The 60,948-nt window shown below is 36.7% G+C and overlaps 2 protein-coding genes, 1 long non-coding RNA gene and 1 pseudogene across 3 annotated transcripts in view; 2 read left to right on the top strand and 2 right to left on the bottom strand.

Annotated features, from left to right (window-relative positions):
- Nucleotides 1-6,401: 6,401 nt before the first annotated feature.
- Nucleotides 6,402-13,526, top strand: LOC135156842 (uncharacterized). Its single transcript, XR_010295894.1, has 3 exons — nt 6,402-6,552; nt 9,478-9,597; nt 9,956-13,526. It is a non-coding gene; the product is annotated as an uncharacterized LOC135156842 (long non-coding RNA).
- A 14,132-nt stretch (nt 13,527-27,658) lies between these two features.
- LOC129278414 (uncharacterized) lies at nt 27,659-48,681 on the bottom strand (annotated as a pseudogene).
- Nucleotides 48,682-58,135: 9,454 nt separating this feature from the next.
- Nucleotides 58,136-60,948, top strand: part of LOC135156849 (putative nuclease HARBI1) — a 6,519-nt gene continuing 3,706 nt past the window's right edge. Inside the window, exons 1-2 of the mRNA XM_064110546.1 lie at nt 58,136-58,709; nt 60,864-60,948. The exon at nt 60,864-60,948 is cut by the window's right edge and continues 182 nt beyond it. Of these exons, the coding sequence (XP_063966616.1) occupies nt 58,350-58,709; nt 60,864-60,948 (445 nt within the window). The 5' untranslated portion in view covers nt 58,136-58,349. The remainder of the gene's footprint in view (nt 58,710-60,863) is intronic.
- The window catches only part of LOC135156850 (uncharacterized), a 10,151-nt gene continuing 9,940 nt past the window's right edge, over nt 60,738-60,948 (bottom strand). Inside the window, exon 6 of the mRNA XM_064110547.1 lies at nt 60,738-60,948. This exon is cut by the window's right edge and continues 3,232 nt beyond it. The gene's annotated coding sequence lies outside the window, so the exon portion shown is untranslated.

The following is a 60,948-nucleotide window of genomic DNA, read 5'->3' as shown; positions in this document are numbered from 1 at the left end:
ATGAAGAATATATTCACCAAAAAATAGCATTCTAGGAGCTTTATCTAGTGAATCAGAGCAAAAAGTATGATTTCATGAATAAATTAGCATAATTAATTCATATAAAAAAAAATATATGAATTCAGTGAAATTTACCAATGCAACTGCATAGATTACGTCATTCTCTACCATCATGCAAATTTTCGTTGTGATCGCGCAATCCACGGCTGAGATCTTAAGGGGGGGGCCATAATGCCCCCCACCCCCCCCCCCCCGGGAATGACAAGAATCAAAATACCCCGGGAGATTGAGGGTTAATACAATCGTGTTATGTCCACTCGTCGCACAATAAGCCACAAGTTTCTGGTAGGAGGTGTAGCCCTGTCATTTTGAATTCAAAGTCCTTGTGATGTTTGTTCATTTCACTGGTATATAACTGTCGAGCAACACTTTCATGTACATGACCATAAGCCATCGCTTTTGTCTGGATCCTTGGTGCAGTACCCATGGTTCCCTGTATTACCGTCTTCCCTTCCGAAGTGTCTTTCAAACTGCGAACGTCAGCAGCAATACTTGCAGTGATGCGACCCATTCCTTGCATCCAACCACTCCTCATCATTGACTGAGGCTGTGGAAGTAGTCTTGATGTTCATCTGAGGTTGCTTGGCTGATGAATGCAACAATGCTTTCATCATCCCATGAATAAAATCGAACACACAATTCTGGGATTGATGGAGGCGTGGTCGTAGGTAGTGGTAATACTTAGGTTAATACAATCGCGTTATGTCCACTTGTCGAACAATAAGCCACAAGTTTCTGGTACGAGGTGTAACCCTGTCATTTTGCATTCAAAGTCCTTGTGATGTTTGTCCATTTTACTGGTATATAACTGTCGAGCAACACTTTCATGTACATGACCATAAGCCATCGCTTTTGTCTGGATCCTTGATCCAGTACCTATGGCTCCCTGTATTACCGTCTTCCCTTCCGAAGTGTCTTTCAAACTGCGAACGTCAGCAGCAATACTTGCAGTGATGCGACCCATTCCTTGCATCCAACCTCTCCTCATTGACTGAGGCTGTGGAAGTAGTCTTGATGTTCATATGAGGTTGCTTGACTGATGAATGCAACAATGCTTTCATCATCCCATGAATAAAATCGAGCACACAATTCTGGGACTGATGGAGGCGTGGTCGTAGGTGGTGGTAATACTTAGGTTAACCCTAATTCTCCCGGGGGGGGGGCCATTATGGCCCCCCCCCCTCGACAATTTTCGCGATATATCTGCTGCGCAAAATTTTTTGACCTCGCCGCTCACTGACTTTTTACTTTCAAGTCTCGCGCAAATTTTGAGACCAAATTTGTGACGCCCGGGTACGCTGTTACGACATTACGCAATATTATGTAAGTGCATGTCAGACCCAAAATTGCTCATAAACGTGATTTCATGTACAAATCCAATGCAAATTGTGTATTTGGCCAAAATTCATAAATGTATCATTATTTCTACTTTTAATTATTAAACTTAATTAATTTTGCCTTGTTTATGATCAGAATTAAGTCTGGAACGATTTCCATCGAAAAAACAATAAAAAACAAAAAGTAAAAAAACAAAGAAATACATAAGAAATTTAAAAAACAATGAAATACATAAGAAATCGGTCTTGGTACCAGAATTTTTTTCATTCACAATTGTTAGGAATGCTATGAAGAATATATTCACCAAAAAATAGCATTCTAGGAGCTTTATCTAGTGAATCAGAGCAAAAAGTATGATTTCATGAATAAATTAGCATAATTAATTCATATAAAAAAAAATATATGAATTCAGTGAAATTTACCAATGCAACTGCATAGATTACGTCATTCTCTACCATCATGCAAATTTTCGTTGTGATCGCGCAATCCACGGCTGAGATCTTAAGGGGGGGGCCATAATGCCCCCCACCCCCCCCCCCCCCCCCGGGAATGACAAGAATCAAAATACCCCGGGAGATTGAGGGTTAATACAATCGTGTTATGTCCACTCGTCGCACAATAAGCCACAAGTTTCTGGTAGGAGGTGTAGCCCTGTCATTTTGAATTCAAAGTCCTTGTGATGTTTGCTCATTTCACTGGTATATAACTGTCGAGCAACACTTTCATGTACATGACCATAAGCCATCGCTTTTGTCTGGATCCTTGGTGCAGTACCCATGGTTCCCTGTATTACCGTCTTCCCTTCCGAAGTGTCTTTCAAACTGCGAACGTCAGCAGCAATACTTGCAGTGATGCGACCCATTCCTTGCATCCAACCACTCCTCATCATTGACTGAGGCTGTGGAAGTAGTCTTGATGTTCATCTGAGGTTGCTTGGCTGATGAATGCAACAATGCTTTCATCATCCCATGAATAAAATCGAGCACACAATTCTGGGATTGATGGAGGCGTGGTCGTAGGTAGTGGTAATACTTAGGTTAATACAATCGCGTTATGTCCACTTGTCGAACAATAAGCCACAAGTTTCTGGTAGGAGGTGTAACCCTGTCATTTTGCATTCAAAGTCCTTGTGATGTTTGTCCATTTTACTGGTATATAACTGTCGAGCAACACTTTCATATACATGACCATAAGCCATCGCTTTTGTCTGGATCCTTGATCCAGTACCTATGGCTCCCTGTATTACCGTCTTCCCTTCCGAAGTGTCTTTCAAACTGTGAACGTCAGCAGCAATACTTGCAGTGATGCGACCCATTCCTTGCATCCAACCACTCCTCATTGACTGAGGCTGTGGAAGTAGTCTTGATGTTCATATGAGGTTGCTTGACTGATGAATGCAACAATGCTTTCATCATCCCATGAATAAAATCGAGCACACAATTCTGGGACTGATGGAGGCGTGGTCATAGGTGGTGGTAATACTTACCCTTACAAAAAATTCCTGCAGTACTTTAGTGGTACTCTGTTGTACCTGTGTGATACTTCTGTCATACACGACGGTACCTCAGAATTACCACAGGACTTCTGTGGTATCACTCTGTGATAGTTCTGTCATACTTCTGTGGTACAGGAAAATATGAACATTTCCTGCAATACCTTAATGGTACTCTGTCGTACCTGTGTGATACTTCTGTTGTACAAAACTGTATATAGAATTACAACAGGACTTCTGTGGTATCACTCTGTGATAGTTCTGTCATACTTCTGTGGTACAGGAAAATATGAAAATTTCATGCAATACCTTAATGGTACTCTGTCGTACCTGTGTGATACTGCTGTTGTACAAAACTGTATATAGAATTACAACAGGACTTCTGTGGTATCACTCTGTGATAGTTCTGTCATACTTCTGTGGTACATAAAAATATGAAAATTTCATGCAATACCTTAATGGTACTCTGTCGTACCTGTGTGATACTTCTGTTGTACAAAACTGTATAAGGAATTACTACAGGACTCCTGTGGTATCACTCTGTGATAGTTCTACTTCTGTGGTACATAAAAATATGAAAATTTCATGCAATACCTTAATGGTACTCTGTCGTACCTGTGTAATACTTCTGTTGTACATAACTGTATACAATATCACTCTGTGATAGTTATGTCGTACTTCTGTTGTACATGAAAATTCTAAAATATCCTGCAGTACTTCTATGACAACCCTGCGATACTTCTGTTGTATATGAACATTTTTTAAATTTCCTGCAGTACTCCTATTACTAAGCACTTCTATGGAAACCCTGTGATACTTCTGTGGTACATGAACATTTTGAAATTTCCTGCAGTACTCGATCCTATTAAAGACACTTCTATGAAAACCCTGTGATACTTCTGTGGTAAATGAAAATTTTGAAATTTCCTGCAGGACTCAATATAGGCACTTCTAAAATTCTATGGCAACCCCAGTGCTATACTTTCAAAATTTCCTGCGGTACTTCTCATGCAGCCACCCCAGAAATATGACTGAAACTGTATCACAGACGCTACTGGTGTATTTTCTGTGGTACAGTACATGAAAAAATTAGTTTCCTTCAGTACTTGTATGGAAGCCCTGTTTGTACCACAGACTAATTTTTTTATTTCCAGTGAGGGATTTATCTTTTTTTTCAGTTTCGGGAGAGGTCAGTAGCGTATTGAGTCTTATATTTTTAGAAGGCCATATGGCTTAAAAGGGCACCATTCATTTTAAAAAGTACAATTTTTTATATGAAAATTTAATTTTGTGATAGCTAGATTGTGACATATAGGCCCTATTTCAAAATTATATTTCACCCTGTCCCATTGTGTAGGTCTATATCAGCGAGGGGGGGGGTTATGCCTACTGAGACTCAGAGGTTTTAAGTTTGATAGCTTCTATTTCTACGAGAAAGGGTACTATACGTACTAGATCAAAACTAGGAGCAAAGCGCGAACTGAAAAATGCGAAAAATTATTGACCCCAAAATGGGCAACTTATATTTTGAGGACTATTGTTCGTTTTCAGGGTTATTTCTTTTTCATGCGCTCTTTTAAATTTCAATTATCATTTTTGTTTTGTTTGTTCGCCACTTATTTTTCATAAAAAACAGGATGAATAATAAAAAAATGACTATATTTAAAAGGGTACGTGTTGAAATATACAGGACACACCTAACACTCTTAGAGCTTAATGGTTGTGAGGAAGCCGGGTTGAATTTCAAAGAGATATTGTAATGAATAAAAATATAAGCATGAACGTATTATTCTACTTCATCCATCTCTTTCTAACAATACAAGAAAATAATTGAAGGGGAGGTCAATGCTAGAGATAATCAATAAATAGAGTAAAATTCACAAAACAAAATGCTTAAAATTTATTCAAAATCGGATGACAAATAACGAAGTTAAGTTGAATTTTAAGGATTTGCAATATTCCCATGAAACAGTTTTATTTAGGCATGTCTCATGAATATTCATTAGGTGGGCTGATGATGTCATATCCCATGTTCTTTTGTACAATATATGAAATTAGATTTATTCAACATATTTCTACCAAGAACTTAAACAATTGGAATGACGACTAATTAACCGCATTAGTTATTTAATGCAGCAACTTTACAATGGGGACACATTATTTACACATGTATTGAAAAAATAGATAATCATAATTTCATATCTAACATTAAAAAAGAAAAATGGGAATGTCACATCATCAGCCCACCAAATGAATATTCATGACGATGTGCACACTATCTGTTTTCATAAAATATTGATAAACAATTAACATAAGAAAGTTCAGCGTTGAATGTTGATTAAAAAATAAATCTCAGTTAAAATGCTATCTAAGATTTTGTTTTACACGTTTCATAACCAAGTTTTAATGCGATTCTGGCCCCTTAAAGTTTTTATTGCGAGAAAATACATTTTTCCAAGTTTCCCATCTATTTTTTTATTTATTTTTTTTTAGTAAAAAGGACCTATTTTCTTACAAATATATTATTATAAATAAAATTACTTCAATATTTGTTCTCCTATTCACAATATTTTTTACAGGTGGAATAGGATAAACTAAAAATAGGATATTTAATTTCCATTTTAAGGCCTATTTTTTGCTTTATATCCCCGGTTTATATCTTTGCCACCTTGCAATATGTTAGCCAGGCTGGTTTATATCTATTTCTTTTTAAATCAAATAAATTTGGATATTTTCAATCTATTTTTATGATGCGAAGCTATATATAGTTTGTAAATATGTTTTTTAATTGCAAGAACAATCTTGTATCTCTGTTCACATATGATGGCAGTTTATTTTGCTTCTTTTTTTCTAATTTGTATGAAGTTTGTATCTATATATTTTCAAACTATTTTCCATCCTTAAAGTGTCACAACCGATATCATATTATTTTTTACCTCGTTGGCAAAGTTATTATCTTTTCTTATGTTTCGCTTCAAAATGGTATCTTTATATTTGCTTGTCTTGCTCCTCCACCCCTTATCAAAATACCCTGCCGGCACTTGATCTAAGATTATTTTCTTTTACTACTTGAACCTTATAAAGGGATCTTTCCTTCGATCGCAAGAAAGGATAAAATGTGTGTTTTTGAAAAGAAATAAAATTAAAAATACATAGGATTGGAGCTGTGATTTTCCTCATTGCTTTCTTTGTCATCCTACTTGCATACTAGTAGGCCTATATAACATATTTTCAGTAAAATTGTGAGACATGTTTTTAAATCCTATCCTTATATTAAAAAAAAGAATAAAGAGAAAGAAAAAAAATTAAAAGACATAGAAAAGAAAAAGAAAGGAAGAAGAAATAAATATTTGAATTTTACTTTATTCAATTCCTTTACGTTAATAATATGATATATAAATGATGGCGAAAATAGTCAAATTGTCTGGTTGCCAAGTAAAAAGTAAGACCCCCCCCCCCCCCCCTCCGAGCTCCCCGTACAAACGCACGGACTGTACCGTATACGTGTTTCCGGTTCCGCCATTTGAAAAAAAACGTTCGTAACTGCTCAGCTGAACCCGAAGCTTGATGAAGAAGGCCGTCAATATTTCAACAAAAACTAACAGAATATGGATCAGATTCGGACAACGACTTCTTAAGACATTCACACAACAGGCTAAACAGTAAGTTAGATCCATTTTTCGTAGTTTGGCGCGGCATGCACTTAAATTTCTTCGACTTTTTAATCATTACCGTACGGCCACTGCACTGCCGTTGTTCCCGATCGCTTATCGGGTGGGGGCTGATCTGCGGTGTGCGCGGCCGGGGACGGCCAACGGCTGGCTAAGTTAGTAGTATATTGATGGCGGCGGTGAGGATGTTTGTATTGTCATGATTGTAGCCAGGTCAGGGGTGGGCGCTAATGCAGTTTCGCACCGGCCGATTAATACCAGCATACCTCATCACCAATATTTGTTCCCAAATGTCATGACAAGTCTCTCAGTCACATTTGAAGTCAATATATCCACCACTTTTCAAAATATCGTGATCGGGAATGGCTGTAGGCCTAGCCAGGCGGCTTCTAGAGAGTGTAAATCATTTACTAACGTAACTTCGTAAGGTCACTCTCATATGAAGCCAGGGATCCTTTCTCATATACCCACACAGAGGAAGCCAAAACTTGAAACTTTCACCCCCGGCCCCGAGATTTCTACTTTCCTTCTAAAAGATCTAGCCTAACGTTAGACATGTTAGACCTAAATCATGTACATGGGATAAAACTTAATTTCCAACATTTCTACGCTCTCGTCGTTATTTTTGAAGAAGAAATTCATTCCAAAAAATGTGAAAAATATCATGATTAGACGGAAGAGACTTGCCCGATGTTTACGCCGCCATCTTGTTTTCTATTGTTCTTCGCCAACGTTACAGACGCGAACTTCGAGACCATGAACTCGATCTGATATTCTGAGTGACAGAGGTGGGATTTTATGGGGGTGGGGAATATAAAATTCATGCAACATCTTGATTTTTAAAAAGAATTAAAACTAATATTCTTACTTTACACAAAGTTTCATTTAGTTCCATGCTTTTATCAGTCTCAAAATTGGTGATTTAGAGCCAACATGAAGTTCCTCACACATATTTATAATTCGCTGCCGATTTCAAAACATTGCATGCGGATGCAATATTCGCGAGATACCGGGCCTGGTCTGACCCGACCGACCTCACACGCATGCGATGTATTGAATATTGATACGTGTGAGAAACTTCATGTTGGCTCTAAATCATCAATTTTGAGACGGATAGAGGCATGGAGAAGAACTGAAACTTTGTGTGCAGGAAGAATATTAGTTTTAATTTTTTTAAAGAGCGTGATGTTGCATGAATTTGATATCCCCCCCCCCCCCCCCATAAGATCCCACTTTTTGTCACTCGGAATATCAGACAGATCCAGTTCACGGTCTCAAAGTTTGGGTAGGTGGAGCGTAGTGTAGCAATAGTGAAGTGGAGTGGAGCCTGCACAAACTTCACTCGAGGTAGGCAATCCCACAAATTTAAAAGAGGTTTCTATAAAATCAAGTCCGGCCTTCTATGAACATGACAAACTTACGAAAAGATGTGAAGTCAATTCACCCTAAATATCATCAATATCCCTCAAATAGCTTCATTTAAGCACTAATTTCTCTTCCGGTTGATAAAATATGGATCCGTCTTTAATTTCCAAAATTGTTCGTCTAACTAGCTAAAGGACGCATGTTTTATCTACATATTAAAGACACTACATAGAAAAGACTAGGCACAAAGACTATTATACATGTAAATCGATGCAAAGCATTACGCGATGTCGGCAAAGTGCCCAATCTTCTTATTGTAAAGACTTTAGCGACAATAACAGACTGTGAGTAAGGTTAAAATGCTCCTCTACTTTTAATGTTTTCATTAGTGCTGTTGTCGGGAACAAAAATCCATGTCGACATGTCGCTTAAAAATTAATCCCGACATCGACAATGTCGACATGAAAAAGGAACCGTAATTTAGCCTGGGCTCCCTAACATAAAAAAAAAGCATTCGATCGTGGAACAACACTCTCAATCAAATATATTCACCTTGACAAGAGTGATATCCCCACACTAGATCTATATAATACAGGCTCAGTTCGGGAATTGAGCTTCCAAAATCACTGATTTAATCCACATTTTTTTTCTGGAGAATCAAGTTTTTGTACCAGGATCCGGTTTCGAAAGCATTGCTCAATAACACTCGTAGCCAATTTGAGAATCACCAATTACAACAGTGATCATTGCTGCAAACGCAAGCTCCTCAATTTGACAATGAAAAGTAATGAAAATCGACCGATAATTTCAGTATCACTTCCGCGGCGATCCGTGCAACGATCTCCAAACGAATGAAGGGAAGTTTTCTGTGACTTCGTGATATGAAGTAAGCGCTCAATTGCGGCAGTCACAACTTTGACAAAAACACGTGTTCGCTGCCGCTCACGTTTATGTGAAAAGTAATGCATTGAGGAGCAACGTATTATCAAGCACGGTGAATAGCGCGCGATGGGTACATATTTCCGTGGATGGGTACGGTGAATGCTACTCTCGCTATAACGGGATATCGAGGGCGGCTCGATCGGGCAGGCCGGCCCTGCACTGACGTATTTCTACTGCCGCACAGCTCGCAGATATTCTTTTTTCATTTAATGCGCTGCTAAGCTGAATAAACCTTTTAATCGCGCCAATTACTGTGGATAAATGCTTCTAACTTTTCAGCTAATCTTTACACTCGTGATTGTAGGCTAGACCCCTTTTTATTTTATGTTTACATGTCGATGTGGGTGCGTGCATGTCGACATGTCGGAATTTTGAAAATCCTTCGTATGTCGACATCAATGTCGATATGAGGCCTATCGACAACAGCACTAGTTTTCATTGATTTTATGTTGAATATTATTAAAGAATATGACTCTTTGCACCTGAATTGTAACACTGAAATATGGAAATGAAGAAGTTTTATCATGTATTTTTATTACATCATGTATTTGTATTAACCTGCAAATAAAATTTTACTATGTCACTCAAACTCATTTCATTTCATTAAAGATTCAAAGAGGGATCTCTGGATGATCGAGCAGCAAGTCCAGCATTATGTGGGAAAGATACTACAGGTGTACACAGAAAAGGCCATGTTCTTGTACAAGACACGGTTGGAGTTCATAAAAGGTGATTATATAGGCATTCACTTCAGTAGATATTATAATTACAAAATTAAGCAGATTGTATTCATGCAGTGGCATACAGTGTAATCCTTGTTAGAAGATGTAGATTTATTCTTCATTGTTTTATTAAAGAGTTTCAATATGTGCTTATGACAATTTGTTTGCATTATAAATTGTTTGTCACTCTTCGGCTTAGTTTGCTTTTATAAGCAAGAATATGCTAAGAGAGATAGCCGCAAGGACCTCATTATCCGATAGATATGTACTTGTGAAAAGAGATCTAGATGGGGGCAAAACACCTTATTTCTTGTATTTTTATGTTGTTCATGTTATCGTAATGGTATGTGTTTTTTTTTCTACAGATTAAGCTGCCTCGTGCTATACAGACTTGGATAAAAACAAGCTGTCCAATGAATGGTGACTACTCAAGAGGAGCCAGAAAGTCAACTAAAGCCAGGGTATTTTGGGAGTTGATATGGCCGGGGAAGGGGGGAGGGGGGGTTTCCAGGGCCCCCCCCCTTCCTTGAGATCTTGACCGCACAATCGCGTCTTACATTGGCACATGGGTTGTCTAGGGCATAATTTACAAAATTAAATTGTAAATTATTTCACGCAAATTGTTAGTAAGTGATAATACTAATTTATGCGTAACTAGAATACAAAATCATACTTTTTCCTCTATTGCATTGACTTTGTACACAAAATCACGTTTTTGAGCAATTTTTGGTATGACATGTACTTACATAATGTCACGTTATTACAGAACCACGTACCGGGTGACACAAGATTGGTCTCAAAAGATGCACAAGACTAGAAAGAGGCATGTTTTAAAAAAATTGTGCGACAGCATGGTCGCAAAATTTTTGGAAGGGGGGGGTCAAATTGGTCCAATTTAACTAAGGGTTAATAACTGGGAGGCTGTTAGCTGCCTTTTTACTTTCAAGTCTTGCACATCTTTTGAGACCAAATTTGTGATGCCTGGGTACGCTGTTCCGAAATTTCGCAACATTTTTATGTATTAATCCAACACAAATACTGTTTCTTGCTAAAAATTCACAATTAGTATACCAGTAATATACATTTATCAAGTCAAATTATTTAATTACATTTATAATCATAAAAGCTTTGATAAAGTATAAAAAAAAACAAAGAGTTGTATGTAGGCCTGGGACTTTCGGGTTTTTTCTCTTCGGGTACCCGTGGTAATTTTCGGGTGGGTACCTGAAAATCATGTCACTTGAAATATGACTGGTGGAAAAACCCCATAGGTGACGTCATCAAGCCAATGCGATGCAAGCCAATTTATGAATGAAAATATAGTAAGCATGCGCATTGCAAGCCTCCCGTGCCCCACGCAGTATTCCATCGAAACAAGTTTCAATACTTTGTCACCTCGTACCAAAATCGACCTAGAATTCCACTTTCCTATATATCATATGAATTATAAAAGGTTTTCTCACCGATACTGCACAGGTAAGCAAATTTTTATTCTTGCTTTTCCGTCAAAATCTTACGAAGTAGCATCGATATTACATCGTGTTCGTGAGTTTGTATCGCTACGTGAACAAAGTCAATTGATTTCCGGGTTTCGGAGCGTCAAATGCGCCAGCCAATCACGATCGTGTTCCCATTTTCGGTTTATGATGAACTAAAAATGGTAACAAGAACGTGATTGGCTGGTGCTTCGTAGGTCGATTTTGGTATGAGGTGACAGAGTATTGCAGACTTGTTTTGACGTAATACTGCGTGGGGCTGAGGCTTGCAATGCGCATGCTTACTATATTTTCATTCATAAATTGGTTTGCGTCGCAGTGGCTGGATGACGTCACTGCGCTGCAAAAGAAACATGGCGATGATTGAACGATCTCGGTCACATCATCATCACTTGAAAACTTGTATATTTATGGATATTTAGAGGGTAATTGGTGAAATTCAAAATGAGGCTTGTGTACTTTTGTAATGAGTTACAATCATGTCTTACACTACGCAATACAAATCAAATACATGTACATTATACTGGTGAGCAATTTTCGGGTATCGGGTATTGATTTTTCTACTCGGGTACCCGGGTTTTAGTCCCAGCCCTAGTTGTATGAAAATTTTCAAAAATAATGAAAGGTAAAAGAAAACAAGATTACAATGTCCATTGCAAGGGGGCTAGTCTAGCTATTCAGGATAATTGGGATTTTATTCAGTTTTTAATTGACATAACATTATGACAAGATCCCTCCATTTAGTGTATAAACAGCACATGGCCATGATTGAAATTCATATAACATTAAAGTATGCAAACCAGGCAGCTACATGTACATGTAGGACTCACTGCTTGTCAATTCTATTGTCTGCCAGGGTCAAGTGACATACAGTGCACATGTATAACATGTGTGAAAGTACATAAGAAAATCAGCTTTTTATTTTTGTACTGTAACATTGGGTGAACTGGTGATCACTTTGGATATGATGCTCTTCATATTGGTTTATTTTATGTATATGAATTTTTGGATAATCATTAAGAATTAAAGCCATTTACTTAATATATGGAAGCATAAGCCCATCAAAGAACAGAATTATGTCATGTACAGCTAATTCATTTTGCGTGATATTACTATTGTAATTGTTTACTTGAGCAAGTAATTTGAATTGCTGCATGACCTAAACAATGACATGTTCCAATTCGAATAGTAACATGACCTAAAGAAGAGTTACTCCACCTCGATTGAGAGTGCTTATGTTAAATAATTGATGTTGCTACTTCAAATAATTGAGGTCAATCAAATTGGTCATAATTATTCAAGTCAATTTTGAGCTATATGTCATAATTAATTAGGTCATATACTAATTGAAATTACTAAATGACTCGAGTAGGTATGAATTCACATTGCCACATGACCTTAATTATTTTATGTAGCAACATCAAGTATTGAACGTCATTTAGTTATCAATTATGACATGTAGCAAATCAAATTACATGCCGCAATTTCGTGTTTATGATGGGCTCATGCTTACATTCATATATAACCCTTCAATACGTAGTTGGAGCAATTCTTAGACAAGAAGACTGTGTAAAATGATATGCCTATTCAATGTCAAAAAGGTTAATGTCTCAATAGATTTGATCTACGTTTTGGCAAAGTAATCTTATGTTCATATTTTTTCTAACCTATGGTGAACGTTCTAAATCATGTGAAATTCATTCAAAAATATCTTTCAGTATTTATGGACTTAAGTGAATTCTGAGCAAAATGAAGTGATTATGATTACGTTCATGTACTTTAAGTTTATACTGGTGATCAACACATCATAATTTCATCCCTTACTGTATGTGCACCATGCATTATCTGTACATGCAGAAGTGGTTATCCATTGTTTCATAACATGGTTGAGTAAAGGATGTTCTGCTTTTAGTATTAAGCCAATCGGGTGTTGACAAGAAGGGGAAAATGCAATTGCTCAGCTATTACAGTTTTTTTTGCAACCATAATACTGGTTAAGCCTTGGTTACATTCGCCGGCTCGTGGCCTTACGTCGAGTCAAAATTAACAGTCTTAATCATCCTTGTACCAGCTACTACCAGCTACACGTGGGTGGTTTGTACAGGAATACCTAAAACTGCTGATTTTGTCTCGCCGTAAGGCAACCGGTCAAGGAATGTGACCAAGGTATTAATAATAATCGCTTATTGTTTTGTTAGAGGGAAGGATTCTGGGTCGAATCTAGCTTTCTTTATGTGATCTCAAAATGGCAGCAATGTATGAATAGTGAAAGTAGTTCATGTGGCATCTCAATGTTCATGGATATAAATCTTTGTACATGTCTTATCCTAAAGATGAAATGTTACTGCATTATTCTAGCAGTCATTTATGATATCAAAGATGTTCTATACTGTGCATAGTACAGCTCATACATAATAAAGGTATGTGAATATGCTTTTAACGTCTTTGCAAATTTGTGGGTTTTTTCACGCCTCTTTTCATTAGTCAAGATGTCAAAGTTGTTGTGCTGGATCACAGGAAATTCTTACAAACTACTACGCCTAACAAACCAGTGCAGGACGGTGTCGTGAGAAAATCGCACAGACTACTACAGGACAATACCATAGGATTGTCACAGGAAATCAACAAGAATACCCCTGCAGGATTACCACAGTAAAGTATCACAAGAAGGCTGCAGGATGAGACCAATAATGCCACAGAAGATATCAAAGATCAGTATCACAGGAATACCACAGGACAGTACTGCAGGAATTGTCCTGCGGTAAGGTCTCTTGGTATTCCTGCAGTACTGTCCTGTAGTACTGTTCTGTAGTACTTTCCTGTGATACTGGTCTGCGGAATTCCTAAAGTACTGTCCTGTCATACTGTCCTGTGATACTATTTATCACCACAGGATAGTATCACAGGACAGTACTACAGGAATACCAGACCAGTATCACAGGACAGTACTACAGGAATACCAGACCAGTATCACAGGACAGTACTACAGGAATACCAGACCAGTATCACAGGACAGTACTACAGGAATACCAGACCAGTATCACAGGACAGTACTACAGGACACAGTACCAGAAGCCTGTGATACTCCTGTAGTACTGTCCTGCGATACTGTTCTGTAGTACTTCCCTGTGATACTGGTCTGCGGTATTCCTGTAGTACTGTCCTGTCATACTGTCCTGTCATACTATCCTGTCATACTGTCCTGTCATACTATCATGTGATACTATCCTGTGATACTATCCTGTGATACTGTCCTGTAGTACTAATAGTAGTGTGGTAGTGGTTGTAGCGGTTGTAGCGATTGTGGTGATCGTGTCCTGTCATACTTCCTGCCATACTTATGCGGTTATTACCACAGGAAGTATCACAGGACACGGACCTGTTGTACTCCTGTTGTACATTTCTGTAGTACCGTCCCAAATTACGTGCACGTAATTCCTGCAGTACTTTCCTGCGATACTTCCTGCAGTACATATCACAGAGTACTACAGGAATTTTTTGTAAGGGTAGGTTAATACAATCGTGTTATGTCCACTCGTCGCACAATAAGCCACAAGTTTCTGGTAGGAGGTGTAACCCTGTGATTATGCATTCAAAGTCCTTGTGATGTTTGTCCATTTCACTGGTATATAACTGTCCAGCAACACTTTCATGCACATGACCATAAGTCATCGCTCTTGTCTGGATCCTTGGTGAAGTACCTACAGCTCCCTGTATTACCGTCTTCCCTTCTGAAGTGTCTTTCAAATTGTGAACGTCAACAGCAATGCTTGCAGTGATGCGACCCATTTCGTACATCCACCCACTCATCATCTTGACTGAGGCTGCGGAAGTAGTCTGATGTTCATCTGAGGTTGCTTGACTGATGAATGCAACAACGCTTTCCTCATCCCATGAATAAAATCAAGCACACAACTCTGGGATTGATGGAGGCGTGGTCCTAGGTGGTGGTGGTGGTAACACTTAGGTTAATACAATCGCATCATGTCCACTTGTTGCACAATAAGCCACAAGTTTCTCCCGTGTTTTCATTATTGCTGCATGATTAGCCTTCGAACTCATGAGATATGAAAACACATATATATAACTTGGTAATATCAGTAAATAACAGCGATAACACTCACCTTCAAGCGAATATCAAGGAAGAAAATACAGTCAAATGCAAAACAATGATAATACAATGAATCCAGGCGCGTAGCCAGGGGGGGGGGGCGGTGGGGGCGGTTGCCCCCCCCCCCCCCACAACGTCCCCAAAAAGAAAAAAAAGAAGGGAAAAAAGAGAGGAGAAAAGGAAAAGGGAAGGGAGGAAAGGGAAGAATGGTAGCTTTGTTTTTTTTTCTTTTTATTCTTTTTTTTTTCTCAAAAGAGAAACTCCTTCACTCTTGTACTAAATTTATATATGTATTTTGCTTCCGGGCTGCGCGCGGTTAAATGACAATATTGAAGATCTCCATTGTTTCCCCCACCCTTTCTCTAACCCTGTTTTTCTACCTCAGCTATATGTGTTTATTGCCAGTTAAAGTTCAAATGTATACATTAGGGCATGGAATTAGGGTAAGGTTAGGCCGAAGTATATGAAGTTATCTTTTTTTTTAATGATCGCGCAACTTCTGGTCGGGTCGGCTCCGGGCGGGTAAAATCTTTTTATCAATTTCTGCCGTCACCTCTATAAAGTCAACTTATCCCGCTTTTCAGCTCATTACTAAACAACCATAATTTTTGGGGCAAACAGGTTCCTAATCCAAAAAGAGGAAGGTATAAAATTTGTATCGTATAAGGGTATTAAATAAAAAAGTACAATATTTTTCATCAAATTCTATTAAACTTCATGTCATTTCCCTGTACATTCATCTCCTGTCCTGTTTTGCGCCCTCAGTTTGAAATTTTGAATGACTCTTAAGTTTCTTTATAATTCAAAATGAAGCGCTTCAGGATAAGTCAAAGAAATTAGGCATCCTTTTTATATAATTTCAATAAATCACAGAAGTTTCAACTTTTTGCGCACTATTTTCCTTTTAATGAAGTTCAACAATCTCGGAAAATTAATTGAATTAGAGCCGATGGGGTATTGGAGATATCTGCATTATTTTGATGAAACATCCGCCCTTTGAAATTTCAGAGTTTCGTTGCTCTGCGCGGGGAGAAATATCTTCCTCCTGGCATATACACTTCTTCTCCTCTGTTTTGCGAGTTAAAGATATGCACTGTCGCTAAATTGTTTGTAATCAAATCTGATCTTTCCAAGGGAAGTATTCAATATATGTTTGAGAATATCCTTTTCTCGGGACCCTTTTCATGGCAAAAAAAATTGATAAAACGCTTCAGCTTCCGCGCTTCGCGCGGGGTTATTATATTAATTTCCTCCATTGTTTTCCTTTTTTGTGTGTTCACAATCACTTTAAAAAACAAGGTTCAAAATCACAATATAGTCAACTGAATTGGAGCTAATATAGCTACTAGAGACAAGGCTCCTTTTCATTTTAATGTATGAAACACCAAAAGCTTCGCGCTTCGCGCGGGAGGGGTGTTGCACCCACAAATGTAATAACGCCCACAAATGTAATAACACTTTACCCACAAATGTAATAACGCCCACAAATGTAATAACACTTTACCCACAAATGTAATAATTTCACCCACAAATGTAATAATGCACTTTACCCACAAATGTAATAATTTTTGATCGCCCACAAATGTAATAATGACTTTACCCACAAATGTAATAAATTTGAAGGGATTTTTGGCGAATCCGTTCTAAACTAAAATCCTGTAGTAATGCGTTCATATAGCACAAAAGTGCAGTCTTTTTTCCAGACCCGGTTAATTAAACATTATAGTACAAGTCCAAAGTCTTTTACCAGACCCGGTTGTTTCAAAATTTTAATATACGTCCAAAGTCTTTTTTCCAGACCCGGTTGTTTAAAAAAATGTAATATAAATCCAAAATCTTTTTTCCAGACCCGGTTGTTTCAAAAATTATAATATAAGTCCAAAGTCTTTTTTCAGACCCGGTTGTTTCAAAAATTATAATATAAGTCCAAAGTCTTTTTTCCAGACCCGGTTGTTTAAAAAATTATAATATAAGTCCAAAGTCTTTTTTCCAGACCCGGTTGTTTCAAAAATTATAATATAAGTCCAAAGTCTTTTTTTCAGACCCGGTTAATTCAAAAGTTATAATGCAGGTCCAAAGTCTTCCAGACCCGGTTGTTTAAAAAATTATAATATAAGTCCATTCTAAGATGCTTTAATAAAAATGAGAATCGAGCTTAGTCTTTTCTCCAGACCAAGTTAATTAAAACTAGTGGAATTAATGTCTTTGTTGTTGTTTCAACTTATACGGCGTATATTGTGAATATATGCGCTAAGAGTAAATTGAGAATCAAGCGTAGTCTTTTCTCCAGACCTGGTTACTTAAAACTAGAAACTAAACCCTACAGCAATGCGTTCATATAGCACAAAAGTGCAAAGTCTTTTTTCCAGACCCGGATAATTAAACAATTACAATATAAGTCCAAAGTCTTTTTTTCAGACCCGGTTAATTCAAAAATTATAATGCAAGTCCAAAGTCTTTTTTCCAGACCCGGTTGTTTCAAAAATTTTAATATAAGTCCAAAGTCTTTTTCCAGACCCGTTTATTTCAAAAATTATAATATAAGTCCATACTAAGATACGATAATGATATTCCAGTGGAATAAAAATGAGAATCGAGCTTAGTCTTTTCTCCAGACCCAGTTAATTAAAACTAGTGGAATTAATGTCTTTGTTGTTGTTTCAACTTATACGGCGTATATTGTGAATATATGCGCTCAGAGTAAATTGAGAATCAAGCATAGTCTTTTCTCCAGACCCGGTTACTTAAAACTAAAAACTAAACCCTATAGCAATGCGTTTATATAGCACGAAAGTGCAAAGTCTTTTTTCCAGACCCGGATAATTAAACAATTACAATATAAGTCCAAAGTCTTTCCTCCAGACTCGGCTATTAAAAAATGAATAAAAAACTTCAAATCTAAGACCAATTTTCCAAAGTTTCACCCAGTAAAAAAGATATGTCTTTACCCCACACCCAGTTTTTTTTAATAATACTACGACCCCTACAAAACATTGTAATAATGCATGGGTAAAGCAAACATCTTTCCTCCAGACTTGGTTATTTTTTGAAAAAATAAAATAGTTTTTACAAATATTCTAAAGCGAATACCCAATAATCTAATTTCTGTGGAATAACATGAAGACCGATTGTCGAAGATCGACTTTCCTCCAGACACAATTACTTCAAGAATAAAAAATCAATAAAACCCAACCCCCAAAAACGATTCTTAGAACCAACAATCCTCAAATTAAGACCATGCATGTAGAAAAGAACATGTTTAGAGCGTTGTCTTTATTCCAGACCCAGTTATCTAAAAATGATTTAAACAATCTTAAAAACAAAACACTTTGTCATATTCTTATTCTTGTGGAATAACACGAGTATTATGCTTAGTCTTTCGTCTAGACCCGGTTATTTAAAAGATAAAACAAATATTGATAAAAAAAATCACAGCTAATTATAAGGCCAGTCTTCAAAATTAAACCCACTTAAAATGCTTGGGCTTAGAGTGTTGTCTTTACCCCTCACCCAGTTCTCTTTAAAATACAAATTAAGCTAAACATTAATCTTAAAACGTAGACCCCAGCATCTTCCAAACTATAAAACCCTTGTGATAACGCATACTTAATTTGACCAGACCAGTTTATTAAAAAAAACAGAACAAAAAAAGTTAACCCTCTTCCAGTCTAACATCCTGTAATAAATGATGTAATTAAACATTCATTTTTTCTTCCAGGCAAAGAAATTTATAATAAAAAAACAACATCAAAACTTAGAGCCCGGGGAGCATTTCATGAAAGGAGTTGTTGACTGACGTTTTATCCGACACTGGTAGCACTGCTTTTTAGCCAATCAACATCAAGAACAGTTGTCAGATCTGACAACTTGTCGGACATAAATGTTGATGAAATACTCCCCCAATCATCTTATTCATGTTGAACAGGCACAAGAATATGATTGAGTCTTAGTTATGAGGATTTCATTTATCTTATTTTTGAAATGACAAGGTCTGGAATAAAGAAAACTCTCTAAACTTTTATTTATTAAAGGTTCTCAGTTTGAAGGATAGTTGGGCCTTAGATTCTGTTATTCTTTTTTAATGATTTTGCTTATTTTGAAATAATTAGGTCTGGAGGAAAGACTACACCATATTTCTGTGTTATTCAATGTTAATAATTGCAGGGTCTTTGTTTTGTTGTTGTTGTTGTTGTGTTTTAAATGATTTTTATAACTGAGTCTGGGGGAAAGACTACGCTATATTTCCATGTTTTTCAACATAAAGAGGATCGTGGGTCTTTGTTTGCTTTTTTTATTATTACTAATATATTATTATTATTATTATTATTCATTTGTTATTTGAAAGATCTGGGTCTGGAGGAAAGACTAGCCTATATTTCCATGTTATTCAACATAAATAGGATCGTGGGTCTTTGTTTGCTTTTTTATTATTACTAATATATTATTATTATTATTATTCATTTGTTATTTGAAAGATCTGGGTCTGGAGGAAAGACAACGCTATATTTCCATGTTATTCAACATAAATACGATCGTGGGTCTTTGTTTGTTTTTTATTATTACTAATTTATTATTATTATTATTATTCATTTGTTATTTGAAAGATCTGGGTCTGGAGGAAAGACAACGCTATATTTCCATGTTATTCAACATAAATACGATCGTGGGTCTTTGTTTGTTTTTTTATTATTACTAATTTATTATTATTATTATTATTATTATTCATTTGTTATTTGAAAGACCTGGGTCTGGATTAAATACTACGCTATATTTCCATGTTATTTAACATTTACAAGAGAGTTGGGGTCTTTGTTACTTTTCCACCAGTTTTAATTAACTGGGTCTGGAGAAAAGACTAAGCTCGATTCTCATTTTATTTTATATACTAGAATATCATTATTGTATCTTAGTATGGACTTATAATAATTTTGAAAATACCAGGTCTGGAAAAAAGACTTTGGACGTATATTATAATTTTTGAAACAACCGGGTCTGGAAAAAGACTTTGGACTTATATTGTAATTTTTTAATCAACCGGGTCTGAAAAAAAAGACTTTGGACTTGCATTATAATTATTTAATTAACCGGGTCAGGAAAAAAGACTTTGGACTTATATTATAATTTTTTTAACAACCGGGTCTGGAAAAAAGACTTTAGACGTATATTATAATTTTTGAAACAACCGGGTCTGGAAAAGACTTTGGACTTATATTGTAATTTTTTAATCAACCGGGTCTGAAAAAAAAGACTTTGGACTTGCATTATAATTTTTTAATTAACCGGGTCAGGAAAAAAGACTTTGGACTTATATTATAATTTTTGAAACAACCGGGTCTGGAAAAAAAACTTTAGACGTATATTATAATTTTTGAAACAACCGGGTCTGGAAAAAAGACTTTGGATTTGCATTATAATTTTGGAATTAACCGGGTCCGGAAAAAAGACTTTGGACGTATATTATAATTTTGAAACAACCGGGTCTGGAAAAAGACTTTGGAATTGTACTATTATGTTTTATTAACCGGGTCTGGAAAAAAGACCTTGCACTTTTGTGCTATATGAACACATTACTATAGGATTTTAGTTTAGAACAGATTCGCCAAAAATCCCTTCAAATTTATTACATTTGTGGGTAAAGTCATTATTACATTTGTGGGCGATCAAAAATTATTACATTTGTGGGTAAAGTGCATTATTACATTTGTGGGTGAAATTATTACATTTGTGGGTAAAGTGTTATTACATTTGTGGGCGTTATTACATTTGTGGGTAAAGTGTTATTACATTTGTGGGCGTTATTACATTTGTGGGCGATTATTACATTTGTGGGTGTAACAAGGGGGAAACTCACCCTCCCTGCACCCACCCCCTAGGGAGCGCGCTCTGTAAGTGTTGGCACGCTTCGCGTGCATTTACCGCCCCCTCCAAAATGAAATCCTGGCTACGCGGTTGGACATGCACCTGATGATACTGCACATTTCAGGCTGTTCAAGGAATGTTCATGATCATCGTCCCAGATAAACGGTACTTCCTTGTGGAGAAGTTATCGAAGTGGTGCTGACTTTTCCCACAAATTAGGAACATATGCTGCTAGGTATTTGAACAATACTAGGCATTTCTGAACATCCTCTTTGTCGTTGGGTAATAGTACTTGGGTAATGTGTTGGCTTCTACCTTGCTAGGATCTGGGTAGATATCTGATGTAGTGCACTTGGAGCCAAAGAAGTTGATAGCTTCTTTCTTGATTGTGCACTTGGAGCCGTTGAACACTGAGTCTTCTTGCTTTGCCGTCTCCATGAACAAGTACATATTCTGGTTGTGTTCCTCCACGTTGATCTTGATCTTGTCCTTCAATTAATGTGCTGCACTTGCGTGGTGCGTCTATGGTAGGTTTAGCGATGTCCTTGACATGAAGCATCGCTTTTCCTTTGAAACTACCAATAGCATCGAATTGCTCTGGAAATGCTTGTTCGAGATCCTTATCACTTGTGATAGGTGTTTGTTTATGTTTAGGGTTAGGCGTAGGTGTGTCATGTACATTGAGTGAATTGTGATAATTCCAAGGTCAGTGCAACCTAACAACCCAAGGATAGCTGAAACCTTGACATCTGGTACATAGAATGTCTGTGTTGACCATTTCGGACTGTAACATTTTATGTCAAGTGTACCTTTACATTTAATTGGAATCTCACCATAAGCTTCAAGTTTTACTGGTGTTTGTTTCACTAATGATTCCCACTTTGAACTTTATATTTCCTTGGCATACGTACTATGATAGTGTTAGTACTTGCACGTGAGTCAACTCTTAGGAAGAGCTTATGTTGACCGACTCTGTGGGCATATGTAAATGTTAGCAAATGCTACTGTACCTTCTGAATTTACAACTGTGTGTGGCCCATTGGTGTGTATTGTGTCAAATTATGCAGAGTTGGATAGACTGCCTTTAGACTGATAATGATCATGATCTGTGATAGTATCGTGTGCTGTGCTCCATTTCGCTGATTGGTTAGTTCTTTCGACCTTTTGATTTTGATCGTGATTTCTTTTGTTTTGGTAAACGATCATCAGATATCATGTCAGATCTTCGGTCATCTGAACTACGTTATGGTTTTCAACTATTAGTCCAGGATAGGCCCCATAGACAAGGGGTCGAACCTTGTTTTTTTAGATATACAATGTTTTTTGATGGTTTCTTGTCAATTCGAGGGTGCTGATTCCGAATCTGAATGATGCCACTCTTGTAACCTTGAGCATTTTCCGCAAATTGGCAAAATCCAATATGGCCGCCAAAATATGCAAATTACCCATGAAAATCATAAAATTGCCAACACATTAGCTATGAAATGCATGTAGTTGTTGTGCAGAAGTGAAATACCAATTGGAAAAGCGATATTTTACAAAATATTTATTTTATTGATATTCAAAATGGCCGCCATAACCCCTGTATACTTTATTATGTAGAATATGAATGGGGGAAATATTTTTTTCAAACAAGAGCACTATTATTGCATGTTATTGTGACCTGCGAGTGGACTACTGTCTGAAAACATGACTATTAACAAAACTATGTCATTTGTATACTATCTAATGTGATAAATGCTGTATTATGATATTCAAAATGGCTGTCATAGACCCCTTATACTGTGTACAATATATAAAAGGGGACAAATAATTTTCACAACCTTTGAATTTGTTTGACTTTAAAATGCCAATAACTGCGAAATATTGGTGTAACACTGTCTGACAACAAGTATTTCTAACGAAACATATCATTTCCCTTGCGATTTCGGTAATTATGCTGTATGTTGACATTCAAAATGGCTGCCATAGGCCCTATCTGTATTATGAACAAAGCGAATGGAGAAACTAATTTTCACAAGAGTAAAAACAATAAAATGAATGTAATTGTAATCTATACGAGTGAAATATTGTCTAAACACATGATTTGTGGCGAAACATATCATTTCATTTTTCATGCATGAGATAAATGCTGTATTGTAAAATTCAAAATGGCCCCTATGGGCCCTGACAGTATTATCTACAATGTAAATGGGGACAAATACTTTTGAAAGAATTAGGATTTGCCTGACTATGAAATCCATATAATTCTGTTGTATAAGGAAAATATTGTTTGAAAACGTGATTTTTTTAATGAAATATAACATTTCCTCTCCCATAGGTGATAAATACTGTATTTTGACTTTCAAAACGGCCGCACAAGCCCCTACGAATTCTGTAATATGCGTATAGGGAAACTAATCATCACCAGAATGAGAACCAAAAACGCACGTAACTATGTGATGTATAGGTAAAATTTGGTCTTGAACATGATTTCTGACTAAATACATCACATAATGGTTGAGAAGGTAATAAAGGCCTTACTTTGAAATTCAAAATTGCTGCCATAGCCCAAAGTAGTATGTACATTGTAACTGGGGACAGATAATTTTGACAAAATTTTTACTATGAAAATGGCTCAATTTTGATGTAAGTGTTAAGTATTGTCTAAACCCAATGATTTCTAACGAAATATATCATAGCTTGTATCATAAAGGTGATGAATGCAGCCTTTTAAAAATGAAAAATGGCCGCCATAGTCCCTTATCTTAATATGTAAAATTTGAATGGGGAAAGATAATTTCCACAAAGAAACATATTGCAGCCATTTTGAAATTTAAATATAGCATTTATCACCTAAATAACATAAGAAATTATCTATTTGGTTACAAAATCATATTTTCAGACGATATTTCACTCATACATGCAACACCATTTAGTCAAGTAAAGCCAAATTCTGTTAAAATTATTTGTTCCCATTCACAAAGTACATAATAGGCCTACCGTTAGGGCCTGTAGCGGCCAGTTTGACTTTCAAAATACATTATTTATCACCTACCTGGCAGAATGAATGGTATATCTTGTTAGGAATTATGTTTTCACACAATATTTTACTCTTAAATCACAATTATATGCATGTTATGGTGCTGACTCCTGTGAAAATTGGTTTCCCAGATCGATTGTACATAATACAGTCAATGTCTTTTGGCGGCCATTTTGAAAGTCAAAATACAATATTTAACACAAATATGAAACCCGAATAATATATTTCGTTGCAAATTATATTTGAAGACAGTATTCCACTAATTTACCACAAAAAAATACGTTTTAGCGCTCACCTTGTGATTGTTTTTGTCCTCTCTCACATCGTAGATCATAATTTTAGGGCCTTTGGCGGTCATATTAAATATCAAAATACAGGGTTTATCACATACATGGCATGTTAAATAATAAATTTCGTTAACAATAATGTTTTTAGACAGTATTCCACTCGTTTATCTCAACAAAATGCATTTTAGTGCTCACTCTTGTGATTTTTTTGTGTCACCATTCACATTGTACATAATAGTGTTAGGGCTTTTGAAGGCCATTTTGAATATCAAAATACAGGATTTATCACATAACTGACATAACAAATGATATATATCGTTAGCAATCATGTTTACAGACATTGCTTCACTCATAGATCATAATTACTTGCATTTCAGTGCTCAATTTTGTAAAAATTAATTTTCCCCATTCATATTGTACAGGGGTCTATGATGGCGGCCATTTTGATATCAAGAAAATAAATATTTTGACAAAAATCATTTTTTCAGATATTATTTCACTCCGGCAGCACAATTGCATGTACTTTAAAGCCAATGTGTGGACAATTTTATGATTTTCATGGGTAATTTGAATATTTTGGCGGCCATATTGGATTTTGCCAATTTGCAGAAAATGCTCAAGGTTACACGAGTGGCATCATTCAGATTCGGAATCAGCACCCTCGAATTGACAAGAAACCATAAAAAAACATTGTATATATAAAAAAACAAGGTTCGACCCCTTCTATCCTGGACTATATGATCACTTTTTGACTGGCGACAGAATTACCCCCAATGACTTTTACAGTGGAGAGCCAATTCCATTAATATTGACCCCCAAAGGGTTCATAGTTGTCTGAGAATGATAATTGGGATTTTTTCCTTCATTATGAAAGCAAACGGAACAGAGTTGTAAACATAAGAGATATACAATAAACAGAATTTTGGCTCTTCATAAATTTAGAAAAGAGTTAGAACGTGTTGGAAAATAAACCGGATTTTGGAATACAGGCCATAAATTCAAAATACAGATAAGGTGGAGGTAGCTTTGACATGTTCCTTTCAGTTGTGTATTGATGTGTCAGAACTTCATCTTTGTTACCTGCAGTGCTAGTGTATCTTATAACTGTTTCCAAAAGACTTAATTAAATAAATTCTTTATGATGTAAAAGAAACACTTTTTTTGCCTTTACATCCTTCTGAATCAGATACATTTCTATTACGATGCACATTACATACTGTACATTAAGATGTGTTAGTCATACCAACACAATCGATGCAAGAGGCTGATCCAAGCCATTGTATTATTTGAATGGCATACCATTCATCACTTTGCAATCGTTTTCATGGGTGTGACTGCCACACTGAGGTTGCTTTTTGGCCTCACTTTAGCGCAAAATCGCTTAATACATTCAGCATATTTTCCTTCTTTCTAAAGCAAATGAAGATACTCATTGTGGCATGAAGCCTGCCAATATTCTCGTTGATACATCCTCTTTCATATCGAATGTTGAGATTGTGCATTTATTACTGATATTCACAATAAATCTGATTAATAACAGTGCATGTGCATTTTTTTTACCAAAAACATACAAATTTTTGCGAAAAGTCTTAACTCTTTCAAAAACTATATCAACTGACTTTAAATCGAAGAATAAAGGGATTGTAATAAATTCTAACAACAAAATAATAGATAATTTCGCATTTTATCAAGGCCTATTTCCATTTTCTGGATTGAAAATGCGACAATATACATTAGTGTACCCAAGTCTCCGATATGCATTAAAAAAGCTAAATTTCTGAAAATTGAATTTTCAAGTTTGAGACATTATAAGTTTGTAACTAAAAACGATATCAATTTGGAATTTCGTCCACTTCATAGTTATATATTAGAAAAGTTTTCTAGAAATTTTTGAGGCGATTCCTTTATTTTCTTTGGATTCATGGTAAATCATGTATTTCGCAAATTTTCAATCTCAAAATTGCACTTTTCTTATTAAAATCACAGCCGAATTAGCTTTTCATCACCCATGAATAGTATCAACTTGTAGAAAATTTATTTATCTTTCATATGACACTAATTTTGTGGTAAATGAATGTTTGTGTCGGAATCTATGTACGAAAAACCACATCCCATGAATATGGCGGCCATTTTGGACGCCATCTTGAATTTGAACCCCATGGGACAATATTTCGTTTTGGGAACATCAAAAGTCATTTACTAGACATGTTAAGGATTACAAAAATGTAGGTTAAAAAAATATATCATTCGGGTGCATGGGAACCCTATCTCCCTACCAGACACCTACTAGTAGCACAGAGATAGATTGAAAGTGGAGTAAAGGGGGGGGGGGTGGGGTGGTAAAGGGCAAATGAGAGAGGGGGGAGAGAGATGAGGGGAGGAGAGGGGTTAAAATGGGAAAGGGGAGAGAGAGAGAGGAAAGAATGGGGGGGTAAAGGGCGAATGAGAGAGGGGAGAGATGAAGGGAGGAGAGGGATTAAAGAGTTGGAAATGAAAAGGGAGAAGAGAGGGGAGTTGGGGAGAGATGAGGGGAGGAGAGGGGTTAAAGAATGGGAAAGGGGAGAGAGAGGAAAGAAGGGGGGGGGTAAAAGGGCGAATGAGAGAGGGGAGAGATGAAGGGAGGAGAGGGGTTAAAGAGTGGGAAATAAAAGGGAGGAGAGACAATGGAGAATAAGCGTTAGGAAAGGGAGAGAGGAGGACGGTGAGGAGAGTGAAAACGGGAGGGATGAGGTGAGAGAAAGATTTGGGTGGTGGTTGTAAAGTAAGAAATAAGATAGACAATGCCATTAATAATTCGCTTTTTTATTATTTTGGGGTAAAGGTTGACACAAAATCATTGTGTTCAAATACAACAGGTAAAGACTGAACAAATGTGAATAATATTTAGTACCTAGGAAGAGCTATAGTGATGTTTAAAAAAAAACACTTGCAAACGTTTGAATGATTAAACTGGTTTTCATTGGTTTCTAATATTGGGGTGAATGAGAGGAAAAACGATGCTTCAAATTATTTGGTTACTTTGACTAAGTATGAACCTTTTTTCTTTTTTTTTTTTACAATACATGAATGACAGAATTAGTTTTTTTTTACAAATTCGGTTTTATGAAGACGATAGATATATTTTTCTACGTCGCTTTTATATATCAAATTTGATACTAAATGAATGTGTCTTCAACCTCTACTTATCAAAAAGAAAATGAGACAAAATTGAATTATTACGATTAGATGAGAGCAAACTTATTTCAGTTTTTATTGATTTTGTCAAATATATTTTGCTTGACTCAATAAATAGTCTATTTCATGGTTAATAAGTTTAACTTAACTATAACTAGTTCCCATCTTTTAAACCTTATAAAAGAAACCACCGTCCAACAACTACAAATATCACCTACATATCCTCGATTATCGTAGCCATGACAACCATCATCGTGTATATTCTTTGGCGGGAAATCCCCTCTGACGATAAGTTTGATATCATCTCTGTTAGTTTTCAGTGTTTCATCATCAATGTACGCCCCTGTCAATTGCCGAAGACTGGTGCCGTTAAAAGAAATGATCTCGTCCCCGATCTGTAAAGAAATGTGAAAAATGATTATTGATTTTTCATAGGATGGCGTCACAATTGATTTAAATTCACTTGGTCTATATCCGGGGTCTACATAATACCTTGGTCACATTTGCTCTACGGCGGCCGTAGATACCTGAATTCGAGAAATTTCTGCGGCGGCCGCAGAAAATCTGCGGTGGCCGCAGGGTCGACGTACGGCGGATTCCTACTTTTACAGGCCGTAGGGGTGGCCGCAGAATTTTAAAGCGGAGTTATAACATTTTTTCTTTTCTACGCTCGCCGTAGAAATTAGACTAGCCGTAGGCATGGCGTAGAACGGTCTACGGCGGCCGTACGTCGAGCGTACGGTGGCCGTGCGGCTGCCCTCGTGTTTTTCTTCCCTCCTTTCCCCTTCTCCTTTTGTGTTATCTGCACTGGAGCCACCAGGCGCGTATTTAGAATTTTGCACCTCGGGGGCCCTACCTATAATTTTGGCCCATATGCATGTGTACTTTTCAGAAAAAATGGCGACCCCTCCTCGTCAGGCTAACAGGTGACTTAAATGCATGTTGAATTATCTTATTTCAAAATCACATGAAAAAGGGCAACTGCAGACCAATTTTTTAATGATGACTTGATAAAAAGTAATCTATCCATGAATATGATGTAATACCACTTTTTTTTAAGAACAAATGTGACCAGGAAGCACAGATATTGCCCTTTCACCAGCGGCTAACTTGGGTAAAATATGACGTTATTATCATTATCATTATTATTTGTATTATCATGGGGAGTTAAATGCTGATTTTTGTTGCTTCCTATATAGGGTGTAGTTCTTGATTAAGACTAAAGCGTTTATTAACATCTTAACTTTATTCATACAAACAAGTTAACATGGTTAAGGGAGATTTATTTCATAAGTCCAAATAAATAATGCGAACGCGATTTTTGATAGCTTGTGTATAGACCTGAAAATAGAATATTCTGAGAATTTTTGTAAGCATGAGCAGGATGGGTATCTTTCTATCTGTCAGGGCGAGCTGAAAATTGTCTATATTCCAAAATGACCTAAAGTTTGGAAATTTTAAGCATTATTGGTAATCATGAACAGGATGGGCACTTAAAAATTATTCGATCTGAGCGCGAAGCGCGAGCTGAACCATTTTTTATATTTCGTTCCAAAACTAGACATTCTACGCAATTTAGGTAATCATTAACAGGATGTCCATCTAACTAATCATTCGATGCGAGCGCGAAGCGCGAATCACCCCAAAGGTCGATTTGCCCCCCCCCCCTCCCTTCCTAGGTCGAACATTACTGATCGTATAATACTCAGATCAGTGTCAAACATTAATTTGGCGACCCCCCCTTCCTAGGTCGAACATCAATTTGCCCCCCCCCCACTTTTATTACTCCCCCTTTCCCCCTTTTCTCTTCTTCTTGTTTCCTTCTCTCTTTCTTTTCTCCCTTTTCTCTTTCTCTTCTTTCCCCCTCCTTTTTTATCTCCCTTTTCTTTCCCTTTCTTTCCTCCCTCTTTTTGGCGCCCCTTTTTCCCCTACCCGGGGGCCCGGGCCCCGAACCCTCCCCCCTCCCTCCCACCCAGAATACGCGCATGGGCATGGTGCGACACTTTGAAAACTTTCTGAAATGAAATGTCTAATGTAAAATATCATGAGTGTGACAAGCAATTCATGGTATACTCACTGTATAGTTCCCCTGCGGCCGCCGTGAGGGCGCCTTGTGGCCACCTCGCGTCTGCCGTAGTATTTGTCAAAAACCTACGGCCAGCGCAGGGTCGCCCTAGGGCGACCGTACGTCATGATTTCAAGGACATACGTCAGCCGCAGATTTTTTTCTCCATAAATTAAAAAATACGCCGTGCGGCGACCGTAACATATGTGACCGCTAGAGTAAGTGGCCGTGGAAATTCTGAGGCGACCGTAGAATTGCTACTCGCCGTAGAAATTTTAGAATCTACGGCGGCCGTAGCAAATGTGACCAAGGTATAAGCAGTTGGTCTATTCTTCATATAGTCTTGTACCTCATCGGCTTAACTCATTTGGTCGACTTTGTTCTATTCACTGTTTAGTCTACATATGCTCTAATACCAATTTAGTTTGTTTACCATTTAGTCTAATGCTAATGTGGTCTAATATAGACTCCGTTTTCTTTCCCTTTGTTTCGTTCCATTTCGTTCATTTTCATTAAACGAATACACTATGTTTTGTTTCGTGCATCTTGATATAAAACAGCAAATTTCTAACTAAAAAACTTATATAGTCAAGATTATCATACAAACAGGTTGGGAATGGAGGAGGCTTCTAAACAAACGGAGCTTGTAGAGTGAAGCTTCATATTAAAATGTTCTTATAAATACGTATTATAGACAAAAAGGGCGATTTGCCGCCAATTCAGAAGAAGGGTCCCGGCCGGATCGGAGGTGAAACTGTACTCCGTTTCATAAGAGTTAGTCCAGATGAATAGATTCATTTTATTTCTACCTTAATTTGTACCTCGTTCTTAAATGAATCAAAATCAATATAGACCCCCCCAAAAAAAAAAAAAAAAAAAAAATGACAACTCGAGCATTATTTTGCACTTTGTCAAATGAATATATAACCAGTTCTCCGTATCATATAGATTAAGTGGCGTTAGTCCACTTGGATATCAGACGAAATTGGATCGAGACCAACAAGTAGACACAGCAGTTATGTATACCTAGTGGCAACAACCTTATTATAATATTAATTTGTTACTGTTATGGTGAATTAGGATGTGAAAACTCCCTCTAATCAGTATTCATCACAAACCTTTTCATTTACGAATGGCGCATTTCATTATCATGAAGTTTATCGAAAATTTAATTCATATCAGGTCGATTTTAGTAAATAATTACATGTACATGTAAAATCAAAGACGGAATGACAAATATGGCCCACTTTTGGCTCGCTCACTTCGCTCGCATGGATTTTTCCCGGCACGATGTGCGTTTATAAGGTGTCGATAATGATGCACATTTGTTTTCGAAGAAATGAGGAAAACGGTATGGAAAACGGTATGTTTCGACCTATAGATAAGATATGCATATATTGGTCCATGACTGAATAATCGTGTGATCAATCATCCTTGAATGAGGTACTTTTCTAACAGGATATAACACTTGTATATAAGGTTGAAATTTAACTCAAGAAGCACGTAGAAATCCGTGAATACAGCCTTTAAAGGGCATTATTTTTTACCCTGGAGAATACACATTAAGACGAGTTTTTGAAAACAGTTCCCACCCCCCCCCCCCCCTCCGCCACCCAGTGGGCCTACATAGAGGAGAAATAGAGTAATAATCATTATTAGACGTGTTGACGGTGTATTACCGCTAGTCCTTGGTTGATATTCTCAGTGTTTTTTGTTGAGACACTGAACGATGAATGATTTTTGTTGGCTGTTATCATTTCGTTGTATTTTGAACCCATAACCTTGTGTGGTTCGCTTAACCACGACGAAGCGAAAAGACTTCTCTAAATCCTGCAAAAGAGAATATAGGATAGTTAATTCAAAGATAATAATAGGAAGATGTGGATGAGTAGAAAAGTAGGGGTGAGAAAAAGAAGTAGTGGTAGCAGTAGAAGTAGTAGTGATAGAAGTAGAAGCAGTAGGCCTAGTAGTAGTAGTAGTAGTAGTAGTAGTAGTAGTAGTAGCAGTGGTAGTAGTAGTAGTAGTAGTAGTAGTAGTAGTAGTAGTAGAAGTAGTAGTAGCAGTAGAAGTAGTAGTAATAGAAGTAGAAGCAGAAGTAGTAGTAGTAGTAGTAGCAACAGTGGTAGTAGTAGTAGTAGCAGTAGTAGTAGTAGTAATAGAAGTAGAAGCAGTGGTAGTAGAAGTAGTAGTAGTAGTAGTAGTAGTAGTAGTAGTAGTAGTAGTAGTAGTAGTAGAAGCAGTAGTAGTAGTAGTAGTAGCAGCAGCGGTGGTGGTAGTAGTAGTAGTAGTAGTAGTAGTAGAAGTAGAAGCAGTAGCCCGGAGCAGTAGTAGTAGTAGCAGCAGTGGTAGTAGTAGTAGTAGTAGTAGTAGTAGTAGTAGTAGTAGTAGTAGTAGAAGTAATAGTAGTAGTAGTAGTAGTAGTAGTAGTACTAGTAGTAGTAGTAGTAGTAGTAGTAGTAGTATTAGTAGTAGTAGTAATAGTAGTAGTAGTAGTAGTAGTAGTAGTAGTAGTAGCAGCAGCAGCGGTAGTCGTAGTAGAAGTAGTAGTAGTAGTAAGTAGTAGTAGTAGTAGTAGAAGTAGTGTAGTAGTAGTAGTAGTAGTACTAGTAGTAGTAGTAGTAGTAGTAGTAGTAATAGTAGTAGTAGTAGTAGTAGTAGTAGTAGTAGTGGTGGTAGTAGAAGAAGTAGTGTGGTAGTAGTAGCAGTAGTAGCAGTAGTAGTAGTAGTAGTAGTAGTAGTAGTAGTAGTAGTAGTATAGTAGTAGTAGAAGTAATAGTAGTAGTAGTAGTAGTAGTAGCAGCAGCAGCGGTAGTAGTAGTAGTAGTAGAAGTAGTAGTAGTAGTAAGTAGTAGTAGTAGTAGTAGTAGTAATAGTAGTAGTAGTAGTAGTAGTAGTAGTAGTAGTAGTAGTAGTAGTAGAAGTAGTGTAGGTAGTAGTAGTAGGAGGAGTAGTAGTAGTAGTAGTAGTAGTAGTAGTAGTATAGTAGTAGTAGTAGTAGTAGTAGTAGTAGTAGTAGTAGTAGTAGTAGTAGTATAGTAGTAGTAGTAGTAGTACTAGTAGTAGTAGTAGTAGTAGTAGTAGAAGTAGTAGTAGTAGTAGTAGTAGTAGTAGTAGTAGAAGTAGTAGTAGTAGTAGTAGTAGTAGTAGTAGTAGTAGTAGTAGTAGTAGAAGAAGTAATAGTAGTACTGTGATCACAGTGTGTGCACGACGTGTTCAACAATGTGGGACAATAAGTTCACAATGTGTTCAGGGTTTGTGTTCACAGTGTGTTGTAATGTGTTCACCGTGTGTGACAATATATCCACAGTGTGTTCATAGTGTATGACAATGGGTCCACAGTGTGTTCATAGTGTATGACAATGGGTCCCCGGTGTTTTCACAATGTGTGGCAGTGTGTTCACAATGTGTGGCAATATGTACACAGCGAGTTAACAGAGTATGTTCACATATAGTAGACTATATGAGGATGTGATTCACGCTATCAAATGCTTAAAAGTTATACAGTAAAGATAATTTAAAATGTGGACACCTCGACAGTGTGAGTTATCACAGTGTGGACTATATGTGGAATCGTGATGTTAAAATGCTCAAATCTAACAATGTGAAGATACACCTCGACAGTGTGAGTATTTTCACATCGCGTTCACAATGTAGTCCACATGAAGGAATGTAATTTATGCTGTTAAAATGTGGAGATGATTTCCAAGTGTGGACACCTCGACAGTGTGAGTATTCATACTGTGTTCACATAGTGATCCATCGATGTATGTGAAAATGAGATTTACGTTGGTAAAATACTTGAATTCCACAGTGTAAAGGCAACATCACATTGTGTTTTACACTGTGTACATACTGTGAATACATTTAATACAATATGGGACATTGTTCTTTCCCAATTCCAATTGTTATACATACCCGACTCTGATGAGTCTGGATGGGAAGAAAGAAAGAGAGTCATTAAAAAGCGGTATGTATAATCATCAAAGCGCATCTAAACCGCTGTAACTCAACGGCCCGTTTATAGGCTATGGTATAGTAAAATGAAAATTGAATGGGTTTGTGTAACATTTGTTACGTTTATTGTGCTCTTTTCACTAATGCATTGATAGGAAAGTAAATACATTAGTTATTATTCCAAGAAAAACATGAACGATTCGAGTGTCACACGAGCCGATAAATTGAATCTGGTAAAGTCACAAATTTAGATAAGAGTTTTGATTAAAATTTAAACCCGGATTCAGAATACGGGCCGACTTCTTGAAAAGTAAAAAACACCTAAAGTTAAGATGGGATCATATCAACTTCGATAAGAAGTTAAATGAAGTTAAATTTTCGGTAAACTGCGAAATATATGAATGAATTATATGATATATCAATTTTTGCAGGGTTGACAAAAATGGAATTCTTCATTCAAATATGAATAGGATACAAACATAGCAATTCACCATGTTCGTGGAGAAATGAAATCTTGTTTGATATCATGAGGAAGGCTACATATGACTACTATTATGATTGTTTAATAATAATTCTGACCTGCACCGGCTGCACGTTTCCCCGGATATATTGATGGGGGTCACTATATGCCGTGACCAGGGGCGGATCCAGGGTTTTTCATGGGGATCGAGGGAGCACATTTTCCCGATGACAAGCATAAAAAGTTATCACTTTCGAAAGGGGAGGCACACTTGGGTAAAATAAGTATTTTTACATTAAACATTTTGATTATTGATTTGATTGATTGATTGATTGATTTTATTAATTGGCAAGTCACCATAACATATATACAGTAGCATTAAAACAACAGGCTTGCACAGGATGACCCACGAAAGCTCGAAAGCTTATTTCCAGTGGGGTCCTCAATATACAGAATTAAGATAATAAAATGTTAAAATTATACTATTTACATATTAAAAATGAAGAAAAAAAATCAGAATTTACTATTACCAATAAATAAGATATATAGACAATAAATAAGATATATACAAGAATATAACGAAGAAGAAGAAGAAAAGAAGGAGAAGGAAGAGGAGGAACAGAAGAAGAGAGGGGACGAGGAGTAGAAGGAGACGGAAGAAACTGATAACGAAGGGAAATAAATAAGGAGAAGAACAACAGCATAAACGTGACGACAATAACAACAAGAAGAGGAGAATAGGAAGAAATAAAAGAAATAGAAAGAATAGAAGAAAGGACATATCGAAGCTTCAATCAAACTATGTAAAATACATAATAATACCTAGTAGAGAAGAGAAAAGAACTAGGTCAGTATTCAGGCTAAATCAACCGTACAACATATCATTTGCATCTTCTTTTTGACTCTCAAGTGAAAAATATTCTTTCAATTTCCTCTTAAAATGCAAAAAGTTTCCTATTTCCTTTATATCATTGGGAAGGGAATTCCAATGTTTTATAGCATTGTAATAAAATGAGTTACCAATACTACCTACCCTTTCTGGTAAGCAAAAATTGAAATGGCTGTTTCTTGTATTATAGTTATGTATTTTCGGTAACTAGATTAAAGTTTGATCCAATGTAATGATTCGAACTATTGTGATAGATTTTATGCACGTGGTGCAAAATAAGCTGTTTTGATCTTTTGTTGACTTCAAGAAAACCTGCTCCAGAGAGGGGTGTCTGGAAAACGAAGACCGAAGACCGGGGACTCATATCACACTCGTGTGAAAGCGTTTGTAGTTCACGCCCGAAGTGTGTACAAAGCAGTGCAAAGTGTGTACAAAACACGTGCGCGGGTTAGAATGGACTTTGGACCTTGCCCCGACACATGTTCTCCCATTGACAATGCACGGGTCCCCGGTCTTCGATCTTCGTTTTCCAAACCCGTTGTTGGGTGTCTGGAAAACGAAGACCGAAGACCGGGGATCGCATTCGTTTAGCTACGATACCACTTATAAATGTCATTATGAAGGCCTCTATTATTCAGCTCAAATTCAAGAATATTCTGATCTAGAATACATTAATGTCATTAATTGGCTGATAATGAAGTCATGTTAATTGCTTGTGTCAATAATTAGTATAGTTAGACCAGTTGAAGCGGGATAGGTCTCCCAGTTTACACCACTATTCCACTGAGACAAGTAACAAACTCCAGTAATCAATCAGACCAGTTTCAAATTTCCAGTTAAAGGTTAACTCTAGACCAGTAATTTCAGACCAGTTTAATTCTTAACTGGTCCAGTAAAGTGAACTCGACCAGTTAGACCAGTATGCCGTTTTTCCATTTTCCAGAATTACATTCTGTGAACTGGTTTTTCCTTCTTAATTGGCTGACATTAATTTGCAATTTTACTATACCATTGACATAACGCATGTCCCCGGTCTTCGGTCTTCGTTTTCCAGACACCCAACAACAGGTTTGGAAAACGAAGACCGGGGACATGCGTTATGTCAATGGTATAGTAAAATTGCAAATTAATGTCAGCCAATTAAGAAGGAAAAACCAGTTCACAGAATGTAATTCTGGAAAATGGAAAAACGGCATACTGGTCTAACTGGTCGAGTTCACTTTACTGGACCAGTTAAGAATTAAACTGGTCTGAAATTACTGGTCTAGAGTTAACCTTTAACTGGAAATTTGAAACTGGTCTGATTGATTACTGGAGTTTGTTACTTGTCTCAGTGGAATAGTGATGTAAACTGGGAGACCTATCCCGCTTCAACTGGTCTAACTATACTAATTATTGACACAAGCAATTAACATGACTTCATTATCAGCCAATTAATGACATTAATGTATTCTAGATCAGAATATTCTTGAATTTGAGCTGAATAATAGAGGCCTTCATAATGACATTTATAAGTGGTATCTTAGCTAAACGAATGCGATCCCCGGTCTTCGGTCTTCGTTTTCCAGACACCCAACAACGGGTTTGGAAAACGAAGATCGAAGACCGGGGACCCGTGCATTGTCAATGGGAGAACATGTGTCGGGGCAAGGTCCAAAGTCCATTCTAACCCGCGCACGTGTTTTGTACACACTTTGCACTGCTTTGTACACACTTCGGGCGTGAACTACAAACGCTTTCACACGAGTGTGATATGAGTCCCCGGTCTTCGGTCTTCGGTCTTCGTTTTCCAGACACCCTCCAGAGAGTTCGGTGTAGCCAACATGGGTTCTGGGACCAGAACAGCTAATGAATCTAACCATTTTATTCTGTATAATTTTCAACTTCTTTTTATCGAGTTCGCTTATGCCACTAAACCAAGCAGGGTTGGCATAGTCAAATAAACTCTGAATAAGAGCAAAACAGAGAATACGCCTTGCTTTTTGATCCATACAACTTTGATACCTGTACAAAAATTTCAAACGGGCATTCGCCCTTTTTACGATTGATTCTACTAAAGATGAAAATGAAAGGGAGCTAGTCAACTCAATGCCTAAATACTTTACAGATTCTTTCCTATGAATTATATTATTATTGTATGATACTTCAAATTCAAATGAAGTTTTATGATTACTTTTAGAACAAAACAGAATGCTTTCGGTTTTGCCTAAGTGTAACGATAATCTATTATCAGTCATCCAATCGACACATGTAGACAGCTGTTCGCTAAGTTTTTCCTCAACAAATTTTGGGTTGGCATTTGAACAAAGTAGTACGCTATCATCTGCATACAATAATAATTTACAGTCAGCTTTTAAACAAATAGACATGTCATTAATATAAGTTGAAAATAGGATTGGGCCTAAAATACTTCCCTGTGGAACTCCACACGTTATAGGCATAATTTTGGAACAAATATCGCGAATAGCCACTACTTGATGTCGATTCGACAAGTAGGATTTGAACCATGCTACAGTAACCTGGTTAAAACCCATTATTTGTAATTTTTTCAATAAGATGCCGTGATTAACTGTATCAAATGCTTTTTGAAGATCTAGGAGTACCATCCCAACGAATTGTCCCTTAGACATATTTGTTCTCAGATAATCAGTCAAGTGAATAAGGCATGTCTCAGTCGAATAGTCATGTCGAAAACCTGACTGATATTCGTAAATCATATCATTTTCTTTAAAATATTTTTCGATCTGAACACATACCGCCTTTTCTAGAATTTTGGATACTATGCTTAAAACACTGATAGGTCTATAGTTTTCAACAGCAGTTTTATCTTTCTTCTTATGAATAGGAGTTACTTTTGCAATTTTCATATCCTCTGGGAAAGTGCTAGTAAAGATAGATAGATTTATTAAGAAATTTAATGGTTTGTACAAACTCTTTGCTCCTTCTTTTAGAAATTTAGCAGGTATCAAATCTAACCCAGTGCTTTTTGATACATTTAATTTACGCAACTCATTAAAAATGAATTGATCACTAACAGGTAATAATTCAAATTTATCTTGGCTTATACCCTTTTTTTCATAAAATTTACGAATGTTTTCACTGTCTGCACTGAAAATGTCTTTGCAAGATGGAAGTTTATCTACCAACGTAGCTGCGACATTTGTAAAATAGGAATTGAATTCATTGGAAATAGTTATCTTATCATGACATAATTCTCCGTCAATTGAAACGACTAATTCTTGGTCCTTTCCATTTTTCTTTTTTAATCCCAAACTTTTTAGATTCTGCCAAAGTCTTTTAGAATCATTTTTATTTTCTTCTATTTTATTTTGTAGGTATTCTAATTTGGCCTTTTTCACCTCTCTTTGAACCATATTTCTTGTATCTTTTGGAAAGCGTGTCATAATCCTGATCGCTTAGATTTTTCTTCATTTTTTTATACGCCACATTTCTTTCTCGAATAAGAGAAATAATATCTTTAGTCATCCAGTTTTCTGATCTCTGTTTAATTCTAATCCGTTTTTGAGGCGCTATCATATTCAACGTTGAAATAAAAGTATTTTGAAAAACTGACCAAGCCTTATTTACGTCAGTGCATTGGGTTAAATCTGACCAATCAACGGCAGACAGTTTAAGATTGAAAGATTCTTCGCTATATTTTTTCAACGATCTGATATCAGTGGTTCTGTGAACACCTATAGCCAGCCTAATTTTCTTTCGTGTACAGAAAGTAAAAGAATGGTCACTTATACCAAGATCAATAACACCACTTTGACTTATTTTTTGTTCGTTATTACAAATCACATGGTCCAATAAAGAAGAACATGTGTGAGTGACACGGATTGCATCTTTGATGAGTTGGCTAAATCCATGAAGACTCAATAAGTCAGTATATTTTTTAGCCAGTGGAGATTTCTGAAAAAGACAAACATTCATATCGCCTAAAAGTATAATTTCATCATCTTTCTTTAATGTATCGAGAATATTTGACATCTTCTCAATAAATTGATTGCTTTTCGGAGGCCTATAAATGACGCCAGCAATAATTGGTTTTGATCTTGGTAGAAGCAAATTAATCCACAGTGATTCAGAATCACCTGTACTTAAAACATCTATGATATTGAATGCAATATCATTTCGGACATAAAAACATACACCACCCCCAGAGCCTGATAATCTATCATTGCGTATTACTTTGTATCCATCTATATTGATTTCTTCATCGTTCACCGAGTTATTTAGCCATGTTTCTGTGAAAGCAATGACTGCAAGATTCTTTCTCTTAAAAAGAATTCGAAGTTCTGAAATTTTTGGTAGAATAGATCTAACATTTAGATGTACAAAGTGAAGGCCTTTTACAGCAAATATGTTTTCAAAATCTTGATAAAGTAAACTTGAATCCTTCGAGTTTTTTTGTTGTAAATTTGGCTCTGGAATGTTTTCGGGTACCCGAATTTCTTTCTCACAGTTTACAATAGTATTATTGTAGTCGTCAAATAAAGATTCACAGAAAGATGGTAAAAAACAGGTTGAACAAAACCATTCCTCATCGGGGCTCAAATATAGATTTGAATATATTTCCAGGCTTATTTCTTGACAGTGAATATGATACCATCTTTTACAAGTGGAACAAAGAAGGCCGCACTGATTTGATTTTACTGGTTTTTCACAGTTTCCACATGGAAACTTAAATTTTGGGCCTGGGTTTGATTCAATATCACCAGACAATAATAAGAGAAGGAAAACAATGATTTTGGTCACTTCCGTATTCATTAATTCTATGGAAGGGATCCATTTGTTTTGAAAATAATAAAAGAACAATTTGGGATATATCATTCTGAAGTTTATTTTTTCATAACAAATCGTTTTGCAGGTAAAGTCGTGCATAAACACAGAACTCACCAGGTCAATTGATCTGTTATATAAATCAAAATTTCCCATTTCCATCTTTGCCATCATAGTATCATATTCTTCCATCAATCAAATAGGTATATATGGAGATACATGTACTTAACCATTAAGTAATGATCTCACTAACAGTAAATAGTCCTGCCACTCTCTTGTCGAAGTCCTCGATCTGGTTGTCTCACCATGCCTTCTGACATTTCCGTGTAAGTTGGTCGTAGGAGCAGCTACGTCAGCATAGGACCTTCCATCAAATAAGTTTGGACGTCGATGCTTCTGGTTTGGTAAGACACGGCGGATGTTTGCTGCGAAGATACCCTGGCCAATTTTGTTAAGGTGGACCCCATCACGACCTAGGTGTTGCTCGCCGATGTTGTCATTGATGACGAACCCCCATGAGTTTCGCCTCGCAGAATCCCTCAAGGTGGAGTTGACGAAGTCGATCCTCGATGGTTCTCAAGAGGGGGGGGGGGACGGACCGGCTGTGCCCGCCCCCCCCCCCCCCTGTATCCACCATTGGCTGTGACTTCTTTGTTTTCTTGAATCGAATGTGATGGATATGCGGTTCACTGATCTGGGGCCCGTTGCAGAAAGAGTTTCAATCACTCGCAACTCTATAAAATCATGCACAACTTGATTTTCAACCAATCAACAGCGCGCATTTGGGACTTGCGATTGATTTTTTGGCTTGCGTTCAAACGCAACTCTTTCTGCAACGGGCCCCTGAGAGTAAACAGATGAGTGATCAGACTTCGGGCCCCGTCTTACAAAGAGTTGCGATTGATCTGATCGATCGAAGCTATGGATGGCCAGCATGGTCAACATCTACTATGCGTGTTTGTTCAAAATATTTTCTAGCTATGATGTACTGTATATTTATGCATTCATCGTTGTCTTGAAAATTCAGTGTGCTTCTCTTTGTTTACAACGGACATTGTGCAAATTTTCTGTAGAAAAAATTATGACACTGATGGATTTCCATAGAGTTACGATTGTAACTCTTTGTAAGACGGGGTCCTGATCATAGCAACTTATGGTGGCCATAACGGGGGAGGGGGGGGGGTCCAAATAAGAATAAAAGCACTTTGGAGTTATGCAATGGGACAGGTGCGTTGCTTTGTCAATGGTTACCTTATCTTTTCTTATAGGTATACATAAGGGCTTACACTAAGGGCCTTTTCACACGTGAATCTTGAATTATCATCAGGCTATTGTAATAGTGACTGTGATTAGCGTTCGTGATTCTAATCATGTTCTAGTTTGGTTTCACACGTGCTAAATATTCGTCATTACCCTTATTTTTCACTGGAATCCAAATTATGATTTTTTTTTTACCCTGTGAAAGGGCGGTACACCATTGTAAAAGGCCTCACTGCATCGAGTGAAACCATTCTGATTTCTTTCAAATGCGGTTCCATTGCAAGGAATACAATGTGTACCAGAATCCCGGGGGGCCACTTCCATTCACGAGTGGATACCATGCGTGACCATGGGGTCTCGAAAAGCACCCTAAACACGTAATTTCCATATTCTGAAAATTCACCCCTTAACAAGTATTGGCGTGTGAAACCCTACCCTTAACAATTATTGGAAACAAAACGATACTCTTGGCAAATGTTCCCTGAAATGAACCCCTAAACAAGTACAGGAATGTTTTATTGTTACGGGTCCTTCGGTCGTCGGCTTTACCTTATTTGGTAGTGACGACCCAACCTTCTACACCTCGCGCAAATCGGACTCTAAACACGAAGTGTTGGGGCAAAAAGGCATCCTTTAATAAACATTTTAATTTTGTTTTATCATCCCCGCGAATTCGACCCTAAACACGTAATTTCCTAGCGAAATAGATAGGCCTACCCTTTTTTCATTATTTTTGTGTTTTTGACACCCTTATCACGTTACGTACGTAACGTGCCCTATCGTGCAACCGCGTAGCCAGGATTTCATTTTGGAGGGGGTGGTAAATGCACGCGAAGCGTGCCAACACTTACAGAGCGCGCGAAGCGCGCTCCCTAGGGGGTGGGTGCAGGGAGGGAGAGTTTCCCCCTCCCGCGCGAAGCTTTCGGTGTTTCATAAATTAAAATAAAAAGGAGCCGCCTCCCTTGTCTCTAGTACCTATATCAGCTCCAATTCATTTGACTATATTGTGATTTTGAACCTTGTTTTCAAAAGTGATTGTAAAACGAACAAAAAAGGGATAAAATGGAGGAAATTGAAATAATATTAACCCAGCGCGGAAGCTAAAGCGTTTTATATTTTTTTGGCAAAAAAAATGGTCCCGAGAAAAGGTTATTTTCTAAGTTATGTTGAATACTTCCCTTGGAAAGATCAGATTTGATTACAAACAATTTAGCGACAGTGCATATCTTAACTCGCAAAACAGAGGAGAAAAAGGATATATGCCGGGAGGAAGATATTCCTCCCCGTGCAGAGCAATGAAACTCTGAAATTTCAAAGGGCGGACGTTTCATCAAATGCAGATATCTCTTATACCCCCATCAGCTCTATTTCAATTAATTTTTCTAAGATTATTGAACTTCATTACAAGGAAAATAGTGCGCAAAAAGTTGAAACTTCTGTGATTATATAAATTATATAAAACAGGATGTTGTATAATTTATTTCACTTATCCTGATGCGCTTCACTTTGAATGACAAAGAAACTTAAGTGTCATTCAAAATTTCAAACTGAGGGCGCAAAACAGGACAGGAGATGAATGTGCAGGGAAATGACATGAAGTTAAATAGAATTTGAAAAAAAATATGGTACTTTTTTTTTATCTAATACGACTCGAATTGTATACCTTCCTCTTTTTAAATTAGGAACCTGTTTGCCCCCAAATTATGGTTGTTTAGTAATGAGCTGAAAAGCGGGAGAAGTTGCCTAAATGGAGGTGACGGCAGAAATTGAGATAAAGATTTTACCCGCCCGGAGCTGACCCGACCAGAAGTTGCGCGATCAATTTAAAAAAATATAAATTCATATACTTCGGCCTAACCTTACTCTAATTCCATGCCCTATTGTATACATTTGAACTTTAACTGGCGAGAAACACATATAGCTGAGGTGGAAAAACAGAGTTAGAGAAAGAGTGAGGGAAACAAAGGAGAACTACAATATTGTCATTTAACCGCGCGCAGCGCGAAAGCAAAATTCATATATATAAATTTAGAGCAAGAGTCACGGAGTTTCTTTTTTGAGAAAAAAATAAAGAATAAAAAGAAAAACCCACAAAGCTACCTTTCTTCCCTTTCCTCCCTTCGCTTTTCCTTTTCTCCTCTCTTTTTCCCTTCTTTTTTTTTCTTTTTGGGGACGTTTTGGGGGGGGCGACCGCCCCCACCGCCCCCCCCCTGGCTACGCGCCTGCTATCGTGAAAAAGACATCCTTTTTACGTGTTTTTTTGGTCGCGCATGGTATCCACTCGTCAATGTAAGTGCCCCCCCCCCCCCGGGACCAGAATGGTATCGTGACGTACGTCTTATGACGCCAGGAAAATAGGACAGCTATTTAAGACATGCATAGTTAATTCACTGATTACATTCATTAACAATCTAACAATTTTACACAACTGTTACCATGGTTACCGTTAGTAACAGATGACTCCCATGTTGTTTCCCTATATGCGAGGAACCTCAGCGACCTCATGGAGATTTTTCTTCAAGAGAGAAGACTTCTATATTTCTGGATGGGGTAATGGGAGAGGCATTTGCCCATCCCCCCCCCCCCCGTCGTGTCGTCACCAACTCTTCATTATTATCGTATACTATTATCTCTAATTTGTATTTCTTTGTACTCGTGTATTGTGATTTTGCTGTTGGTGTAGTTAGATATACAGTACCAAGAATTTTCTGATGAACGGAAAATTGAATTGAATATTATTTAATTGAAGAAGATTTTAAAACAGCAAGAATTACTCCTGTACATAAGGGAGGATCATTTGATATTGACAATTATAGACCAATTTCTGTGCTTCCAGTCCTGTCCAAAATACTAGAGAGAGCAATACATGATCAATTGTATAAGTACTTAAATGTAAATGATCTACTTGCTAATTGTCAGTCTGGCTTCAGACCGTCTTATTCTACTGCCACTTGTCTAACTGAGATTACAGACTTTTTGTATGATAAAATGGACCGAAAACATGTTACTGGTGGTATTTTCTTGGACTTACGCAAAGCTTTTGATGTTATTCCTCACAATTTTATACTTGCAAAACTTAAGTACTATGGTATTACTGGCAATGAATACAACTGGATGGAATCGTATTTAACAGACAGAAGGCAATTTGTAATGATTAACAATTGTCGCAGTGAATTTTTGAAGATAAAATCAGGTGTCCCACAAGGATCTATACTGGGTCCATTGATATTTTGTATTTTTATTAATGACATGTGTAATTTGAAATTGCATGTACATTCTAAAATGTCTCTTTATGCTGATGATACCGCCATTTTTAATCACGGTGAATCAATTAAGGAGGTACAAAAGTATTTGCAAGATGATTTTGATTCAATAAGTAAATGGCTAGACTTAAATAATATGCATTTACACCCGCAAAAAACAAAAGCCATGGTATTTGGTCAAAAGAAAAAGTTGAGGGGTGCTCATTTGTCAGTGAAATTTAGGAACATACAATTAGAAAATGTAAACAAGATTAAATACTTAGGTGTCATGCTCGATCCGGGCTTGACTTGGTGCGAACATATTACTAATATCGTTTGTAAAATATCTCGGGCAATAGGTTGTGTAAGGCGGATTAAGCACTTACTGTCCTTTGATATTATGAAGAAGCTGTACTTTTCTATGGTTTTACCTTACATTGATTACTGTATTACATCTTGGGGAAGCAGTGCAAAAATACATTTAGATAAGATACAAAAACTTCAAAATAAATATGCCAGAATGCTTTTGAAAAAAGATTATAATACATCACAAATTTCTTTGTTGCAGTCACTGAAGTGGCAATCAGTAGATCAGCGTATAAAATATCAGTATTGTGTTCTTGTATATAAAATAATGAATGATTTAGTTCCAAATTATTTAAAACCTTTAGTATGTAAACAGCCCGTGAAATACAGGACACGGTATTCTTTACGATGCCCCCTTCAGCTTCCCAAAGCTAGAATTGAACATAAAAGAAAATCTTTCGCATATGTCGGACCCAAATTATTTAATGCACTTCCTTCAAATTTACAAGTTTGTACCTCCTTGTTAGTTTTTAAAAAAATATGCAAAGCCTTTCATACGAATTGATAAAGAGCGAAATGATATTCCTTTGATTTACAATGCTATGTATGTTTAAATTGTCACTTCCCACTCTATATTTTGGTGTTAATTGTTTCTGATGTTAGATATTTTGTATTTTGTATTTTTGATGTTGTTTGTTGTTGTTGTTCATAGTTATCTTGACATGTATTTTAAACTGCAGGGCGCCTTTGTAAAGCAGTTTTAAGAACTGAACAGGCCTACCCTGCAGTATAAAATAAATAAAACAAAATAAATAAATAAATAAATAAAAATCAACGAGTAACCATGTAGTACGGCTAATATGAGAATCAGAATTAAGATATACATTGAAATATTCAATCAATCAATTAATCATTCATGTAGCCAAAACATAAAAGAAAGAAACAAAGTAACAAACCAATCAAAATTTTCAACAAAATAGAAGCATCGATCCTGGAGCTGGAGCAGGGGGGGGGGGTTGCCCCAATAATAATTATTGGAAGGACATATATACCGATTAATCTGAACAATTTCAAAATTCATAATTATGCAATGCAAATGAACGCAATCCTGTTCAAATTGGCACACAGACAATATCAAACATACTAAATTATCAATTTTTGACACACTTCACGAATTGGGTGAGCAGAGCGCGCCGAAAATTTGACATTTTCACTTCTCCCTCAATCCTAAACATGGATCCTCCTGCCAACAAATTATGTAAATCATTCAATATTATTAATCAACCAATCAATTGATTTGGCGATCAATCATGTGGGAATATTTTAACGACTTGATTGAAGACTAACACATGCACATATACCCAGTGAGTCCATGGCATAGAGGCTGTTCTCACTCAGTTCCTTAAACTAGTTTAGTGGAAACTAGTTTAGTGGAAACTAGTTTAACGCTAAGTGAGAACGGTCGAAGCGCTCTTGGAAGCGCTCTTCCAAACCAGTTTGGAAGACCACCTCGCGATGTAGTTTTCAAGATCGCTTCGCATCGGAAAAGTGGTTTTAGCGTAAGTGAGGACACAACCGTTCTTCGGGAAGCGATCTTCGCACATTTTGAGCGCGCTACTCCACACGACAGGTGTAGAATGCCTATGAGGCTGTTCTCACTACGTTCCTAAAACTAGTTTACTGGGAACCGGTTCAGAAAGCCAGTTTGGAAGATTGCTTTGCTAGCGTTCTCACTTGATCACACGAAAGTGGTTTTCAAAATCACTTCACGTATAGCGCTCTTGTTGCTATGGAAACGCTCTCAGTGGGGAGACACGTTTCGCGCGAAATTCGAAACCGCAGCATAGGCATTCTACACTAAACTAGTTTAAGGAACTGAGTGAGAACAGCCTCTATGCTGCGGTTTCGAATTTCGCGCGAAACGTGTCTCCCCACTGAGAGCGTTTCCATAGCAACAAGAGCGCTATACGTGAAGTGATTTTGAAAACCACTTTCGTGTGATCAAGTGAGAACGCTAGCAAAGCGATCTTCCAAACTGGCTTTCTGAACCGGTTCCCAGTAAACTAGTTTTAGGAACGTAGTGAGAACAGCCTACTAGTACATTTCTATGGTCCATGGTGAAACGGAGTAAATAAAAGTCACACAACAAACCGTACCCTTGCCTCTTTAGAGCATGGCCGTATACAGAATTTCTTTCGGAGGAGGGGGGGGGGGGAAGCAGACGCGACGCGTAAACTTTCTCAAGTTGAAAGCGACACAGCGAAGCGACCAAGCTTGTCATTTGGGCACTTTTTGGAGTTTTAAAAGTGAAATACGAAGGCTTTCGTGCACACTTTTGGTGAATTTTGTGATAATTTTCAATAGAAAAATAAGTTTTTAAAAAATTAGGGGTCATCATGCCCCCGTATTGTCGTTGCGAGCATTTTGGGGCCAGGGTGAAATTGCCCCAAACGCCTCAAACAGACACTCCAAAATGTATTTGAAGTGCATTATTAGAACTGAAACTTATTTCTACACCAGGAAAAATTAACTTAACAAAAAAAGCAACAAGAAATATTTATAAAAAGTAGAAGGGCCTGTACAAGTACACTGATATTTCACTCTCTCAGCTCATATGCACTTGATCGACTTCCATCGAGGATTCGGGCTAAATTCCGCCCGCCACTTCCGGGGACCAACCAACGTAGTATTTCGATGAAGAGCACTCCGTCGATTCACCGGTTGTCCCTACCGTACACGCGCGCCTATGGGGATTGTGAACTGTAGGAAAAATCGTATAAAATTACACTTTTTGATATTTCTACGAAGACGAAGTTATATAGAAAATGAAGAATATTACAATCAGACCATATCCCTAGAAAATTGCTTCAAGAAATGTCATTATGAAGAGGAAATGGACAAAAATTTGTGAAGAAAAATCACGAAAAAGGAAATCGCATCATGAATATTCATATCATGGGCGGTCCCACATTTGCATGTTATAGCGAGTTTTCCATTATTTAATAAATAATGGCATTATTTAATAAATAATGGCATTATTTAATAAATAATGGTTATTTGTATATAAATAATGATTATTTGAATATAATGGCAAACTGTAAAAATTGTTTATAAATAATGATTATTTATAAATAATGGGATATTGAAACAAAATTATTATTTATAAATAATGAAGTAGATATTTCATTATTTAACAAATAATCTTTATTTATAAATAATGGAAAACTCGAACATTAAATAATGATTATTTATAAATAATGAGAATAATGGTGCACTCGAAAAAATTATTTATAAATAATGAAGTAGACGTTTTCATTATTTAACAAATAATCATTATTTATAAATAATGGAAAACTCAACAAATTATTTATAAATAATGAAAAACAAATAATCATTATTTATAAATAATGAAAAACAAATAATCATTATTTGTAAATAATGAAAAACAAATAATCATTATTTATAAATAATGAAAAACAAATAATCATTATTTATAAATAATGAAAAACAAATGATCATTATTTATAAATAATGAAAAACAAATAATCATTATTTATAAATAATGAAAAACAAATAATCATTATTTATAAATAATGAAAAACAAATAATCATTATTTATAAATAATGGAATGTCGAACTATTATTATTTACAAATAATGAAGTATTACTTGGAATTATATATAAATAATTAGAAATGATATTTTATATAATAGTAGTTATTTACAAATAAAATGTAAATTATATATAAATAATAGTTATTATTTAATAAATGATGATTATATAACAAATAATTGTTCTATATAATATTGGTACATTCGGCGCCTCATAAGAAAGGAAAGAAAGATGCTGTCGAAAACTATAGACCAATAAGTCTGACTTCACTTATTGGAAAGATCATGGAATCTATTGTGCGTGATGCCATTCTCAAACAATTGATTCAGAATGATTTACTGTGCGATGCACAACATGGATTTCTTCCGGGAAGGTCTTGTGTCACACAACTGCTTGAAGTCATGGAATTGTGGACTGCCTCTCTTGATGAAGGACATGAAGTTGATTGCATCTACCTTGATTTCTGTAAAGCTTTTGATTCCGTGCCCCATGAAAGACTGATGAACAAACTCAGATCCTATGGTATAACAGGTAGTCTGGGGAAATGGCTTTACAGCTTCTTGACCCATCGGAGGCAGAGAGTCGTCATTAATGGAAAAACTTCACAGTGGTTACCTGTTAGAAGTGGAGTGCCTCAAGGTAGTGTCCTCGGACCGACAGTGTTTGTTGTATTTATCAATGATCTGCCTGAGGTAGCAAGCAGTATATAGTAAAGATATACGCTGACGACACCAAACTTTTCAGAGAGATCAGAATGGAGGATGACTGTGACAGGCTGCAAGCTGACTTAGACAACTTAGCTGAGTGGTCCAAGAAGTGGCAGCTTCAGTTCAATACAGCAAAGTGCAGATCCCTCCATCTCGGTCATCAAAATTCCCGTCATCAGTATCATCTAAATGGAGACGTGCTTGAAGAAGTGTCAGAGGAAAGAGACTTGGTAGTCGTCATGGACTCTCAACTTAAATTCCACTCCCAAGTAGCCAGCGCAGTCTTGAAAGCAAACCGTGTGCTTGCTATGATTCGACGAACCTTTGTGCATAGAGACAAAGACAACATCAAGAGGTTATACAAGTCACTTGTGAGACCAATTCTGGAATATGCAAATGGGATATGGTACCCAAGATATACCTCTGACCTGAAGGCTATTGAGAAAGTCCAGCGACGAGCAACCAAGCTAGTACCATCCCTAAAGGAAATGGACTATGGCAGAAGGCTACATGCAATGAAATTACCTTCCATCAAGTACAGACTGCGAAGAGGTGACATGATTCAAGTCTATAAGATAATCCACGGCATTGATGATGTGAATAGAGACCTGTTCTTCACATCAGCTTCCACTCAAGCAACCTGTGGCCATCCTTACAAGCTTTTTCTGAAAAGGAGTAGGTTGAGTGTGAGGCAAAACACCTTCAGTGTTAGAGTGGTGAGCGACGGGAATTCTTTGCCTGCTGAAGTAGTCACAGCATCAACAGTCAATCACTTCAAAACAAAACTAGACAAGTTTTGGTCTGCGTGGCATTATGTTCACGCATGGGATTAGTAGTCACTGCATTGGCACAGCAAAGCACAAATAGCACAGATAGCAACTTATCCAAGCTAGGAAGACAATGTACAGTACAAGATAGACCTGGAAACTTGACTGCAGACACAACTGTATTTTTCCAGTAGATGCGGTATAAACGAAACAAGATGGCGGCGTAAACATCGGGCAAGTCTCTTCCGTCTTGTCATGGTATTTTTCTCATTTTTTTTAAATGAATTCTTCATTAAAAATAAAATCGATGGCGCATAAATGTCGGAAATGAAGTTGCATCCCATGTACATGATTTAGGGCTAGATCTTTTAGAAGGAAAGTAGAAATCTCGGGGGCGAAAGTTTCAGGTTTTGGCGGCCTTCACGCAGGTATATGGATAAAGATTCCTGGCTTCGTATGAGAGTAACCTTACGTTAGTAAATGATTTTTACTCTCTAGAAGCCTCCTGGCTAAGTATACCCATGTTGTGTGTCCGGACAGGTTGTGTGTCCGGACGATCAATTTTAGAAAGTCATTTGGAAAAATTTACAAGCAAAGTTTCATAAAATGTTTAGTACGAAATGTTATGTAATATTATTGAGAACAAAACAGAAGATGATTACAACTATTGAATTCGTATTTTTAGTGTAATCAAAAGACAAAAAAGAATGCTTCAAAAATATTAAGTGTCCGGACACCCCACCCCCCATCCTACACTTAGCCAGGAGGCTTCTACTACTTAAAAATCATTTACTAACGTATACGAAGCCAGGTATCCCTATCCATACACGTGCGTGTAGGCCGCCAAAACCTGAAACTTTCGCCCCCGAGATTTCTACTTTCCTTCTAAAAGATCTAGCCCTAAATCATGTACATGGGATGCAACTTCATTTCCGACATTTCTGCGCCATCAATTTTATTTTTAAAGAAGAATTTATCAAAAAATGAGAAAAATATCATGATCAGACGGTAGAGACTTGCCCAATGTTTACGCTGCCATCTTGTTTCCTTTTGTTCTTCGCCAACATTACAGACGTTGGCGAAGAACAATAGGAAACAAGATGGCAGCTATCTCTCCGACATCAGATCAGGCGCGGAGGTCATCCGCTAGTTTATCCTTGACATTTTTCTTCCCGTGGTTATCCTTTATTTCATACCCTGACATCGTTTACATGATCATAAAATAGGTTCAGACGTCGGACGATGTCAACGCTATCTCTCTGACATCAGATCAGGCGCGGAGGTCGTCCGCTAGTTTATCCTTGACATTTTTCTTCCCGTGGTTATCCTTTATTTCATACCCTGACATCGTTTAAATGATCATAAAATAGGTTCCGACGTCAGAGAACTTCACGATGTTGGCGCTATCTCTACGACATCGGATCAGGCGCGGAGGTCGTCCGCTAGTTTATCCTTGACATTTTTCTTCCCGTGGTCATCCTTTATTTCATACCCTGACATCGTTTACATGATCATAAAATAGGTTATGACGCAGAAAGCTTGACGATTTGGGGAAGGGGGGGGGCTTTGAGGCCGATATTCTATACTTCAGTTTTACAACTTTATTTCATATCGAGAAGCATCAAGAAGAAGAGATTGTGGGAGGATAGATAGTAAATCGCGCAATCATATCAATCTGATTATTCCCTCCTTTAATTATTCAGAATTACGCTCATTGACAATCATCTTTTAATTTAATATCCTAGTACAGTTAAACCTTCATTTTTTATGCCGTGTCGGATCGAGAAAAGGCGAGAATCATATTTGGTTGGAAGATAATGATTTTAATTCACAATGCAAATTGCATAATAAGCTCTGATGTCTTTTAAACATATAAGCCTCCGATGTCGGAGTAAGAATTTATCAATACAGCAATGTCGAATTTTAGGGGGTTTGGGGAAAATGGTTTCATTCAATATCGATCAAAATTACGAAAATCACAAGCAAAACAAAAATTGGTCACAATGATATGCCTATATATAAATGAGTGATCATCACTCCTACTCCCTCGTTATTTTCATGATCGTATACTTTATCATTATTGTGATTCATCATGCTCAAATATATTCGACCCCCCCCCCCCCCCACTGGATTAGAAGCTCTGTTAATACCTAAACAGTTCTGACCCGAATCCTCGTCAAAAGGGATTTACGTTCGCTCAAACTATAACATACACTTTGATGTCATTCATACCTTAAGAATCACTCCGGGGGTTAATCCCCGGCCGCGGCACCTATGCCCGTCAGCAAGGCATTTAATCCGCAGTGTTCTTTTATCCTGCATTCAAATAAAGGGTGAATCGCCTTTAAAAGTATGGTATTGTTCAAGTTTTTAAGTGTCAAGAATTTAAAAGAGCAAAGTTTGCTGCAAGATTAAACGTACATTATTATCGTTTAGTAGAAGTTATTTTGCGACATTTATCGAGTCAGAAGGGATGTCTAAACTTTGATGCTACCCGATATGGGGTCATTCTCAGAAAAATGCTACAATTGATGGGAGGAAAAATCGTAAAAATGAAGTCTAGAAAATGGGTTGAAAAATACATATTGTGAAAGTACCATGTATGAGAAAGTGGCAACAGAAAAGGGGCATGTCGCTGTTGCGTCAATTTGAAGTACTGACCGGATTAACTCAAGCACTGTATGTCAACGTTACGGAGGTTAAATCGTTAGCATTGTTCACTTATGTTACTCAATTAAATCACTTTTGAAATGATTGAAATAGAAATGCACACCATTTAGTTTCAGTGTGGTATCAACAGTTTTATTTACTGAAGCAAAAATGTTTGCAAGATAGCAAAAATATTCAATATTCTTTTTCAGAAGCAGGATTTTACCAAATAACATTTAACAAAAAGTACCATAAAAATCATTGCTCATCTTTCGTTTAGTTTAATGTTCATAATTTGAATGAGGCAACCTTAAAATAACTTTCATCCATAACCTGAGATCCTAAGCAACGCATGACCAATGCTGGGAATCAAAATATAGTTTACCATTAAATCCTCTCGATGGCATTTAACCTTGTCAACCTTCGTTACGGAAGTTAAAATCAAGTTACAAATTGCACTACTTATTCTGTTAGCTTAGGAAAATCCATATTAAGGTATTGGTATAACATTTTTCTTTTAGTTTATTGAAGATGAATGTGGAACGCATTGCTTAATTTCCCTCCCCCCCAAAAAAAAAAAAAAAATAAAAAATAAAAACACAACAGGAAACGGACAACTGTCATTTTTGTTGTCGTTCTTGTTCACAGTTGGAATGAGAAAACCGAATAACCGGGCCACAGAATTGTAGTTCATCTTACAAGTTTCTGGTCCTAAGTAATCCTAAGCAAGATCCTAAGCAATGCATGACCAATTCTGGGAATCCCAAGATACTTTACCATCAAATCCTCGAGTGGCATTTACCCTTGTCAATCTTCGTTACGGAAGTTAAATTAAGTTACAAATTGCAGTATTTATTTGTTAGCTTAGGAAATTCCATATTTAGGTATTCGTATAACCTTTTTTTAATAAATAAAGATAAATGTGGAACGCATAGTTTAATTTGCCATCCCCCCCAAAAAAAATGTGAAAAACATAAACAGGAAACGGAAACTGTAATTTTATTGTCGTTCTTGTTCAAAGTTGGAATGAGAAAACCGAATAACCGGGCCACAGAATTACAGTTCATCTTTAAAGTTTCTGGCAATAAACAAAATGTAACAATCGCAGTCCCGTAACCAGGACGAGTTCTCTTGGTTACGAGGACTCCCGCCGCTTGCCAATAGTAAAAAAAGATAGAAAAATAGGGGAAATTTTTTTTTAAAAAGGACATGGGGAAATGAATAATAAAAAAGTAAGGTGAATGAAACAAGAGGCTAAAAATTCACAAATACATAAATTATTAATGGAATCTATATGATCTAATCGCGATTTTTTTTCATTAGTTTGTTTTATCGAGATACGCAATTACGCATCCTATTTGTGATTTAAAAAAAAATGATGAATAGCTAAAATGTTTGATTATCGAAATACGTATTTCATTTATAAATTCCAACAAAGCGTGAGTGTTTGAAATACCCCTTTCCATGTTTTCATGTCAGTAGGCCTATATCGATTATTCAAGCGCTTTTCATGCACATTAAAGGGGTCATCCAGGCTGAAAAATATGATCTCGAACAGATAATAAGCAGATAAACAAAATACTGCAAATATGATCAAAATTGAACAAGAAATAACGAAGTTATGCCATTTTAAAGATTTGCATTATTTTAGTGAAACAATATAGTCTATGCATATCTTCATGAATATTAAAAGAGTTGATTGATGGTGTACATACATGTAATCCCCACTTGTTTTTTTTGTATTGTATTGCATGAAATTATTTTTTATTCAATTTATATCCTCTTTATTTGAAAGCGTGCTTAAGATGTCTGGTTTTCATATTGGAATGACACATATTTTCAGCTCGCGCTTCGCACTCACTGCGCATCATTTCCTTAGCAAGACACCCATCCTTTTTATGATTACAAAAAGTAATTAGTAGAATGTCCCATTTTGGGGACTAAACCTCAAAAAGCGCGCGTTTTACCTTTGCAATAATTGTTTATTGGATATATATCTTGTTCTCAAATTACAACGTCCAAAAATGATTGTTTTCATATCAAAATATGAAAAATTTACAGTCGCATCAATTAAGATACCCATCCTTGTGATTGGTACAAAGAGTGTTTAGAATGTCAAGCTTTCAGTCAGAATACGAAAAGAAAATCAGCTAACACTTTGTACTCGCATTAATAGTTTATTCAGATAACATCCTGATCATTTTTACAAAAAAATGCTAGAATTTCAAGTTTTCAGGTTAGACTACACAAGTTTTAGCTCGCGCTTTGCGCTCACATTTTTGATCGGTGATACATTAACCCTCCTCATGAGTCATTGCAAACAGTTTTTCCGTCTCTTTCCTTGTCCATGAAAGCTTATTTGTTTCTCATTTTTCCCTTTCTCTACACCATTTCTGCCGACTACAGCATTAGACAAAGCCATGCCACCTGTTCTGGAACTAGAATCGTGCTATCAATCTTAGCAAAGTACAGCAAAGAAGTGTTTTAACTTCCGTAACAGTAATTGTTACGGAGGTTAATGCACTTTATATAGCAAAGGAAATTAGAAATCTTAAGTTCTAAAGAAGATGCCAATATTCAAAATTTGTAGTATGAATTATTTAAAATTCTAAAAGCATTAAATATCATATATAATTCTCGGGAAATTGTTTTTTGCTGGCAATTTTCCCTCTTTTCAAAGTGATGTTGAAAATAAGGTGTGTAATAATAATTTGACAAGGATGAATAGCTATCATTTTTATGGGTAAATAGGTGGACGGTACCTTATATGATTTATATCTGTATGATCCAGAGTGATTCAGTAAAGCACAAATTTGTAGCATATTCAAGAAAAAATGTTACGGAAGTTAATGCGTTACGGAAGTTAATGTCTTTATGCTTGATGGTCCAACGTGGTCCTTATTTAGTAGCCATACCTTTGAAAATTGTATTTATTATGAAATGTGTATCTTATTCTATATAATACTGAATCCTTAACAGAACTGCCAAAGTGCATATTTTCTTATGGTGCGTTACGGATGTTAAAGCTGTTTAGTCATACTTTTTATTTTTTAAGAATAGTCCTTTATTTCCGTGTAATACAGGAAACACATAGGATAATTCCCTATCAATTATTTATTAATGAATATCACTCTACTTGTAGACACATTATCACATAATATCATTCAGTATGAATGGGAGAAAAAACTTGTGGCAGTATTCGTTACGGAGGTTAAAATGAATTTGGGACAAAGTTAAAAGTGAAATTAATCACAAAGGGATCATCAAATACTAGGATAAGCGCAGTATGTCGGACGTTTACACCAAGCTGCCCTCACCAGACATTAATGTAGGTAAGAAATACAGACTACTTAGGAAAGAGAATGATAGTAAAATCTAAAACTGACCCGAGACAGCGTCGATTCTAACAAAAAGCAAAAATAAAAGGCTTTTGTAATAAAATTAGAGCTTTACTAGTCACTGGTCGCATATGCTTTGTGGAGCTAGTCTATTATTGTCATTTTCTTGATAATATTTTTGTAGAAAATGTTCAGGGTTGTGAAGCTAGTGGCCATAAGATAGTCGAGACACGTTTTTTGTGAATTGTAACATTTTTTTGAGAATGACCCTATGAAATTAATGTTTAAAACTGAGGTATACTGTAGAAAACAACCTCAAAGCCCCCCCCCCCCCTCATCCCTCTCGCTCTTTTTCTCTCCATCCATAGACCCCACCTCTCCCTCCCTCTCTCAAACTCCTAACTTTATTGGTGCCCAAATTTTTCTTATCACAGTTCAATATTTATAAACATTGCAGAAAACACGTGGTTTCATCGTGGAAAAAGGTCAATCTCTCAGTTCATGTCAATCAAATCCAGTTGTGGATTGCGCAATAGAAAACAATGGTGTTGCAATCATTGAGCCTCAGTGTGCTCTGTGTGAGAATAAATAATTTCGAAAGGTATAGGTTAAAAATCGTTGGAAGTATCAAATAACAATTTAAAACCTTTTTAGGTCAATATTCGTTTCATGGCGGAGCGGATAAAAATGAAGCAAATATTCGATGTTATTGGAAGATATAATTACTAAAGGTGAACCCGGAAGGTGAATTATATTGATATGATTATGTCCATCTCGAAATTCTTCAAAATTATGCTCATTGACGATCATCTTTGAGTTTAGTATTCTAAACTGAAATCAAATAAAGGGATGAGTTTGAGAATAGTAGGAAAGTCAACAGTTGGAGAGATAGAACGAGAGAAAGATATATATAGAGGGGGGGGGAGAGAGCGACTTTTGCGCCTGATCTTGTAGAGATATAGCCGACATCGTTGAGTTTTCTGACGTCAGAACCTATTAAACGATCATGTAAATAATGTCAGAGTATGACATAAATAATGACCACGAGAAGAAAAATGTCAAGGATAGAATAGCGGACGACCTCCGCGCCTGATCCGATGTCGTAGAGATAGCGCCAACATCGTGAAGTTCTCTGACGTCAGAACATATTTAACCCTTTGAGTGCGACGGGCTTCCACAGAAGCCCAGCGAGTCGTTCACTTAGCTACGACGGGCTTCTACAGAAGCCGAGAAATGTTTGGTTTAATTCAGTGAAGTTTTTCAGCTTTTTCGTAATTGTTATGTACTAAAACCTCTGACACTATTTCCTTCATAAACCTATTTCGATAACAGATTGAAAAAAATATACAGCTACGTGGGGAAAAATCCCGAAAATAGGAAATCATTTCAACTTTACCCGATTTTTTCGTTGGAGTCGGACGGGAAGGATAAATTTTGTGACGAGCACGTACGCGCGCGCATAAGGCCTGATCACGTGATTCGTTCTGATCACGTGATTTGATCCATATCGTTGTTCTGATAGATACATACGCTAACATCTTTTCTGCAAGATCGTCACGTAATAAGCTACGCGTTTATTCACCATTTTCGTCTTATTTGTTTAATCAAGAAGATATCATTCTAGATAGAATGATATCTCCTTGGTTTCATCGATCGATTGCATTTTCAGAAAAGCAAAAAGCTTGTAATGTCTTAGTACTTTGAGCTGATCTCAGTGCACTTTTTGAACTTTTTCCCTCCCCATCATCCCTCTTCTTCTCATTATTTTTGTCTACTATTCTGAAAAAAGGAGAAAAGAAAGCAGTTTAGCACACCATTCATCTTCTGCTCTTTTCAAAGGGGGAACGTCCATGTAGTTCATGATATCGGCACTACCCGAACAAAAGAATGTCTGGGCGGCCACTCAAACAAATTCCTTCCGAAAAGAGCAGGATACAGATGGCCAACGCCCCGAACAAAAGGAAGATTAGTGTTTATCGGCAGGATGACCCATTGAACGCTTTTCGTACTTAGCAATACAAAAAGCTTTTATGAATCTTTTTTCGACCAACATACCGTATCTAAAAAAATGTCTCATTACCGACAACACAGGTGCTTATGACATCCGTCAGTGATTCATATTGCAAAAAGGCGCTTCCCCTGGGTGATGATGCATTTAAGGATGAACGAATAATTATTTAGGGAAATTATCGAAAAAATATGTTCAAATGTCAGGGAGGACGAGAGAGAATGAGATACAGAGATAAAAGGGGTAACAGACAAGTGCGCTTTTGCTAAAATTCCATGAATATCTACTTAAACGAATTACAACATGACTTTATTTTTTGGTTAGATTACTTTAAAAAAAATCCCACAATGTTTGTTTGTTGCAACTCGGTCCTAAGACCCTTGCCAAACTGATGACTTTTTATCATTGTTCTTGTTTGCCCCCCCCCCCCCACCCGAAGAAAAATGTTCTGACCTACACTCTAATATTTCTTGTTTGTCTCCTCTCTCCGATTTTCTGTTTTTAATTGCGAGTAACGCTGTAGAAAAAATAAGAATAAAGACCGTCCTGGGGCCCGTTGCAGAAAGAGTTGCGTTTAAACGCAACTCCAAAAATCAAACGCAAGTCCCCTGAATCTTACGCAACTTTGCGTTAGATCGCAACTCTGTTGCAGAAAAGAGATGCGTTTGATTTCTAACGCAACTATCAAGCGCAACTCTCCTTGATCAAACGCAACTTTGCGTTTGATCAGTGATCATACGCAAGTTGCAGTAAATCCATAGCAACAACATGGCAGCCATACTAGAAGCAGTTGCAGCAGAAGCTGAGGAAGTTCAGCCACATCCTGGCCGTGTATTCAGAGACAGGGAGCAACCCCTCGACTCTCTCACCGAGACACAGTTGCTGAAGAGGTACCGATTCGGTCGCGAGGCAATATTCTTCATAATCAATCTTCTTACCAATCAAATCGCACCACCCACCGAACGCAACCAGGCAATCCACCCAACACTCCAAGTTTTGATCAGCCTCAATTTCTTCGCGACCGGATCGGTATTAGAAAGTGATGCCAACATCCATCGCATTCACCGAAGCACTGTGTCCAGAGTAATCCACAGGGTCTCTCAAGCCTTGTGTGAACACAAGAGCCAGGTAATTATTCTTAACTTTTCTATTTTCATCATCATGATCATCACTATAAAAACTTAGATTTCTAATTCTAGTTTAAAATTGTATGTTTCAGAGTTTGTCAACTGAAATGCAGAAATAAATGAGGGAATTCTATATTTACATGTCATAGATCAAGACTCAATAGAGTCTAGTTAGAGAAGACGCTAATGGCTTTTAATGCACGAAACTTTTAAAGAACGTAAATGGATATTACTTAGACCCCTATCCATACCGATAGCCGTAATCCAGCCGGCCCGACGGGGAAGAGCGAGCGGGCGGGCTCGGCCGGGGCTGTACCGCAGGATGCGGTGAGCATGCCTGGTGAGCGCTTCTAAAATTCTGCTAGTGATTTATCAATCTAATTATTCGGAACAACTGGGAGTATTATTTATTACCGTAAACCAATTATGAATGCAGATGTTTGACATGATATACTCACCATTAAATGATTCTCTTTTTTTGTAATTCTATGATTTATAACTTCTAAAGCCAACCCTTTTTGAAGAAGTGAGGTTGAAAATTTCGAGTCGACATCCAATTTTCTATTGGCGTTTGTTTACAATTGTTGAAGATAGGAGCTAGCTTATCGATCGTGCTCGCCCTGATACTAAAAATACAATGAAGTCGATATACTATGGTCTCTTCAAATCAATTTAAGTGTTCCAACTAAAATCTAAATTAAATTATTAGGAATTTTACTTCAATTAAAATATTTTAAAATCATGCTAGTTTCATGCATGCCTAGAATACTTATAGTATCTAACCAATCTCTTGGCAAATTTCTTTATCTACCATAAAAAGAAAATGAAAATTGATTTATTTTCAAAATATAGCCTAAAACGATTTAGATTTTAGGTAATTCACCAAAGCATGAAACAATCAGGGGCCACAGAACCGGGGGGGGGGGGGGCTTGGGGGCTTCAGCCCCCACTTTTTTCCAAAACCATGTTCAAAAACGCAAAAATGACCATACAATTGTGATTTTTTTGGCATGGTCAGCCCCCCTCCCCCCACTTTGAAAACTGTTCCGCTGCCCCTGACTATAGTAATAAAACAGGAACATGCACTATCAGAGATAGCCCTAAACCCCTCATCGTGCACTACCTTCTCCTTACTAATTAGTAACCTTTATCTATATACTGTTATGCTATACGAAAATAATTACATTAATATTTGTAGTATAATTCGGCCATCTTTATGATAAGAATGGGCCTGGTTAAATAATATATAATAAAGATAATTATAATAACATTAATGGTAATAATAATAATGATAGTAATTAATGATAAAATAATTATAAATTAAATAAAAATGAATTTGTGAGCTTTTATACCTGTTTTTGAACAAACATCTCTGCCTCAATCATAATCAAGGCCTATATTAATGCCAGTGTATATGCAGTAGTCATGTGATTATAATTATAACCTTTGATGATTAAGGTGAGAGCATTTACACCCCACTTTATCAATAACATTTTTCAAAAATATAAGATGAAAATTTTATTGCGACCTTTTTATTGTCAGCCGCCCCCCCCCCCCCCACCCAAAAAAAAAAAAAAATTAAATTCCAAAAGCTATGAAATACTGTCTTTTACCAAATGTAATCTCATTACCTTCAAGAAATTAAATTGGTGTACTTGGTATGATGGGATTCAGACACCAATTTTCCATAATTTTTATGCTCATGGTACCTGTTTGGATACAGGGCATATAATTTCAAAGGCATCCCAAATTTAATACATACAAACATTAAGTTTGATTGCCAACTTTGTTGTAAACATTGCCTCATATTGTTGCTCCCTTTTATCTTGCTTGAGGAAAATCCTTTTAGAAAACATTTTGGGGTTGCTACTTCTCTTCTCATTGCCTCTGAACTCACCGACTTTTCAAGCTGTATTTTCACTGCTCATACAACATCATTCATCCCTTTCTTTGTGGATTATCATACTCTCATAAACACGTAAGGGAAATGTTGATTTAATTTGATTTATTTATTTCTACATTCCAATAACAAAAGTATATACAAGTGTAATATTTTTTTCTCAGCATAACAGTGCAATAAAAGAGATTTATCTTTAATTCCACAAAATAATGTTAAATATTCTCTTTGTTTTCTTTATCCTGTATGTGTTGACAGTTCATCAAGTTCCCAAGGACCGATGAAGAAACAGCTGCCAACATTCAGGATTTTTATAGAATTGCAAGATTTCCGAGAGTGGTAG

Source organism: Lytechinus pictus, chromosome 15 (assembly GCF_037042905.1).
Source record: "Lytechinus pictus isolate F3 Inbred chromosome 15, Lp3.0, whole genome shotgun sequence".
Lineage (NCBI taxonomy): Eukaryota > Metazoa > Echinodermata > Echinoidea > Temnopleuroida > Toxopneustidae > Lytechinus > Lytechinus pictus.
This window is presented reverse-complemented; position numbering and strand designations above follow the sequence as displayed.